Source organism: Salvia hispanica, chromosome 3, assembly GCF_029641045.1.
Source record: "Salvia hispanica isolate PSC_SH4W2 chromosome 3, Shi_PSC_v1, whole genome shotgun sequence".
NCBI lineage: Eukaryota > Viridiplantae > Streptophyta > Magnoliopsida > Lamiales > Lamiaceae > Salvia > Salvia hispanica.
The window spans coordinates 46200413-46269845 of NC_142694.1; the positions used below are offsets into that span (position 1 = coordinate 46200413).

The following is a 69433-nucleotide window of genomic DNA, read 5'->3' on the forward strand; positions in this document are numbered from 1 at the left end:
TGTCTTAAGTAAATTAATAGGATTAATTATTTCATGCAAAAACATATTTAAGAAAATTAAATTTTTAGAACTCATGAACTAATGATTTATTCGTGTCAACATTAATTGTATACCTATTTAATTTACAAGTGCGCAGTTTGAAACGAAGGAAAAAACAAATATAGAAACAAAGTCGGCATTCAAAATCTATTTATTTATTTTGTGTTCATTGCTTTGAGATGGAAAAAATGGCATCTTAACAAATTAATAGTAACTCATTAAGTGCAGCTGAAAAAAGTAGTTTTATTAAAATTAGATATGAAAAATGGATGAAGTGCCCATGTCCGTGCCCATAAAACATACACTACTGTTACTCAGTTAAGTGCATGTACGAGTTTTGACTTGAGCCCATCATTAAATAGTTTTCACAACGAAACAGTTTTGGGCCTATATTTCATAACCTAAAAGTATTGGTTTTAATTTGTAATTAACCGTTTTAATTATCTCTAAATACACAAACTTTACGTATTAATTTGTAATCAAAACTATTTTTTATCATAAAATACAGATTTTCAAGCTTTTAATTTGGGCCTTATTAAAACCATGACGTTGTACGACATCGTTGGTGGGCTGTACAAATTTTGTGAATGCAACGTCATTTAAGCATCCATGTAGGATTAATTTTGTTCAGAACTAAAATTCAGATCAAATTGCAAACTAAAATTTTTTTAAAAAAAATTGTGTAATTTGACAAAATTTTATGAAGGTCATGTATTTACATACTGAAATATCTAAAAAACGTATTCAATTAACATTGTAATTCAATGCTAACATTCAAAAATCTTCCAGAACAATTCATACAGACTCAAAAAATGTTGGATGACTTATAGTCTATGTGTCGCTATTTTTTTGATGACACCCAAATCTATAGTTTTAATGAATCATTAAATAATTGCAACTAACTTTGTAATTGACACGTGTCCAACTTGAGTCAAACAATTAAAGCCCCATTTATTGGTGCAAATACACATTTTCGGCACTCAATCACTATATTTTGTCATCGTTTTTCGTATTGTGATATTAGCCTCTTACCTTTCAATATTACAATATCCATATTCTAAGATTACGTTTTCTTTAAATTTAGGGTTAATATTTTCTGTAGAGAAAGTAACTTGGGGCTACGGACTTTCTACAGTTTGTTCAATTTCTTCATTATTCAGCGGTTAAATGCATTAAAAAACATAGACTCGATCTGGGATGTTTTTTACTTGCACAAAAAAAATTAAAAAAAATTCCTAGGAAAATAAATGAAACTTACTAATTTTCATTTATTTCCACTATTCCAACCAATAACTGACGTCGCATCCTGGTGACGGCTAATTTCCACAACTTTATTTTAAATTAATATTTTGTTACTAAATAACTTAAATTGATATTCTTTATTAAATAACTTAAATTAATCTTCTCAAAACCTTTCTCTTCAAATTAAAATCATCCACGCTTGAGAGAATTTTTTTCCTAATCTTCTCCAAAAATTTCAAATGCTTTTTTATCAGAGTGTTGTGTAAAATTCAAAATAGTACTACTACTATGTATTTTCAGAAAAAAAAAAGAAAATTATGTGCAAAATGAAAGTCGCGTATAGTATTTTTTGTGTACTTTAAAGCATTTAATCCTGCCTTCTTAAAAATACTATCCTTATTCCTTACAAAAGATAAGACAAAAACATTATAACACTTTTTCTTTAAGTTTAGGCAAGTCTAGAAGTAAGATTCATTCAAGAGATTGATGCTAGCCTTAAAAAAAAAAGGATATAGTATTAAGTTAAAAATATTTCTAACATCAACTCCCCTGATCCCCTCCAAAACCATAATTAATATTGGTGGTTGATAGTTTAGGGGTTACACATCGCCCACCTATTTAATCCACAATAACGACTTGTAAATAATGAGAGAAGCCATGTGTGTTTTTTTCAGATTTTTGTATGCACAATAAGATTTTCGGAAAGTTTAAGTATACCTTACATTTTCTACTCTACTTTGGTGTTTCGGCCTTTAATTTTGCTTTGTAAACAGTTGGTTTTTTAGCATATCTATAAACTTGTTAATTAAGAGGGACCTTGTACATGTCAACATTGCAAGCATATAGTGATTGTGACAATGTGGTCCCATATGTAGAAGCACCACTATCAGAACTAGCTCCGACGAACAAGAAGAGGCATGAACACGACTTCAACAATAAACGAATGCAGAGTTTTTTTGCATGCTAAGATGCAAAAGGTGTGCCAAATGCATAGAATGACTACTCTATTAATATTTTATAGGCACAGTCCACTACAGGAGGAGCATGTTGTCATTCATGCAAATTCAAATATTGCAGGAGCTACAGGTTTGATCGAATGGTCACCTCATCATGACTGGTGTAACAATCAAGAGTTACATATGTGTATTGACCGCATACACATATGGAAAGATGTTCATGTTGTTGGTCGTTGGGGAGACGTACTTGGACAAAAGTTCACGTCAGTTTCCATTCGACAGATTGCACTTAGATGACATATGTGCATACATGAGCCCAACGTACAAATTAGGTCATGTCTCATTGGGTGTTGTTGGGCTACGTGCCCAATTGGACTATTTTAATTTGATGTTGTTGGGCTGTATATAATTTTATTTTGGGCTTGTACAAAGCCCAAGTCCTAAGTCGAACGACCAAGCTCAAAGACCACTGAAAGACCAATTACCAACAAGAAGTCAACATGTTTTTAAAATGACTAAGAATACAAAATTCGTCCGGCAAGCAAAAGTGCTGGCCAAAAACCAACAAGAAGTCACAAAGAGTGCTCGTCATTTTCAAACCATGGCAAGTACCAGAATTCTCATTAACACAATCGCGCATTTTGCGAGCACAAGTTTCGTATTTTCTATTCGCCGAATGGTTAATCGTGCTCGCAAAATTCAGAGAGCGCCGAGTGTGAAGGACATCGTTGCTCGCAAAATGTGCTCACTAATGACATCTCCACTAATCTCTTCTTTGTTGTAGTGAAATAATGGGATATATTAAGCTATTATTATTATTATTGATTAACCCCCAACTCCCCTCCAAAAACCCTAATAAATATTGGTAGTTGATAGTTTAGGGTTACACCCTAGCCCACCAATTTAATCCACTATAACGACTTGTAAATTCATTGCAAAATAGTAATAGTTCACATAAAAAAAACATTATTAGATGGCAATAGTCCACCCCTCATTTTAAAAGCCAAGTGCTCCATTTTCCTTGGACATTTAAATTTTCCCCCCACCACCCATACCCCCTACACAACTTTGGTACGTATTTTACCATTAATTTATAACCACAGAATAATCAATCAAAGGGACTGTATGTGCATAAATATACACAACATTTATGGTCGATATTAAAATACATTTAAATTGGCATTAATTTTTTCGATTTAGTGAAGCGAATGCAGTTGGAGTAAATATCTAGTCATGTTTTTAGGTGGAGATGTGACGTGGTGATTTTTTTTTCTTTTCATTCATACTAATATACGTACATAACTACGTAGTGTGTGTGTGCGTGTTTTTCTATGTTATAAATAATTGTGTATCATCTCATATTCTTCCAGAAAGCCTCTTTCATTATTTTGAGTAGTAAACTTCCAAATTTATGCTTATGGAGTTCAAGATTCTGCCCTTTATTGCATTTCTTTCTGTGAGTATTAATAACTAATGATTTTTTAAAAAATATTTATCTTGTTGAAATTTAAGGATTTGATTGTTTGGTTTTATATTTTCTACTTATGTTGTTTTATGTGTTTGCAGGTGGCAATAGTTGTTAGTCATGCAGCTTTGCCTCAGGAGGAGTATTGGAATTCGGTGTTGCCAAACACACCCATGCCCAAAGCGATAAAAGAACTCGTGCAGCCAACATCAGGTAATATGCTACACATCTGATGATGTGAGAATCATTCGTGATCGCCATTATAGTTTAGTCCACATTTTATCGTTATTTATTTATTTTATAATTTAGTTAGATCCTAATACTATCAAATTTTTTATTAACGTTTTAAATTTTACAAATTTGCTCGTTATGTTATTTTATTCGTTTATATGAAGTTATAGAGAAATTGAATAATTAATATGCTTTGATTTTTAAATCATTTTGAGAAAATATATGCTACCGTGGCCTAAATGAGAATGATGTTTGCGGATTATCATAATATATTAAAATTGAAATTGCAGCAGATAATTTTTGGATTAATCAACTTTTTTTGTTTTCAAGTTTAGTTATGGATCTTATGGTTGTTTTGTATGTGAAGTGTTAGTAACAAAAAAATTTGAACTAATGAACTTGAAATTGATCTTAGTATTCTTGATTTTTTTTTTATTAATCTCAACTAATTTTGATCTGGATTTCCATTTCATGAAAATTCAATTCTATGTAGCAAAATTTTCTATAGCTCATTATACAAAATTGCATTCCTCTGTGTAACAGAATGGCTGGACGACAAGAGCACAGCCGTCGGAGTAGGCAACGGCGGAGTGAACGTCAACAACGGAAACAGCGGCACCAACGTCAACGTCGGCGGCCCAGGCGTCACTGTCGGAACACACAACAGAAATGGCAAACCCGTCTACGTTCGGGTAGCCCCGACTGGAAACCCGTTCAATTACCTCTACGCTGCCACCGAAACGCAGCTGCACGACGACCCGAACGTGGCCCTCTTCTTCCTAGAGAAAGACTTGTATGCAGGCAACAAGATGACCCTCCACTTCTCCAAACCCACAGGAGAGGAGGAAGCATTCTTGCCGCGCCACCTTGCCGACTCCATGCCCTTCTCCTCGAACAAGCTGCCGGAGATCTACAGTGAGTTCTCCGTGAAGCCCGGGTCAAGCGAGGCCGAGGCCATCAAGAAAACCATTCAGGAATGCGAGGGCACGAAGCTGCAAGGAGAGGAGGCGTTCTGTGCAACTTCCTTGGAGTCCATGGTCGATTTCACCAAGTCCGTGCTGGGGAAAGACGCGACCGCAGTATCCACCGAGGCCGACAGCACGGAGCGGAAAGTGTACCGTATCGAGGCCGTGACGAAGTTGCCGACCGACAAGCCGGCCGTGGCGTGCCACAAGCAGGAGTATGCATACCCCGTGTTCTACTGCCACAAGACCGACACCGCAGTGGCTTACCGCGTTTCATTGGTGGGTGCCGGCGGGTCCAAGGCAGATGCAGTGGCTGTGTGCCACAGGGACACGTCGCAGTGGAACCCGAAGCACTTGGCCTTCCAGGTGCTCAAGGTGAAGCCCGGGTCTGTCCCGGTCTGCCATTACCTCCCTGAGAATCACATTGTGTGGGTTTCAAAGAATTAGAGAAATAAGCATAAGCCTATATGTATGTTATTTTGTTTGTGTGGATGTATTTTAGAATTCGAATATCTACGTATGTGTGTGATATGTGGATATATGTGTGAGTTATCAGACTGTGAGTCTTTCTTTTATGTTAGTGAATTATTGAAAACCAGAATAATGATTTCTGCAAGAGAATGTAAGGCGAAATCTACGAGAAATAACTTCTAACCTTGATTCGTCTTCTGGTTTCCATCCCCTCGTGCCAAACGTATGCGTCGGGAATGGTATGTACAAGCAACATGAAATGAAAAAAAGACAACTGCAAGAAACCAATCCAAGAAATGGCAAGTTAGGGGATGAATGGATTCATACATGGTGAGACATTCTCTGCAAAATCACTATCTCCCTAGATGCATCGTGTGAAATTCACTAGCCTTCGTGTATCCTAAACCTCCACATGAGGTAGCCTAAAGCCGTGAGACGCTGCTTATATCCAGTACTAATCAAGGTGTACTAATACATATGTCTGATCAATGTATAAGGTGAGTCTAGAATAACTCCCTAGTTCGACTTCTTGACCCCTAAGGCGCCTCAAATGGCGTAGTGAAGGTTTTCAAACTAAAACTTTATGAATTCGTAGCTACTAAAGGAAATACACTTCTCTGTATTACCTTAAAATGCATCATTTTATTACTTGAGCAAAATTTATGATGACAAAAAAGAAATTGTAGATATATCACCTTAGAATTAAAGAAGGGAAACAGATTGTTTCCTCATACAAGTGTCATTGAAGTATAGCTCATCAAAAGCTAACAATTAGGATCAAAAGGTTCCAAAGATCCCCATGTTTTCCCAACTTTGATCTTGACAGGCAAAGGAACTGCAAGAGACGTAAGAGATAAATCGTTATTGACGGCAATATTGCCCCAGTAAACCTGTATGCCTTCTGCTTGGACATAACAATCATGATGAACTTTTTAAACACCATACCAAGAAGTGACATGGCCCTTTCCATGCATGATTGGAGCAACAACCCGGCCTCCTTTACAACTGAATGGTCAGCTTCCAGCACAAGTTCATCGTGTACCTGACAGGTCGACGACAGACATGTCCATCAAACCCACTAGCTTCAGAGACGAATATTGAATATTGAAAACGTAAAAGGTACTTACAATTTCCCACTGACAGTAAGAGCGATAATGTTAATATTGAAATAGAAAAGCAAACATAAATGCTTAGGGCCACGTGGTATGTATAGACCAATTACCTGTAGAAGGATCCGACAGCGACCTTTAAGCAATTGACATTTTTCAGCATCTATAAAACTTGGGCATAATGCTTCAGAATCCTCGCCGATCACATCATGCAAGCATATCATTGCAATTTTTATTATGTCGGCAGCAGATCCCTTCAAACATAGCATGGAAACAGTTAACATGTGAAATTAACAAATACCATCGCCCCCAACACCCAAGGCCACCTCTTAAAAAGGAAATAAAATCATAAGCCAAAGAAAATACAAATTGAAAATATTATATGATAACTACTATGCTGTGACACCAGCAAAAGAAAAATCACCTGACATATGGAATTCACAGCTTGTCTCTGAGCTTTGGATTTCTCTTTGCTGTTACCGAATTTGATATTTGATAAGAAACGTTTTCGTCCCTTAAGGGTCTTCACATAACTGCAGCAGAAAAGATCATGTCATTGGTAGGGGTAAACATATAACGAGAGAAGATATAGGATCCTTCTAACACAAAGTTGCAAGAGAAATTGAAAGGCGTGAAGCTGCTGCGGCCAACTTGATTGATTTTAAAGACGTTTTAATTACCAAACTTGCATCACATTTAATTTAAGGACACCTTTTCATCGATATTATATTTTCCTCACCCTTTCTTATGACAAGCCGTAACTGCTTCCTGAAGCCAGGACGCAACTCCAGGGAAAGATTTCTTGAAGTTTTGAATTGTTTCTGCAGCTTCATCTGGACTACAGTCCAACTGTTCTGCCAGTGTGTTTGGCCCCATGCCATAAAGAATTCCGTAAACCAGTCTCTTTGTTCGCTCTCGATCTTGTGAGCTCACACTAGACTCATGTTTCTCACTCCATTTTGCGGCAATCATGGTAAAGACATCAGCCTGGGGATTAGTTAGCAGCTCAATCAATGAACGGTCTTTTGAGAAATGGGCCATAAGTCTCAGCTCTATCTGACAATAATCAGCAGCTAAAAGCACCCAGTTGTCCTGCAATGAAGATAACAAATCAGAAGATGCAAATGAATCTACAGCAGGACAACTCCTGACTCGTGAAAGGATAAGCAAAAAAAGAGTTTGAGAATCTATCTAACTTCACCTGAGTAGGCACAAAGAAATCACGTGCATTGATTTTATAGTGGCTGACACATGATTTCCCATCACCTTCATTCATTTCGAACTCAACCATATGCTCAACAGACTGTGCTCAGTTCATATCAAAATCGCAGAACAGTATATTATGACTTGTGTAATAAGAATAAAATTTTTTAAGGATGAAAAAGAAATGCCACAACATACAAACCTGGAGGTTAGGCTCCTCTATTGACAGTCGGCCAGTTGCTGTTGATGTCTGGAGCCAATGACCATGCAGAGTGTACTTCTGGGCCCTCATAGAGAGCCTAGCAAGTGAACAAATTGACCCCAAAGTAGAATTAAAGAGCTTAGTTAATGTTCGATGCTCCTTAATAACTGGGACTATAAGATGCTCATCCCTGAAATTAAGCTAGATTTTGTTAGTCCCACAAATTATGGAGAAGCTGGACCTGTGACAGATGTGGCCAACATTGCATCAGTAGGGCTCAGCTAACTGCTTAGTACCTGAGCATTTCCAGACAATGTTTGTCAGTTCTGTGGTGGTTCTTCCCTTCGTAACCTTCAGGCATGGGCAGCTTCAAATGTTCATAGAGAATATTTGCTATATCTGCAGGCATTGACAATGAGAATGTCTTGCCAGCTAATCTGTAAGCTTCCTTCTCGAGCATCTTGAGTTTTTCCCCAAGGACATGCCTCGCTCTAAGGCATCCTTCCATGTCGACACCAATTCCAGATATCTCCATATCAGCAAGAATATTTACCTACAAGTGAATCACTTAACAAGCAATAATAGACACCTAAAGTTGAAAAAGAAAAGAAGAAATTACAAGTGAAATCAAGTTGCCTTTTTTTTTAACAGTCAATAGAAGCTCTGTTCGGAAGATGGTTAACTTTTTCCTTTGATGGCAATATAGGATTCCTTACCAATCGAACTTCCACAGTGATAAGTGGTTCAATTAGTTCTTCAGAGTGTAGTAATTTCCATAGAACGGAAGATAATGCTCGAGTTTGTGCAACTCTGCGGCAGCATCCATTATGTGCAGCTCTCCGTGTCTGATCCTTCCATCTACCACTACGGTTAGTGGATGCAGCAGCATCACTAGATAACCTCCTTTTGGCTTCCTGTCATAACTGTAACTTTAGAGATTGTTTCTGACAACTAAGACTTTTTAAAAGATGAATAAATGAATATGTAACCCTTGGCTAAACAATATAAAAATCACTTGAACTATTATAAAGAAATGAAATATTTGTTTATACATCAACATTTGCATAGCTATCCGTCCATATTTGTGTCGTTAAAACCTAACCAATATCAGAATCAGACAGATGTTGCATCACATTCACAAGACATCTACTACACAGTATTTGAGAACAAAAACGATACTATATTCCTGAGAAACAACACATCCAATTCACAAACTGAAGCGAAAGAGAGAGAAATTACCTTTTCCAAATTAGGACAAGAACTTTTCTCCTCATCAGGCGATAGAATCCATGCAACAACACTCAGATCAATTGCATTCCTCAAATGAATAGGAGAAAACATAAAGTAGGAATTGTCTATAAGCTCCAAACCCAAACTTTTGATCCCCCCATGTGGGGTGCTAAACTTTTGGACAGAAGCAGCGGGACGTTTTAGCACCTGAATTTGAACTTTTAAGTTCCAAGCGAACTTCCTGACATCCGTTTTCCCCATTATAGCCCCAAACCTAGTCCACCTCTTCTCGGCCATCTCCACCTGCAGATTTGGTGGCAGAACATTCTTGCTGCCCACAGAATGATCATCTTGTTTGCTGCTATAGCGAGATAAGTCCTTTGGAATACTTAAGTAATACACTGGAGAATTCTCCCAGCAGATGGCTATGCCATGTACCTCAAAGGGAGTGGTAGAGCTCAGTTCAGATTTTTTAGTAAAATGTATATCAAAAAAGAATTCAGTTGTAGCATCCAATAGATCCAAGAAAGAATCAAGTCCGCCAGGAATACTAGTAACACTGACAGGACCCTTTTCTGGCTTGTTTACTCTGCTTCCCATACATAAATTTTCATTTTCAGGCTGTTGTTCTCGACTATGATCAACATGCTCCTTTAACTGATGTTTAACACCACCAATATCTACCGTTGGATCAGGAGCCAACCCTTTTGGATTACTAGTGCAATTATTAGTAATATGTAACTCGTCATTAACAGGGTTAGTATTTTGTGCAATCAAAATGCGTTTGTCCAAATGCATTTCATCGTGTGCATTTCCTGTTGAATATGCCTCAGCCGAACCAGCTGGTTGAGGGCCTATAGGTTGGTCTCTCTCATCACATCTGTCTACAGCTAATGGTGAGTCTAACATGTTCTTAGAATTCTGAAGGAAAGCGTAGCTACTTGTAGACTCCTCCCCTGACGATGATGAAGGCTCTTTTCGAGAAGCATCTAGTGGCCGAGAAAGCTGTCCAACATCAAGTCCAAGAGACTTGAAGGCGGAGAATGCAGCAACCCTTGCCTCTTCAGCCTTTTCAAATACTATTTTCCGAGCACCATTTTTAATCTTCTTGGCAACTCCCCCTTGTATTTTCCTTTGTGTGGCACCCTCCGTGTCTACCATGAATAATTGATCCAAATTAGCTAATGGTTATATCAGCCATATAACCAAAGTTAAAATATCAAAGTATTCAAGAATCCACCATATGCCAAACAAATATATATATCTTACCCTGACCACTCCATGAAGATTCAAAAATCGCTTTGACAATTTCATGAATTGAAGCTTCAGCAATAGCTTGGGGTGTTCGTAAACCAGCCCTATAAAGTGCTCTAGCTCGGGAACCCTAAATGTCCAAGAATCAGATCAGAGTAATATCTAAATTCATATTATTTCAATAAGAAGCAATTTGCACACCTTAATAAAAGGAATGGTTGTAAGTTCCACAATCTCTGCTCTAACCCCAAATGAAACACGATGTTGGAATTTGGCGACTAAACTTTCAAGGTCATGCCAACCAAGCCTTTCACAGAACACTGAAACCATTGATGCAAACCTTCCAGCATTTTCTTGTAATGCCTGAACCATGCCTCTAGCAACTTTAAAACCTTCACAAACTTCACCAACAGGTACTTCCTACAGTCCACAAAGCTCTATCATTACACATGGACACAACTCGATATCATAACAGAAATTAACTTCCTGATTCAAATACACATTATTATGAACAACGGCCGCACAGTCGAAACATGATTCATTGTCCCATGGGACGAAAACAAGTTTACCTGCACAAGCTTGGACAAGATAAGAGCAACGTAGAACCGTCTACACATTCTAAGCATTTGTTCATCTGAGAGCATGCCATTGGTCATTGTCCCAAGTTTGTCATCATATTTTCCCTGTAAGTTTTTTCCTCTATCCCTGGATCTCTGCAGCAGTCTAGAAGGCGCACCATGAGCCATACGCATCAGGAAAGGTTCTTGTACTCCAACTCGGTTGCCAACAGACTGCATTTAAAATATTCAACATTGCAGTCAATTATATTCAGGGATTCAGGTTGGCACAAGCAAATAATTAAAAGGCAGATCAAAACTCATTGTTCAAATGCATACAAGTCCTAACCAGTTAATTTTTAAAACAACAAAATATGGTGCAGGCAGTTGGTAGTGGGCTCAGTCCTTGGGCTGGGGAATCCACAGGCAGAATATTCCCATGCAAGAAATTCAATTCTTAATATTTAACAGCTGTAGAAGAAGCACGAGGCTATAAGCTCTGAAACCTTGTCCATAATCTTGGAAAACATCAGCCAATAGAGATGCAAATTAAAGCAGTTTGACAGTAACTTTAGAAAACCATATGGCAGGCTCTCATAACTTCTACTAGGAAAAAGTTCGATGAGACTAAACCCCCTTTTAGTGGTACCTGGATTCCAACTAAAGTAAATATGAATCATTGAATAAATTGAAGTTGTATCTGGTCTACGTAACACAGTATTAGATATGAATGTAATGATTGGTGAAAATAAGAGAACTAATAAATATAAGAAAATTTAAATAAAAAAATAGTAACAATGCAAATACGAATGGAAAGAACAGGTAAATGAAAAACGGTGTATGTGAAACAGAGCTAAGATATGCTGTGTAGCTTTGTGCAACAGTACAGCCACTGCACAACTACAATCACAATTTCTTCGATGGTATATTATAACAGAAGAGGAAAAATAGTGGAAGTACCTGGTCTAAAGAAGATAACTGCATGTATCTCTCATAGTATAGTTCCCAATCTGGTTCCACATCAACATTAATGGGAGTTACCAAGTACACCAAATGCAAGTCTGAAGCTAGAACAAAACCTTCTCTTGCTCTCATGAGATCGTCCAGCACAATCTGCACAGTGTCCAAAGTTAATTGATTGCCAAAATCATCTGCTCTATAAGTTAGGTTCAACATGAGATATGTTGATAGTAAAATACATTATTAGAAAAACTCAAGAGAAAAAAACATGCGGAATGCGCTGGTCAAAGTTAGCAATCAACAAGTTATAGATTAAAATAATAATCTGTACTTTGTGAATGAGGAACGGGTAAAGATATTTACAAGCGATTCTTCTGGACAAAGAGAACTTCCGAAAGATGCAAGGCCAAGGGGTGTACTGGTGTATAACTTAGTCTCATCATTCCATTCAAGGAACTTTCTATGGCATAACCATCGAAGAGAATCCTGTGCTGATTTCACCACATCTTCAAAGGGTTTTGTTGAATTGAGGAGTGTACATCTTACATAACGATGAATATCACTAGCAGTTTGAACAATTCCTCCAGCAACAACCTCAAGTATTGCATGGGTCATACCATTCCTATCCTCTGACAAACAAGAATGAAGTGGAGGACAAGTATCATTAAGGAGTGTCAATATTCTCTTGGATTCCTCTGCCTTGCAAATTAGTACCTGTTGAATCATTTAAATATTGTAATTAATGCCCTCGTGTAATAAAAGAGTAACAATTTGACTTTGTTTACAAGCTTTGCAAAATTTAAGAAACGTAAAGGAAAATAAGTACTCAAAAAGTGATTGACTTAGGCAGAAAAAAAAAACAAATTAAACATGAGCTTGAAGAAAGAGATTAAAAGAGAAGATATATCTTACAAATAAACGGGAAAATATAAAAGAATGAGAAAAATAAGCTTACGCTCTCTCCCTTTGTGTCTATTCCAGTACGACCTGCTCGTCCAGACATCTGCTTGTACCTTGTCCCATCAATAAAATCACGACCAATGCGTGGTTGTCTGAAGATGACTCTCCGAGCAGGAAGATTAACTCCTGCTGCTAGAGTTGAAGTAGCAGTCAAGACACGTACAAGTCCTTTACGGTAACACATTTCAACAGTCTCTCTTTCCTCAACCTTTTACAGAAATGGTGAACCTCATAAACTTTGGATATAATGAATATTCATAATCTAAAGTTAGCAATATTTTAACAACAAACAATACAATAAGATTTGTGGCTCACAGACCGTAAGCCCAGCATGATGGTAGGCAACTCCAAAAGGAAGAGTTTCGTTCAGTACAGGATCCAACCCAGCGGGAGATCTTCGCAACGAATCAATAACAAAAGCAACGTCAAAAGGCTCGCCTTGCTCACCACGAGGGTTTACACAAAATCCCTTGAGATACTTTGCAATATGCTTTGCAGTTGATTCACAACCTTTCCGACTGGAACAAAATATTAGCACTGAGTGACCCTCTTGGACAACCTATCATCACCATCTCAAAATTAGTCACCTTGAAGAAAGAAAAGACTTACAGAGAAACATAGATAAAATCAAACCTCATTGCAAAGTTCAACTATTTGATCCGGATCTTTACCACCCAGTTCAGCCACCTTTGGAATGGTCCTAACAATTTCCATTTTTTTGTTGTATATTGTGCTACCAATTTTGATGTATTCCTCCAATGGAACAGGCCGAAATTCTGTCTCATAAAGAGCTGCCTAAAATAAATAAAAATACATATGAATTTCATTCATTCAACATTTAGGACCTCAAAAACTGAGTAGCTGTAAAACATTTACGATGGATTTTGCTGAAAAAGTGCAAGAAAGACTAAAATTACGATTCCCAAAATGTAAATACTTTAATGTTATGTCAGTAAGTCATGCCAAGGTCCATATTCCAAAGAGATGTCACGTATGTGCATGCTTCAAACAAAATAACAAAAACAAGGAAACTAAAATGATCATATTCTCATTGTCTGGCCATAGTTTTGGGGTAAAATCACATTTTTGGTCCCACTGGATGGAAAGGAAGTACTAAACCTACCTAGCCTTTGACTGCCACAAAATTTTCACTGTTCAAAACGTTCATAAAGTGTTCAACTTTTTTAAATAGGACTAGGTTCAAAATCTGGTAACTTAAAAATCAAATGGTGTTGCACCGCTGGCCCTTCTATCCCATGGAACTATAAATGAAATCTCCCTAAGTTACTATAACCCAGTGTCTATCCATCGTAGGAAAGGAAACGACTATGAATATTGAACATTCGTGATTAACACAATCTAATTTTATATGATAATATATGTCTCCAGCAAAGCAGTAAAAGCAAAGGATTAAATAGAATTGCAGATACTGACAACATTATCATACATTTGCTTTAGGCTGAAGAGTTAATTAGTAGAAAGATTGACAATTAAATGGGCAAATTATATATGAATGAACATGGTCGTAAAATACTTACTTGAAGCCACTCAGCAACTGCAGCCACATTTGGCAGTGTTGCACTCATTCCAATTATTTGGAGGCCACGAGTAGCATCGGACTTCCCACTACTCGACCCAGAATTTTCACCACTAGAAGACTCTACATTGCCTTCGCCAGCTGCATAGCGAAGCTTAGTCAACAATAGCTCTAATAGATAACCCCTGCTTTGATCACCAACCTGCCATTATCCATTATAACCACCCAGATATAAGAATGAATATTTGGTTAATATATATGCTAAGCTGCAGATGACACTCCAATAAAACCAAATGCAATATGAATACCATGTGCAGTTCATCAATGACAATGGTACCAAGCTCTGACAAGCGACCCTCTTCAAGTAACCTATTAATCAAAGAGTTTGCTTTCTCGATAGTGCAGACAGCGACAGATGTGTCCTTTGGAAGAGAACCACCACCCTGATTTCCATAAAAACTACGAACATGCTTACCGACTGGTTCTAGAAGAACTTCAAGATGTTCAGCCTACATATTTCCAAAAACAGATTGGATTATCAAACACCAGGGGATGAGTACTAAAACAGTTCCCTAAAAGCACAAAACCCCAGCACCTTTTCTGCACAGATAGACACATATGGAAGCACAAGAAGTGCAATTTTTCCAGTTTCCAGAACCCTCCGTAGCATTAGTATCTCCGCAACAAAACTTTTACCAGCACTATTAACAACCAAAGAGAATATTATAATGGCGATTAGAGCACACATAGATAGATACGGTAGGATCCTGATGAAAAGGGCCAATTCAAGAAACAAGATTACCTTGTGGATGCACAGTAAACAAGATTTCGATTATGCAATACACCTTCCACTTGAAGGCAATCAACCTGAAATATAACTTAGTTCAATCATTAAAATAAGAAAAACTTTGAAGAATACTTGTATGAAAGCTTAAGTTGCTAATCTTGATCCTCGGGATATATTATAGCAACGTAGTGAACTTGTTTGATTGTCTAATATGAAGAGTCTACAGTCTAACCCTCTTTACCCAGCATATTGCAAAAATATCAGTACAACGAGCTAAACTAGTGAGCCTTCTGAAATATAAAATTGGCTACAATGTTTTGATGAAACACGGCAATAATACATGACCAGGTTAGATGTTGATCATAGCTGCTAAAATATCTTATTTGGTCCTGAAAGTGGAGCCTGTGATGCTATTTGGTTCTATAAGAACATTCCCTAGTTTCATTGGTAGGACCTAAGGACCAATTCAAAAGGTTGACGACCTAAATAGCTCAAGGATAATAGAGTTACCTGCCATGGGTATAACTTTGATATGCCCCTTTTGTTGTATATTTGGCATATTTCAAGAGGAAGCCAACTACTGATATCCAAAGACCGATTTATTGAAGAGCTTGCCGGAGTGCAATTGCTTTTGAGTTCATTAGCAACAACCCTTTTATAATCACTATTCGGTGTATTGTATGCAACAGCATGGCTAATCTCCTTTAGATCTTCAACACTCCTTTTGGAATCGATGCATTTGAAGGATTTTCTTTGTGCACCAGGGAGAATTTCACCTATATGATCTTTGGAGCTACTGCACATGAGGTTATAGGACTGGGGATTGTGTTGATCGACAGAGACATGTGTCTCTTTGGTTATTAAAATGTCGGGTTTGGTTTTATTAGTATCAGCTGGTATCTCCTTCTCAAGATTTTTAGCCTCCAAACTGAAATCAAAGTGCTTTACGGGAAGTGGCGAAGCCTCCTTATCCAAATGCATCCCCACAGCAGTACAAGCACGAAAATCAGAAACGGAATGTGCAACTCCATCTCTAGTACTGTTTAACTGATTAACAAAACCTCTATCTTTCACATTGTTTGAGTTACAAGCACCGGAATCCACTGTAAAAGCCTCATTGTTTCCAGCAACATGTGAAGAAAGACCAGCATTAGGATAGGCAATCCCATCAGCAACTAGAATTGCTTCGTTCCAAAATGCATCTCCAGGAGAGAACGATGAGCTTCCTCGTGTTGACCGAGGAGTTTCTCCAGCTCCAAGTTTAGATGGGAAAGAAGCAGGTGTTTCACATTCAGCTGTATAAAGAGCAGTTGTATTATTGCATTTCCTCAAACTGGCTTGTGCAATATCCTGTCGAAATTTAAGATGAAGTTATTGAAGATCTCTGTGAGAAATATATCTGCAACTTATAAAAGGACAAATACCTTCTCTAAACGATTAAAACCAACATACACAGGTTCTTCAGCAATTTTTAACTGGCCACCCTTGGGAGAGAAAAATGATTCATTTTGAGTTTTGGATGGATTATCATCATTCTTGCAATGCACCCTACCAGAGTTTTCCTCCTCTAGGTGAAGGGCAGATGCACTACAGTGTCTTTTATCCGCAGTCTCTTTTGTATCTGAAGGAAAATTTACACTACTCCGTACATCACTGCACATTATAAGTTCTCAACTCTCAGAAATAGAGTGCAGCTCATACATTAGGGCAACGACAATAAGCTAGAAATACACATAAACACATAATTGGTGATCCCAAAGAATCCAACGAAACCCCCAAATTAGTAAAACGAGGATAGCTGCTACCTGAAATACAAAGACAAGAATTCGGTTGCAGGAGACTTCTTTCCAACACCTTCTACAGCATCATAATCTGTACCAGATAAAGATGCATTTTTTATTCTCTGAGAAACTCCGAATGCCTCGGAAATTTGTGGCTGCGTGTGGAGGGCACCCCCAATTTCATCACTAGATAACAAGGAGGCCGTCTCCAATGTCAAATTCCGCTTAGCTGGAATCCGCATTGCCTTCTCAACCGGAACATAGTCCGCACATTTAGCAGGCGAGGTCTCCAAATAGCCTGCCAAAGACCCTTTGGCACTAGGTGAACATTCACTTTGGGTTTTCGCTTCTTTTTCTGGTCTCTCCGATTTTGACAATGGTGGCACAAATTTTCTCTTCTTTTTCGATGAAAAGAACTGCAGATTTCACCAGAATCCCACCAACAAAAATGAGAAGAAAAGGTGACTGGAAACCCAATTCGCACTACATTTCGCTAATTCCATTATTAGAAAAGGAAGAAATAAAATTGAAAAGCAAAATTAGCCGCAAAACCCATACAGAAAATCAAAAATCTTGATTCAATTCGTTCGAATTGAAAACATTAATGCGTGAAAGGGGATAGAGCTGAAACCTGGTCGATCCGGGCACGAGTAGAATCGGATGCCATGGCACTCTTTCGTGCCTTTGAGGAGAATTTGGGTCTGTATAATGAATTTAAATTTTTAAATGGGTACTGTGCAACAGTAACGAAGGTGTATATATATATATGGAGGGAGAGATGGGAAGGATGGAGGGAGGTCGGATCGATGTTGAATTCAAAAACCTTTGTATTTCCAAAGAAGCCCTTCCTAGATTCTCTTATCTCAGTTTCACCCCAATAATTTATCCATATCAACACATCTACTTATCTATGTTACTTTTTTACAATAATTCAAATTTGATTTTCAACATTAAAGATACATATACTACTATACTATATTTGTTATGAATCCGCTACTTAGCGGATTCTTGTCCATTTTTGTTCTTCTTATACTTTTAATCCTATAATACCTATCTATTTTTATCTATAACTACTATCACACCTAGCTTCATTTTTCACATCTTTATCTATTCTTCAATTTCGCCAAACATTCGTCACAATAGCGTGTGATTACACATAGAGTGGAAGTACCATATAATTAGATAAATAGCGAGACACGTAGATATTGAGGTTATCAATATTGCATCAGACAACAATCTAGCATGTCCTAGAGCCTTCTTGGCGCAATGTTTAATCGTCATGTGAAAGCGATGGGTGTTAGATATTATCAATAAGGTGACAACTATATAGGTTTGAGATATTTTGACAGTTTTTGTATATTCGAAATATGTTTTGGGTGAAAAAAAAAGTAGGTATATATCAAAAAGTTTTCCCTTAGAATCCCAACAAATATGACCTACTTTTTTTATTTGTTTCAATCAATATGACACATTATTAAAATTAAAACTCATTTCGTTGTATTCTCTACACTATTCTCTTTTTGCTTAATACACAAAATAACACTACATAAATCTCGTGCCGCTCAATGAATGATCATCTTCCCTAAGACAAAAATAATGTCTTTTATGTTGTTTTAAGTAAGATTAATTGGTTAGAAGATTTAACGTTGAATCCAACTATTGGAGTGACATGAGTAGGCAAACTCCCGTCCATAAAAAAAGAGTAGTTGTAAAAGGTATTCCGTAACCCGTATGAACATGGATATGATCCTTTTGCTAATCAATTGTCCATTAATTTGTTTTCTATATTATTTATTAATTCAAATGAGTTAAAACAATTATTTTAAACAATAATCCAATGAGATCCTCGGTAGCATGAATCTTCAAAATTCCTCGGCATGGTGTACCACATGACACTTATAATTGATCAAAAACACCTTGATCGAAATTTGACTAATAATACCAAATATTTTGATTTTGTCGCTTGATTGATGAACAACGAGAATCTACAAAGAACGGAGGTAGACGATTTGGTACGAGGATGAATGACGCCACAAATGCGATGAAGGAACTGTCTGCTAAGTCATGAGACGAAATGAGCTACGCCTCATAAGAGCGTGAAAGTCAATTAATTGGTATAATTACGAAAATAATATCAAAGTCAATTAATATTGGCCAGGAACTTTTCATCTAGTTATTCCAATTAACTAGTAAAGCAAAAAAAAATATCTAAATTAAGAAATTTAGGAAACCATGATTCGTAGAAGGAAATAAAATAAAAGCCAATTAATTTCAATCATGTATGCATCATGTTGGCTGGCAGAGTATCGATCATAGATAGACCTGTCCAAGGTTTACCGAACCGGCGGTTAAAACCGAAACCGTAAACCGCCGGTTACGGTTCCGAACCGAAACCGTGAGAATTTACCTGAACTGAAATCGTTGATTTTTGAACCGTGCTTCGGTTTAGGTTCAAAATTTTTTAAACCGAAACCGTGCCGGAACCGCGAAAAACCACCGAAAAACTGTGAAATCAAGCCGGAACCGCAAAAAATAACAGTTTGAAACCGTAAAAAACCACCGGAAAATCGCCGATTCGGAACCGAAACCGTAACCGCGAAACATCCACGCAGTTGGATTCCGGTTCAGCAATTTTCAAAACTGGAACCGGTGGTTCCGAACCGTAACCGCCGGTTCCTGAACCGTGGGCACCTCTAATCATAGAGTTCAATGTTGTCTCTTTATTGGCAGATGCGATCTATACACATTCGCAAGTGTTCGTTGGAAAAACCCAACCTTTTGATATCTAATACTCCCTCCGTCCACAAACAATAGATCTATTGTTGTTCGGCACGGGTTTTAATGTAGAATTGGTAAAGTAAGAGAGATGAGGAGAAAAAGTAGGTAAAGTAAGAGAGATAGGGAGAAAAAGTGAGTAAAGTATGAGAGAGAGAAGAAAAAGTGGGAAAAGTATGAGAGATAAACTTTCCATTTTTAGAAAGTGATCTATTTTTTGTGGACGTCCCAAAATGACAAAAGTGATCAATTTTTTTAATTTTTTGTGGACGGAGGGAGTATGAGCGTAGCAATATTAAATAAAATAAATAATAAAAAATAGGAGATGTGTTGATGAAATATATAAGATATACGAATAAAGAAAAATGTAATACACAATCCAAAAGGGAAAAAAACAAATAATTTGAACAATTAAAGCGTTCATGATTTCGTTCGATTACGAAAATATACGTATTCATAAATGGAAACAAAAAACTTAGAAAAACAATAGTTTATAAATTTTGAAAACTGTTTTGTAAAAAAATATTAACAATAACAACACTTCTACTATTATCTTCATCTCCACAAACTAAAATCTTCAGACCTTCACGACTCATGACTCTAGATATAGCATCATACAGTTGTCCATGAGTGAAGGTTGTTTTTTTCAAAAATAATCCAACATGAGAGAGAGATTGACCTTGACTTTTGTTGATAGTCATTGCATACGTCACAACCAAAGGAAATTGTCGCCGTTGGAATTTTAATGACAACATTGGATCAGACTATTAAAGACATTCGAGGAATCAACAATTTAGGACCAATATTATGGCCACCCAATACTTGACCCTCCAAAACATAATCACCTAACCGGGTAATTATCGACCTGGTGCCACTACACAAACCATATAAGTGATTTATGTTCCTTAACTCACAAAACAAACAACATTACATAAAATCTCGTGCCAGAATATAAATGCTCCACTTAGAGTGGGATGTAGGGGATATATTTGTAATTTGTGAGAAGAAACAAATATTACTTACAAAACCTAGATTTTCAATATAAATTTAAGACCACAATATGAAAAACTTCGTATTATTAAAAAGCCGAAAAAGTACAACGCACAATACTATAAAAATACAATTTCAACGGTTACATGTCCGAATTTCTTTGATGGGAAGTGAGTTGGGAAAGAGATTGGAAGGCGTGAGAAATGAAGATAAAATATGGTGTATTTATGTAGTGGAAAATAGGAATAAAACAAAAATAAAAATTACAAAACCATAGTCTATGCTATAGTCCAGGATAGTCTGGACTATACATCAGGCGTCTTTATGGGGCGAGGCTTAGGACAACCATCAACAATGACAGACTATAGCCCATAGCCCTTACTATGCATAGTCCGCCCAATTGCATGTCTGCATAGTCCGGCTATAGTCTACCCCACTAATCAACAATTTTTAAAAATATTCAATCAAAATAAACAATTAAGCGATAGTAATTTAAATTTGAATAAATTAGACCTTATAAGTTTAAAACTTATTTGAGAAGCCAAGATAGAATTTGGATCATCCATTAATCACATCTTAGTTGAGTACTTGTTCTTAAGAATCCTTACGAACTTTATAAGTTTTGTTTCATTTTAAATATTTATAATTTCATCAAATTTCACAATTTTTTCTATAAACTTAGTACTTCCTCCGTCTCAAGGAAGATGACCCCTTTCTTGGGCGGCACGAGATTTTATGCAACTTTATTTTGTGTGTTAAATGGAGAGAGTAAAGTAAGAGAGAGAGGATAAAGTAAAGATAATGGAGTTTCCATTTTAAATAATGGGTCATCTTGGTTGAGACAAACCAAAAAGGAAAGTGGGTCATCTTTAATGGGACGGAGGGAGTAGTATTATTTAATTAATTTGAGACTAATTTTGAGTTAAGGCCAAAATTGGTCCTAAACATATGACCATTTTACCTTTTTGGTCCTAAACTTTATCTTTTGAATTTTTTGGTCCTTCACATATGAAAATTTTATCATTTTGGTCCTCCGTTTAGTTCCGTTAATTTTTTAACAGTCAACACGTTTTGCCCAATTTTGACCAGATTAAAATCTTAATTATGATTTTTAAGTCACTAATTATTCCCTAATTATTTTAATAAATTTATCCAGCTTCTTGTCTCACTATAGCTTCACCAGCTCCACCCAATGCAAGAGGTGCCTCTGACCCGCTCACCTGCGGAGACTCCAGACCAGTCGAGTGAGAACTTGTGGACCTACACCCACCACTAACCGAGTGTTTCTTCTCTTCAACCTCCAAGTCCAGCTTCTTCCAATCCAAACCTTTCTCGGCCAAACTCAAGCTCGGATTTTGCTCACTCCGACCCCCCCACCGGTCGGATTCAGGCTTTGAGACTCCAGACCCAAATCTCTCATTACGGGTCCAACGATCAGTCTCGGGCCTCAAAAAGCCCGAGCCAAAGCTCGAATTTCTCGCCTGCTACGGCTGCGAAATAGGCTTCTTCATAGACGCCCAATTGTCCACTTCATCGATGCGAGATGCCCCGCCGCTGCTTCCCCCAAGTGAGGTGTACTTACCCCCAGCCCGGGATTCACGCGAATCGTGATCAGGTAGGATCGTTTGCTTCTTCATCGACGCCCAATTATCCACCTCATCAACTCGCGAAGGTTGATCGAATTCTGAAACCCTAGATTGTTGCGGAGGCCCCCTCCGCCCATCATCCTCAAATCCGTAAGATCTCCGGCCCTCAAACTCCCTCCGACCCGAATTAGGGCCGCTGGAGTTGTAATTGGAAAAGCCGCCGCCCAATCCGCCGTACTGCATTTCCTCCGCCGAGCGCTCCACCAGGTGGAGGAACAGGATCCCGATCCCGATCGGAGGTTAGCTCTAGGACTATGTTTCGCCGTCGTCTGCCTATTCGTGGTCGGTCGCCGATCGGAGGAAGATTCCGTCGAATTGAGTGAAATGTTGAGAGAGAGAGACGTATTTCATTTTTTTTATTTCTGTTTTTTAATGAATATATTTGTTAAAATAATTAGGGAATAATTAGTAACTTAAAATCATAATTAATATTTTAATATAGTCAAAATTGGGCAAAACGTGTTGATCGTTAAAAAATTAACGGAACTATTGACGGAGGACCAAAATGATCAAATTTCTATATGTGAAGGACCAAAAATCCAAAAGATAAAGTTTATGACCAAAAAGATAAAATGGTCATATGTTTAGGACCAATTTTGGCCTTAACTCTTAAAACATACTCCCTCCGTCCCAGATTTATAGTCACATTTTGCCATAAAAGTCCGTCTCACATTTATAGTCACATTTAGAACTTCCCATAGTTGGACATAAAATTTTACACTATTATTAGTAAAATTACACTCAAATGTCATTATCTACATTCAAATAAATCAAAACAAAAATAAAAAACCAAAAAGTCAAAAAAGGACCCACCTTCAACTAACTCACTTCATTTATTACACACTCCATCATCTCACTTCATTTATTACACATTCTATCATCTCATTTCATTTATTATTACACACTCCACCTCTCACTTCATTAATTACACACTCCACCAATTTCTTAAAATCCATGCCATAACTAAATGTGACTATAAATGTGGAACGGAGGGAATATTAAATAAAGACTAATTAAAATATATTAAATATTTTAATCGAGTAAATATAGGATGAAAGTTGAAAAGATTAAATATTTATATTGTTGTATAGCTTATGAATTAATTGGGAGAAGAGGCATTGCAATAATGAATACAATTTTAATTTTAATAAGAATAGAATGCAAATTAAACTCTCCACACACTTCCAATTTTAACATAAATAAAAAGAAAGTTAATAGTATATAAATTTAATTTCTTAATTAGAAAAAAAAATCTATTTTAAAAGTGATATATCACATAAAATCCAATTAATAGTAGTCAAATTAAACCTAACTTTTAAGAGTAGTAATTTTTCAATCCTAACACCAAACTTAGATCTCTTCCCAGTAGTAAATCAAGTAGGGATGTCAATGTAGCCCGCAACCCGTGGGCTGGCTCGAATAACCCGCCAATTTTATAGGGTTAGGGCTGGAAATTTCTAGCCCGATAAAATTAAAATCCGATTAGCCCGCACCCGATTAACCCGCGACCCGTTAGGGCCAGACCCGAAAACCCGATGGGCTGGCCCGAAAACCCGACAAAATTTCTATTATTCTATTTTTTACTCCTAATTTGACACTTCATTGATTAATTTTATAATATAGATAACTAAAAAAATAACTTTCAATTTTATATTAAATATACAAATTATATATTGAATATTTATTAATATAATAATTGATAAATAAATAAAAAACTTCAAATTCACTTAAAAAAATTATTTAAATTTCTAAAATATGCATTAAAATTTTACGATATATCTCAAATATTATTATTTGACCATGTTTATGATTGAGTTTGAGTATATATCTCAAATTTATCATAATTAAATATTTTACATTTTATGAATATAACTAATTTTCATCATTATTTGTTGGATTGATCGCTTGTTAATCTTATCGGTAGCAACCCGATTAGCTTGCTGGGCTAGCCCGAAACCCGAACTTTTAGGGTTAGGGTTGAACTTTTATAACCCGAAAGAATTCACAACCCGATTAGCCCGCACTCGATTGACCCGTAACCCGAGTAGGGCCGGTCTGAAACCCGGTAGGCTGGCCCGATTGACATCCCTAAAATCAAGTATATAAATTTTTTCAAGCTTTAGAATCCAACAAATTAAAGGCCCAAATAATAAATTCCCTACACCAAACCCTATACAAAACTCCCTCGGCGCCTCACTCTCTCTCAATCGGCGGGATTCGCTGCTCCTCCGTGCTGCCTCGCCGCTCCACCACGTTTCCTCGCCGGATTCATAAGCCTCAGATCAGGTCTTCCCCCTCAATTTCTGAAAGTTTGATTTGTTTGAGTTGTATTGCATAAAAGGCATCTATTAGCTGCAATTGCTCATGCCATTGGCTGCCTGTTTCCGTAATTTCCAGGTGCTCTATTATAGCTGAAATTATATTCTGTTGTAAAATCATGTTAGCCCTCGCCGGACCAGAGGAATTTGAGGATCCTGCATTCAAATGGGATAAGAAAAGAGGAGTGGGAATGAAGAATAGAAATATCCAGTTTTATGAGTCATTTAGTTATGATGGGGTGGATTATGCGCTGTATGACTGTGTATACATGCACATGCAAGGGCAACCCACACCTTATATCGGAAAACTGGTTAAGATATGGGAACTTGCCGGAGGTACTAAAAAGGTAAAGATTCACTGGTTTTTCCGGCCATCAGAAATGTCTTATTATCTGAAGGATGTGAAGGTGACAGAGAACGAACTATTTTTCGCTTCTGGTGACGGCAAAGGTCTTACTAATGTCAACCCGCTGGTAATTTCTTAACTATACAATCTACTTTAGTTAAGAATAGTTGATATGGAACTCTAGTTGCACTATTTATTTGTTTGGGAATTTGAGTAACCCATTCTCTCAATTTTCCCAAAGTTCTCTAACAGACACCCTTTTGTTGTTGTGCAAACATTAATTTTTAATTGATGGCTTGTGCCTTTTCATTCTAAGTCTTTTTAGTTTAGTTCATAGGTTACATATAAGTCTCTCTTATCTACTCTACAAGGGCAAGAAAGTACGTAGGATGAAGGATCTTTGTGTAGACATAATCTTTAGAAAAACTGTCTTCTCCTCTTTATTAAATTTCTCCTTGTCTGTTGTATTTCATATGCGTGGAAAGTACATAGGATTGAAAGTAGGTGACCATACATGTTCCAATATTTTGATCTAAAAATTGATATTTCCACCTCGCTACAACCTATGAAACATGGGGACAAATACACCTCAAGGATGTTTTTCCGCCATTTTTAATAGAAGGGATGTATTAAAAAATATGATCAAATATATTTGACTTTGACCCATTAATGATATGTTGGAACCCTTATTTTGTGTCTAAAGCCATTCATGCTAAACTTGAAGCCTTGATTTTTTTACACTCGAGCTCCGCTTCTAAAGCCATTCACAATTGTCACTCGATGAACTAGAGTTAGAAAGTGTTGTCTTCAATGATGGTGAAGATGCAAATGAGATACATCAGATGAAGAGGAGTAAGGGGGAGTGTATATTATTGGAATTCGTCTCTTGCTTTTCTTAGTTTCATCACGAGTTACATAAACATATTTTCTTGGTGAATCATGTATTTTAATATATACTGTTAAATAAAAAATAAAATCATATTATTGGCATATTATCTAATTTATTTGTAAATTGCATATCACATAGTATTCATCTCCATTCTTAGGCTACAGCCATCGGATCCTATGGACCCACTGATAGTCACTATAAGGCTTAAAGTTTGATATTTACGAGATGTATCATTAGGTTGTAAAATCTTTCGTAAAATTAGTATCCATTCTGGCCTGACCATTATCACATGAGGTTGAAGAATTTTTCTTTGATTAGTCAAATCATGCATTGTTGATTATTGCTTAAGTAATTTTAAAGAGAATGTGGAAGATGAAAGACATAGAATAACTAATTCTCATCTTCCACCAGTGAATGAATATGATTATTCTTGCTAGAGACTAGAAGAAAGATTTCTAGATCCAGCAAAGGTGGCTTAAAATGTAAATAAAGTACTTATATTGGACGATGATCATTTTTCTTTTTATGGGTAAATAACTGAAAAATACACAATTAGGACTGTTGGATCAAATCTCCTTGGTTATGAACATGAATGCTAACACACTGAATTCTGCCCAGTTCATGAAGCATTTGCTTTCAATTAACACTACTTTGTTATGTGGTTTTAGTGCACAATTACTTTTTAGTCTATAACAATGGTTACATGGATGAATCAGGAAGCCATTGCTGGAAAATGCAGTGTTATCTGCACTTCAGCTGATAGTAGAAATCCACAGCCTTCAGTCAAAGAACTTCAAATGGCTGATTATGTCTTTTACCGCATCTTTGATGTTAAGAGCTGTACTATATCAGATAAATTTGATGATAAAGTTGGTGGTCTTGAAGGTAAGTTATTTTTTCTTTTATGTGGAGAATTGATACACAACGAGGCTAATGTAGGGACCGACATGGTTTGATAGCTCACACCTTACTTTTTCATTTGTCTTTTTTTGTTACAGTTAATTTTGTGTTCAACAGAAAAGAGGCTGCTGAGACTCTAGATGGTCCCAAACTTGTTATTGGTGAAAAATATGAGGGCAACATGGTTGCATTCAAAGAAACACCACAGATTGCAGGTATAACTCAGTTCAAGTTGAACAATATAAAGCTGGGTAATATTTTTAATAATGTACTAGAAGAAGATGATACATATGCTATGCAAGTGCTGGTGAAACAGAGAATTTTAGAAGGTAAACACTTTACTGGTGGTAATGTGATTTGTATTAAGAATAGTGAAATTGCAGGCCCCGCCTTAAAGGAGACATGTGACAAAAATCTTGGGAGCAATATCTGTGAAAAGAAAGATAAGGTTAAGGACATAGAGTTACCTGTCAATCAGGTTCATGTTGAAAAGGGAGTGAAGCATGCACACAAGTCTTGTGATTTGGACGATGCACCATCAAAGAGAGTGAAAGTTGGCAATTCAGGTTCGTCAGAGTTAAATGGTGTAGAAGGTGTTAAGAACTATGTTGGGTGCAAAAAAGATGCGAATAAGTCGGAAATCTCAAGTCCTTTAGATGGGAAGAGTGTTTCCTTGCCTAAAGAAGCATCAATACCGAATGCATTGCAAGGAAAGCTATCAAGCCCACATGTTAGTGGAAATTTGATTTCTTGTGGGGAAAAGACATCACAAACCATTGTGGGATCATGCGACGTGACACAAAGGCCATCAATGACCAATGTTTCACCTAAGGAAACCCCAAAAATAATGCCTACTAGCGACATGGATGGAGCCGAACCGGTTGCAAACCCACCTCAAAGTTTATCTACTTCAAAGAAAAGGCCATTGGAGATGGCTGAGTCCACAGAGAAGTCAAACCTTGTACTTGACAAGTCCCATGAGAACAAGGAGGAAAAATTAAGTAGTAATTCATGTCCCAATGATGGAGGTTATCTCAAGAAAGCAAAGTTAGATAAGTCTATCAAGCAACCGGAAGAGAACGAGAATAGTAATAGTAAGAAGGTGAAAGAGAAAATGCATATGGGTCCCAAAAATTCACAAGTTGTAACTTGCGACAATATTGGGAAATTGGGAGCAAATGAGGGGCCTTCAAAGGATCATAATGAGAAGAAAAATCTTGTGAACAAAGTGAAAAACTCGTCAAAATCTTTGACTTGCAATGTTTATAAGACGAAGTCAAAATTTCGTGAGGGCTCATCCAAGGAGTATGAGGATGAGAAGAATGACAAGAATAACTTGCCAAAATCTTTGACCTGTAACGAAAACACTAAGTCAAAGATTTTTGAGGGGGCCTCCAAGGAGTATGATAATGATAAAAATGGCAAGAAAAACTTGCCAAAATCTTTGACTTGCAATGATAAGGCAAAGTTAAAACTTTGTGATGGTACCTCCAAGGACTATGGTAATGAGAAGGATAAGAAGTTATCTAATGATAACTCGCGTAATCGGATTGGTACAATATCTAAAGATGGTGGGAGAGTTGGAGCCAAAATTATTGAAGTTACTCGAAGGCCGCCTGTAAGTTTACCCGAAAGCATTTTCATATTCTTTTGATTATTTTTAATACTAGTTTGCCACAAATTGGAGAGATTATCGCAATCACAAATAGATGAGGTTTCTATGTTGTTCACATCTCGCGGAGATTACGTGGATGCTGAAACCAAGCATTTTGAATTACTCAAAGAGCAATATCGTAATGATCTTTATGCATTAGTTAGGTTTTTTTTGACCTTTCTAGGATTTAGTTTGCTAAGTGTTGAAGTACAAGATTGTATATTACTTTTAGTTCTTTTGTTTATGGCTTAGGAAACTTAAATTTTTACAGGCCTCATTGCGGTGGACTTGAACCCTAGACCTTTCGCCTCATTAACCACTCTACCACTAGGTCAATACTCGTACACAACTCTTTTTTTCTTTTACTTAAGGAGCGGTAGGGGTTGAACCTTAAGGCGCTTTTTGCGGATTACATACTAAAGTTATTAGCTTTTGATTTAGGTGTCTTACACAACATATTATTAGTTTTGTGGTATTTGTATTACTTGCATATGACATGACTTGCTTGTGTAGTAAAACGAGATGGCTTATTAAGTGTGAAAATAATGAGAGTTAGGGAAAGATGATATGATTAAAGAGCTAGAGACAAGGTGTATGATCACCTTCCTTGATGAACTTGGATATTATCATGTACTCCCTCCGTCCCAATAAATATTAAACCTTTGGTTTCCGGCATGGGATTTTATGTTGTGTTGTTTTATGTGTTAATTAAGAGAGAGTAAAGTAAAAGAGAAGAAAAAATAGAGATGATATTGTTTCTATTTTTGGAAACGTCTTATTTTATATGGGACAACCTAGGAAGGAAAATGTTTCATTTTTAATGGGACAGATAGAATACTAGAATGTTGGTAAATATCCCCGTTCATGACATAACAAGCTACTAGTTGAATGGAATGAAGGTTTCATGTCCATATTCAACCAAAGTTTAGATCGAGCCTGTTGTCCCTTCTTAGTCATTTATCATTTGTTGTCTGCTCTACAAAAAAGGAATTTGGGGTAGAAGTTGCATGATTTCCTCATTATCCAAATTCTTTTGTTATACTTGCTTAATTTTCATTGGTAGCTGGATGGAATACAAGTACAATTTATAAAATGTGGACATGGAAACTAAGGAAGCATGCTTGGGGATGTATAAACAAGCCTTTACGTGGGGGAGAAAGAAACACTCCCTCCATCCCGGAATAGGAGTTCATCCATAGTTGGCTTGGCACGAGTTTTACGAAATGTAAAGATAAATGGTGGAAAAAGTTGGTGGATTATGACTCCCACTTTATATTAGTTTTATTTTATAATAAAATGTGAGTGAAATGAGTTCGTGAAATGAGGAGCGTACTTCCATTTATTTATATTAAAAGTGAGAGGGGACTCTTAGAGAGAGAGACCAAAATGGCAGAAAAGGACTCTTATTGTGGGACGGAGGGACTAACATTTGTCTTGACCTCCAATGCAAGATTTGAATTTGCACTCTCTTTGAAGGTGGCTATATAGTGATTGAAAGGCGAAATACACATGCTAAATGTGAATAAGTTTCTACAACATCTGAATATGTCGAATGATGAATTGGAGGGTTTTTGTCGCCCAATATTGTTATGTAAAGTTGGGATATTTGGATTATTAAATGAAGAAGAATGGTGCTCGTTGAATGATTGAGCAATTTTGCCCAAGAAATTTGGATTATAAAGTTTTAAGTTTTGTTGAGTACTAAATCTAGTTCCTAATGGAGTGATTTGGAAGAGTGTTTCATGTGGTAACATGATATGATTGTGTCAAAGTGTACCTTTATTGTTGCACAATGCACATATATATGTTTTGCTAGATCATGGAGTTCCCACTAGTAGGGGGCGCGCGGTGCAAATAGCTAGTTAGGTTCAAAGCTACAATTCAACCTAACATAAGTAGTATAAAATTGAAACACAAACTGTGAAGATGAACCAAGCAAGACTTGAAAATAACCAAACAAATTGATTGGTTTCGATTCGGTTTTGCAAATCCTATGCATTTGAGTACCTTGATACTAAAATGGTATGCTAATATATTAAATATCAATATGTTGCGACGAGCATTTTCCAATATTATCTCCTATATGTAGGTCCTATTTTGTGCTACATCTCTTAGGGTTTCGTTTGCTATGTGCGATAAGTGGGTTATAGATTTTGCAACCTTATATCTTGTTTTACTTAAGAAATCAAAGCCCCATCTTAGTTATGTAGTGGTGTTGTGAATCTCTATTCTAATGATTACTTGTGATTTGCTTGCAGGAGAAGGCTACATGGATGAAATTGGTAAGTTTCATCAATTAATTACCGTGTACTCGATTTTTTATATTCCTCTATGCAACAATATATTTGAAGATTATGTAGGAAATATATTACCTAAAAGTTTTAAATGTTGGTGGTATAAATGATGTTGTATTTTCTTTTTTGTGTGCGCCATCATCTTAATTGGTGATAATGCTTCTTTGATTTTATATAAGAAAATTTATAGGCTAACTAGAATTAGTTTTTAGTATGCCTCGAATCTGTATTGTTTACCGATGCCCTAATTGTCTTATTGGGCCTCTTTGTGTCTATTTATATAGGAGTAGGGCCCATAAATATGTAATCCGAAAACAATTTGAATACAATTTGGTCTTCGTTTCCTGCTCGGGATGTGGCCAACACAACGTTGGTAAACCACGTAAATATGTGTCTCTTTACGTTTCTGTTTGTCTCGATTACGCAATTGCTTTATTCTGTCACAGTTGTTGACATTATTCTATTGTTCTGGTATAATACTCCCTCCGTTGCTTGTTAATAGTGACATTTCATTTTCTGCACACGTTTTGGTAAAATAATACTTCCTTCTCCATGAAAAATAGTCCAATTTTGCCATTTTGGAATGGAAAGTTTCTCTTATATTTTACCCATTTTTTCTCATACTTTACCTACTTTTTCTTCCTATCTCTCTTACTTTATCTATTTTTTCTCCTTCTCTCTTACTTAAGCAATTTTTCGTTAAAACCCGTGTCGTCCACTAATGGGACTATTTTTTTTTGGATTGAGGGAGTAATAAATAGTTGAAGTAGAGAAAAAGTAAAGTAAGAGAGAATATAATTTAGAGAAGTTCACATATATATATATGTGTGTGTGTGTGTGTGTATGCTTAGGGAACACCTATTTAAATTTTATAGAGGTGGGAGTTGTTCCACTAAGAATGTTTGTAAAATGAGAACTTTGAGAACTGAAAATCATAATCATATCAGTTCTTTAATATTAGTTGACACCACAAAACACACTCCCTCCATCCCACAAGGATATGCACTTTTGGTTGAGCACGGGTTTTAATGCACAATTGGTAAAGTAAGAGTGAATTAGAAGGCAAAAAGTAATTAAAGTATTTTCAGTCGAGAATGGGTCTCACCTCATTAGAGAGAAAAGAGTTTCCAAATTTAGAAAATGCATACTCTTGTGGGACGAACTAAAAAGGAAAGAATGCATACTCTTGTGGGACGAAGGGAGTATCAAATATTGATTTTTGAGTGAGAAACTACTGGTATAGAGTTTAGGGTGGTATTGAGTTTAGGGTCATAAACTGATATTCACAATGAACTGCAGCTTTGGATTCTATATTATTAGTTTCTCACTTAATATCAGTATCAGTAGCCGATATGTTTTGTGATACCAACTGATAATGTATCTGCGAACTGATATAATTTGGGTTTAGTTCTGTGTTCTAATTTTAAGGAAATGTTCTGTCATGATCCATCTCCTTATAGAGGTTATATATGTAGTGTTCAACCTTTTTACAGCTATGTTTCTATTTGTATACCTACTGACCTACTGAACAAAAAAGCCTAACCTTTCTAGTTTTCGGCAACACTTTTTTCTCGTATGTTTTAGCAGTATGTTAATGTTAACTAGTTTTATAAATGTACATATCATCTTACTACTCTTGCTAGGTATATCCTTAGAGCAATCCATCATTGTTGTTACTTGTTAGTGAATGCGAGGAGAAGGCTATATTTTTCCCTTGTGCTGATATATTGAAATGAATATGTTCTTTACTTTTGTTTTCAGTCTTGGGAGAAACAAATGGAGATTGCGCATGATAAAGGGAGATTGGTTTTACTCCTGAATTTGGATCCACAATATACATCCGGAGAGGTGGAGGTATGGTTGCCCCATTTCTTATTAAACTGGTTGCTCCTTTTGAGCTCTGATTGGTTTCATATTGCCATGTACTTCTATGTCTGCCGTGTAAGAGTGAAAATTTCGTTCATGCTTTTCACCTGTGTTTTTTCCTTTTTATCAGTGACTGTATTGTGTAGTGCCTAGTGCCTTGATGTGTTGACATTATCTTACTTTCAGGATATTATTTGGCACACATTTAGGGAAAGGTGTACTGCTCGGGTGGTGCCTCATACTGCAATTTCTAATCCATCCTCTGGTATGTACTGTTTCCTTATCCATTCTGAGTGGTTCATATCTTGTACTAATAATTTTAAGAGGGGAGTTTATGGCTCTCTGGTGCCCGTTAGTCTCTCTTGCAACTCTATCTTCTATATTTTCACCAGCTTCCCATGTTTAATTCAATTTGCGAATAAAGCATAGTCCATGACTTTGTTTCCCCTACTGTTCAAAATTGCTTTATTTCAGGTCAAGCTCTTGTTGTATTTAAATCAAGTGATGCTGCAAACAAAGTTGTACATCAACTGGATGAGGAATGCTTAACGTTACCAAATCAAAGGTGTGTCAAGTTTATCTACCTACAATAGGTGAAAATAATAACTTTTCAGCAGTTAAACATACAGCTTCTTTTGAAATTGAGCCCATTAATAGTCATATTTCACTTTTACCGTAAATGGTAAATAGGCCCCATAATCCACCAACTTATTCCACTCACATTTATTATAAAACTAATGTATATTTGTGGAACCCATATTCCACTAACTTATTCAACCCATTTTTCTTTACATTTTTTAAAACCCGTGCCGAAACCAAATAGGACTCTTGTTAGGGGATGGAGGGAGAATATGCTAAATGCCACTAGTGATTTCTGCTATGCAAGAATCATTTCGAGATATAGTATTCCCATTTTTTTCTCTAAGCTAATAAGAAAAATTCTCATCATATAGCATATTACTCATTATCATATTGTTTTTATTTCCTTTATGATGTGAGGTCTGCTATATCTTTCTTGGTTTTTTTAGAGGTTCTACAGCTGAAAACTTCTCTGCTTTCAGGCCTCTGGTAGCTTGCCATGTAAATTTACCCAAATTATTTGAAAAGCAGACAGCATATGTTGGCCATTTGGATATTGATAAAGATCGGCGCCAAATGCTAAGGGAAATGGTGAGCTGTGTGTGTTGTGGCTGGGGGGGGGGTGTTTAGCACACGTATATTAATGTGTTGTCGTGCTTTTGCGTTTTCCAGAAAGAAGCTGTGTCTACATCTCATTACTCCCAGCATAACACAGTTGAATATGAGATGGCTATCGACTGGTGCTTGCTGCAATCACAATCTGATGAATGGTGGAAAAGACTTTACGAGGTAAGAAAATCAGATGGCTTTCAGAATCTAAAAAGTGTTTCCTTTCATGCCTGTGTGGCTGTGCTTCAACGTTTACTGAGCTCCCTTCTTATTCATTACTGCCTCTTAGCAACAACGGAAGGAGTTGAAGAAAAACATGGATGATTTCAAGTCAAAGTGAAAAACACAGAGTGTCCACATTTTTGCCCACGCGGAGTGACTAATTTGCAGATAATCTAGAATCCTCTCAAATGCTTCTGAGGTGATGATAATACCTCGAATTTTCAATTATGTCGAATACCTTTGAGCAAGCTCGTTGATTATGTTATTTTGACTTTCTATTGATGCAGAGAGTTTGATTCCTGCTGCTGGTGAAGAGAGACATGTTTGTCACTCTACAATCTGCAGTGAGAGAATATAATGCCGCATGTGTGTATGTAGTTATTTTGCTATTACAACTGCTGCTATAACCCACCTTTTTTCTGTATAGTTTGCTGTTGAGTGAATTTGCATTTAACTTGTTCGAATCATTCTTTCATCTGGTTCCAGGGAATGAAGGAAAAAGTGAAAATTTAAAAAATCATTTCGAGCTTCTATCAGCCATTGTTTTTAATACTAATTTCTATGTTAAATATAATCTGTGATCAGAAGTTACACAAGTAGTGATGTCTCCAATTTAAAGTTAGAGTGGACTCTTCTATGAGAACATTCGTACGTTATAGATATATCCGACTTTGGTCACCTTCTAATGTGAGGATTAAAGAGATAAATGTCACTTTTTACATGGTAATTGTCTTTTAAGCAAAACTATTCCAGTAAACTTTACCTGTCACGATTGATGGGTAATCGGATTTAACAACTTTTCTATCATTATTTTATAATGCAATGTCACGAATGGGGTCATCTTACAGAGAGAGTAATACATTATTGATTTGGGGATGTGATATATTGTTATCTCACTTCTAAATTGTTAACTATCTCTACTATTCAAAACTTTAAATAATTATAACTATCTTAATTTAAATTATTTTTTATACAACACATTAAATTAAAGATAACCTTTATAAGGTTTCTAACGAGATTTTACTTGCATATGTTCCGATGTCAAAATTTAATTTTTTTAAAAGAATTCGTAATTATCAATAAGCAGTTGAATTGTCCACATAGCTATCATAATAGTATGTCAGTATAATGCATATATAATGCTAATGTTAAATTGTGTTGACATATTTAAGGAATCGTTTGATATGTTTAGTACATTACATTGACAATTTGATTAAAAGTCCTAATTTTGATAATTTTCTTATTTTTTTAAATTTAAATAATAATAAAATGAAATTGCACATGTCAATTTCTAGTTCATTACATCTCTAAAAATCAAATGATCTTAAATTAGTTGCAGTTAGCAATTAAAAATAGAACTAGCAATTGATCACACCTGCTATTGATTGAGTATATACTATTCTAGTACTCTCATTTAATTATTATAATAATAATAATGCAATTTTACATTGTATAGGGTATATCGTACCAAAGCTATCATACTGCATATCGTAAAAACGGCTTGAGTAAAAATCATATATTTATCTTAATGGAAGTTTCAGTTCATCGGACTTTTAGTAAGATCAATTTCGATATCGTTATCATACTGTCTTCTCGGAATTTCAGTATGGTATATCGCAATGCTGTAATACCGCAATACAAAAGTTTTTTTTGCATAATGTATTTACGGTACATACCAAAATTTCAATATGCTATGTTACATGAAAATTCATATCATTACCATAATGAAATATCTCGGTAAGGCATCATACCATAAAATGACTCGTTTGCCAAAAGTGGATGTCATCAATAAAATGTCTCACTTCATTTTTACTATTTTAGTAAATAATTCTCACATTCTACTAACTCGTCAATCACATTTCATTATAAAGCTAATACTACTTCCTTTCAACTCTTTATTCCCAATTCGAAATGACATATTTATTTTTTGGCATAAAATCTTAAAATTTTATGTAGTGTTATTTATTGCATTAAGTGAAAAAAAGGATAAAATAAAAAGAATGCTATTTTCATTTATAGAAATGTGTCACTCTGAGAGCATCCGCAGCGATGCTCTTGACTAAGAGCACCTGCCGTGCCGTCGGTGTGACGAGTACCTTACTCGCTGCTGTGCTCTTGTCGACGGCACGACCCTGCTCGATAGCAAGAGTACTGCCGTGCCGAAGAGCACGCCTACGTAGCGCCTCCTGATTGGCTTGTTTTTATTCCGTTAATTTTTTAAAAAAATCATAAAAAAATGAAAAAAATTGTAAAATAGAAAAAAAAAAATTCGGATGCCATCTTTTAACCTTTTTTCATTTTTTTTTATTTTAAAAAATTTTGTCCCAAAATCATCTATAAATACCCATATTCATCATCCATTCTTTGCATCAAATTATCTCTCATTCATACTTCAATTTTTTTTTATTATGAATTTAGTTATGTAATTTTTAATTTTTTAGTAATTTGTAATAGTATTTCGGATATTTTTAAAGCATTATAATATTTTGAAAATGTTTTTAGTAATTAAAGTATTTAAATTGAATAATAGAATGACGGGATCCTTGAGCATGCTCTTGCGGAAGAATATGAATGTGAGTGTGGTGATCTTACGGATGAGCAGAGAGTAAAAAATGAATAAATGTGTTCGGATCCACGTCTACTTCCGCCAAAGTTTTATCATAAGAAATGAATATTGTACAACTATATGTGTCACGTGCGTCGCTCGGAAGGACGACAAGTATAATCATAAAATCATATAGTAGTTGGAAAAAAATATTTATTTATAGAAGAAAAGTTATGTGTAACGTGTTTCCATAACTCATAAAATAAATTGCGAAATGAAACTCTTGAACCATTAGATTAATCTAAATACGTACTTATAATTTTGGAACATTGGAATAAATATATCCCTTTCAAGTAGGATTAAATTTATCCTACGTGGCACCCTCGGTGGAGTAGTATATTTTGAATTCTGGACCGTTTTATTCTGTAAACGAACACAAAATGCAGTGAAGTAGAGGATTGCTTTTTCTCTGCTGTGTTTATAGATGATTATTACATTGTGAACTGTGTGAATTGAAGTTAATACTCCAAAAATTGGTGAGATTCTGAAACACGTGTTTATTTTTGTTAATTTGTGATTTATTTTTTAAGAATGGAGTATCTGTGATTTGATTTTCTTTAATGCTGTGGCCGGAGACGAACGAATTGAGGATTTCACGATTCGAGCTTTAGTTATGGATATATTTCAATTTAGAGAAGGAATTCTTCTACATTTTTGCGAGAAGTTTTTATTGTTTGATCTGTAGCTGGGATGTATCATGCTGGCATTGCTATTGCACTATATTTTGCTTCAGTTGAGGTTTTGTCAGCTGAATTCACGAATGCGCAACTTTGTTTACCAATTCTGAGTTTAGCTGGATAGATTAGATATGTTTGTATAATAGACTTTTCTTTAGCTTAGAGTTGTGAGATTTCTCTCTCTGTTGGCTTAAGAAGCTGTGAGGATGTTCCTATTTATCTGATTTCAGTGTTAATGTTCCTTTATTTTTACATTTCGAGAGTAAGTTGGGGCAAATACTGTAAATCCTAAGTCAAGTAAATCTGGGGGTTTTGTGAGGTGGAATGCCTTGCACTTTCCATCTCTTCAAGTACGCAAAATTTAGCGCATAGTTTTGTGACAATAATTTTTCTCTGGTGCTTAGTTGTTACGGAATTCGAAGACTCAATACAGAAGGTTGCTAGTAGTATTCCGATATACCAGCTCTTCATTTCCCTGTTTATATATTTACCCAATCTGAGCTGTCATTACTCATTAGGTTTTTAACTTTTGCTTTTGTGAGATAATTTACAAAACCTCAGCTGTCGTCAAGTTGTTAGAAAATTCAAATTCCAAAAGGCAACAAAATATTTCAGCTGTCATAACAAAAGCAGAAAGCCTCAAAATCCTGTTCAGTTTGGAGAAAGCTAACAGCATTACAACATTGGCTTTCTTGATATGAATATGATGGAAAATTATGTACCAAAGAAATGAATCTTTATTTCTATAATTTTAGCATATCTGCACTACACTGTCATGCAACCTGACCTCTTGTTTCTCTGATCCCACCTTCTCAGCATTTGCCTTCACCCTGGATCTGGCAGTGCATACTGTCCTATAGGGTAGCATATTATGATAGGGAGACATCAATCTGGAGATTATTGCCAACGTGTGGGAACCGGCTTATGCAGATTATCTTGTTTTTCAAGTGAATATGGAAAGTGATCAGATTACGAATACTCCTGTAGAAGGTTCTAGAGATGGTCTACAAAGAGGTCAACCTTTGCATGGGTAATCTTTTAAGCACATCGAATGCTTATTCTATATGTTAAGCAATTACTTTACCATTTTACATTTGTTTTATCTGTTTTTAGCTAAGTATGTGATATACCATATTGCATTAGGAGGTAAAGGCTTCTTTAGAGAAGTAAGAAAAAGAGGGGCTCCTAAAAATATATACAGTACATGTTTCTTGTCTTTTTGGTTTGCATGATTGCATCAACATTAGTCGATTCAAATCTTTACATCTTTGTGAAGTACTTATCAGATTCTTCTTCAATATATATTTATTCAAGTATACTTTTGTTAGATTGGAGTCGGTAATACTTGACATCTGCTCTCTATGTGCAGGAGAAAAAGTGGTCCGACAAGGCGTTCATCAAAAGGGCAATGGACACCAGAAGAGGTTAGCTAGATCTTCTATAAAATTGCATACTTATCTGTATCTATCAGCATTTGCGTTCTATCTAGTTTTTCAGATGCATAGGCATGTTCAAAATATTAGAAGTTGAAAAAGCACATATGATGCTTAAACATGCACTCTTTTACCATTATACTACGATGATGCATTTATTGAAACCATTTAACTTTCCCCAGCCTAACAAGTATCAGAAGTAGTTTGCTCGTATTCTTATAAAATAAGTTCTGATCTTTTGGTAAAAGAATTGCATTCATTTCATTTTAAACTGCAATGTGGTACATACAGTTTTGGAAGTGTCTGCATTAAGTGGCACTCTCTGTCGAGTCTGAAGCACAACAAATATGTTGGTTCCGATGTTTTATTTCTGACTCAAATGTTCTCCTAACAGGATGAAATTTTACTGATGGCTGTCCAACGCTTCCAAGGAAAAAACTGGAGAAAGATAGGTAGTTATAATTAGATTTGCTTTTCATTTACCACCTGTAAACTAAATCTAGCATTGAACATCCTGTAGCTTTTCCAACTACAGTGGTCAGCACCTGAAGCGTTTAGCAGCCTTCTCCTCTTTCCTTTTGTCAATATTTGTAAATCAGATGATGCAGCAGTTTGAGCATTTATCAATCTGTAGCTCATCATCTAACTCTTCAAATGGATTTCGGTTTTATGTGTTATGTAATATTTATATGTAGCCGAGTGTTTCAAGGATCGAGCAGATGTACAGTGCTTACACAGATGGCAAAAGGTTTTGAATCCAGAACTTATCAAAGGTCCATGGTCAAAAGAGGTTGGCACCTTTTCTTTTCTTCCTTTTTTGGGTCTGATCTTTGCGGTTGATATAATGGAATATAACTATCCATTTTTTTATCACTTAGGAGGATGAAATCATAGTTAGGTTGGTGGATAAATATGGGCCAAAAAAGTGGTCTACCATTGCACAGCATCTTCCTGGGCGTATTGGAAAGCAATGTCGGGAAAGGTAAGCTTGCATGACTATATTTACATTCATCTTCTATGGCAAGGTTCCTACTCACCGTTGAAAGAGCTCACAATATATACAAGATTATTGCTTGAATTGACTATTTGCTAATTACACATAATAACTTTCTTTGTTGTGAATTGTGATTGGTTTTCAATGTCCTCAAAGGACTAAAGTTTCTGATCAAAATAGTTTGTTGTCCACAGCAAGGCTTGTGGGGAAAAAGAAAAAACGATTACAACATAGTAGTCCTTTCCAAACTGAAAAAAATAAACAAAAACTAAATATCTTCACTTTTTCCCCAAGTCTGCAAATGTAAAGATCATAGTCCATAAATTCTTGATTAGAAAGTTTTCATTTCCTGAATTTATTCCATAAGATACTTCATCTATTGATGATATTTTATTGAAGGTGGCACAATCATCTTAATCCTAATATAAACAAAGAAGCATGGACACAAGAGGAAGAACTAGCTTTGATCCGTGCCCATCAAATTTATGGAAACAAGTGGGCAGAGTTGTCAAAGTTCTTGCCAGGAAGGTATCGAATCATATAACATAGAGGAAATAATCATTCCACTAAAAAATATTAGCTATATCCACATGATGTTATCGTCTTGTTTATACTCATTATGCTTCTATATGCATTTGTATGACATCAGAAGCGATAATGCAATTAAAAATCATTGGAATTCTTCTGTCAAGAAGAAACTGGACATGTATATGGCATCGGGGCTACTATCTCAATACCAAGGTACACCACTACTTGTTAGCCTGTCAAATCAGTCAGCAGCTTCTTCTTCTTCAAAGGCACCAAAAAGCATTGAAGAGGATAAAGATGGAGCAGAAGTGGAGGAAGCTTCTGGATGCCGTCAAGATTCAGTCTTTCCCAGCACTTCTCAACCTGTAAACAGCACAATAAGCAGAACCACTGATCACGATGAGGATTGCAGAGCAACTGCAGGATCGTCTTCCTTACCCAGTCCTGAAGATCATCCTCTTGCATTTCGAGAAGTCACATATGCCACAACAGAAGCACCATGTGACCCAGGTGCTAATCTTATTCAGCAGGGTTCATCTATAGATTGGAGGACCTTTCCCGGGAAAGATTGGCAAGCAAATACCGATGACCTTGGCACGTCTATGCTGGATCTTGGGCAAGAGACCTCTGGAACATTCATGCAAAATATTAGCGGAAGTGATAATCACGATACAATAACCTTTCCCAAGGAGATTTACATGCATTTGGATGATTCCATGTCAATGGTAAACATGGATGTGGGTTCTGGTACCCCTAATCTAGTAACAAATGCAAACGAAAATATGTTTTCTGATGTGGGCCATGGTGGACATCCCTCTGTAAATGATATTTGTGATTCTCATGAATCAGAAAACCTGTTAGTTCATAATTATTCAAACTATGAGATACCTTATGTATCATCAAGTATGCCAGGAGCTTCGTCTACTGAACCTAACCATGTTCCTACTCAACTTCCACCAGATGATGTGCCTGTCTTATTGAGAACATATCAAGATCAGTTTGACTATTCCACACGTGTGAATGGTGAGCCTGAGTCCATCTCCCCAAGAACACTAAACGAGTTTTTATATGGTAATGAATCCAATTGCTCTCCTTGTGAGGACAATTTTGATGAGGCCAAGAGATCATCAAAACTACTTCCTGCTAATGATTTTGTATTGCAACCACTGAATATTGATTCATCGTGTTGTTCTTCCAAGGAAAAAGATTCAGTTGAACAGCAGGATTCAGGAGCTCTATTCTGCGAACCTCCTCGTTTTCCAAAATTGGATATTCCTTTTTTCAGCTGTGATCTAATACAGTCTTGTAGTGATATGCATCAGGAGTAAAGTCCACTGGGAATCCGCCAGCTGATGTTATCTTCCATGACGCCGTTCAAACTTTGGGATTCACCGACCAGAGAGGGTAGTCCTGTAGCTGCTCTAAAAAGTGCTGCCAAAAGTTTTATGAGTACACCATCAATACTGAGGAAAAGACGCCATGACTTGTTGTCCCCTTCGTCAGAAAAAAGAGATGAGAAGAAGCTTGAATGTTTTGGGCTTGAATCAGTTTCGAATATAGCTAATGAAATCGCTTGTTTAGAGGTTATTTTCAACGAATGCTTGGAAGAGCAAAAAGGTTTGAACCGGCAAGGTGACTTTACAGAAAAAGAAAACGTCAACCATTCTTGCGAAGAGGGAAAGAATGAGGACAATCAAAGCCATCTCATTGCAGGAAGCAGAAACTCACAGAAAGATAATATCGCCAGTGAATGCTCAGGAAAGCAAACCAACACCATGGACAAAGATTTGATGGATAAGGTGAGTGCTTTCTGGTTTCCTTCTCCATGTGAATTGATTGAAGGGCAATGGTGCTAATCTGGACTGCAGTTGAATATTGCTTTAACCAAGAAAAAAAATCACAAAATAGCTTCTTGTAGAAAATTTGTGCCAAATGTTTGTGCACTTCAATTTCCTTAGAGAAAAAAAACAGGTCTACATAATGTAATGCCAAATCACCCTTATCTATAATCATGGTTAATTGAGTTTTTTTTTCTTTTCTATTTCTAGTTCTGATCATGTTGTTTGAAAGTATGTAAAAGCTAATATATACTACTAAATCCCAATAATGAATCAGATGAGTCTTTCTTGGCTTTTGTCATTATACAATAATCTTACTTTGTCCTACTCTTACAACAGGCTAAAGAGATATGGAATCCTTGTTGAGCATGACATGAATGACATTTTATTCTTTTCTCCTGACCACTTTGGGATTAAGAGTGATAGAACAATTGGTGAGAGTGCCAAAGCTCTTGGAAATCAATATAATAGGAGAATAGAATCAATATCTATGCCTGGACCTGCATTGCCTTCAGCTGAGAAACACAACACTAGTTTGCTTATACCTACATCTGCACAATCCTCGAGTCCTACAGAGAAGAAAACCGAAAGTTCTGGCATGTAATGTACCTGCAACTGTTATCTTATCTACTAGCAGCCGCATTCTCAGTTTTGATTTGATTTTTTTATTTTGTTACTAGGTACACGGGGACACCATTTAAGAGGAGCATGGAATCTCCTTCACTTGGGTTGATTAACACTTGCATACCAGGACCCCGAGTCGAGCCTGATGTAACCATTGAGGTCTGGATATGCAAGTAATCAAGAATCATAAAGCTCTTCTCCATTAGATCTTGTCCCAGAATATGCATCTTTTGTAGGAAATTGGTTACATGAGCCCAGGGGATCGAAGTTATGATGCCATTGGATTAATGAAGCAACTGGGCGAGCAGACTGCTGGTGCATTGGCTGATGCCCAGAAGGTGTTGGGAGATGAAACTCCAGAGTCATTACTCAGGGGGAAATGCTTCACAAAAGAGCAACGAGAAAAGGAGAACAAACACACTCCAGCAGAACATCATTCCCTTTCAGCTTCACATTTGATGGTTGTGTTGAAATTTCATTAGGAGCTATCTTAGCCTCTTTATCCTCTGTGAACTATTTCTCCTTTAAAATCTAATGAACTTCATTAACATGTTTCGCTTAAGATATTCACTCATGCTAATGCATTGCAGACGGAGAGGCGCGCCCTTGATTTCAGCGAATGTGGAACACCAGGTAAGGAAACTAGGAAATTTTCAGGCAGCGGTGGTGTTGCAACTCCATCATCCTATCTGTTGAAGAGTTGCAGGTAGATGACATTCATGATTTCACTGCAGCAAGTATCCTACTATCGCTATGACCTGTAATTTTTTGTCATTTAATCTTTTATTGTAAAAATTCATTCAGCTTACCATCCCAAAAAATAAATATTCATATAGCATCAAGGGTTTTGAGTTTTAACATATTCTTATTGAGAGTGAACTTAGCTCAATAAAATATTTTTGGTGTCTTTCCTTTCCTAGTAGTGTAAAATCTGTATGCTTTCATAACCATTACGGAAAGCAAAAGATATGTAAAGATGTAGATTAAAGACCAATTTTGGTCCCTTACATTTGCCGCAAAATTCTTTTTGGTCTAATATATTAAATTTGTGACTTTTTGCTCCCTAACATATTATTTTGGTACACTTTGGTCCCAAACATATTATTTTGATCCAAAATAATCATATTGTTTTGGTCTAAAATAACCATTTTTTGTCCCAAAGTGTTTGACCAAAAATTTAGGAAACAAGAGTTTTAGAATCAATTAACTATGAATGAGCAGTTTAAAAAATCAAAGAATTTTTCATGAATATAAAATTTCAATTTTTATACAAATGAAATTTAAATTTAAAAACATCATATTTCTCCACTCAATTATCTATCCATTTAACACTCTAAGAGTTCTTTTTTTTAGATTTTGTGCCAAAAAGTTTGTCTCAGCATCGAGGAAACGGAAGGAGTATTAAATTAATTAAGTTAATTAGATTATAATTAAGTTATTAAACAGAAAATGGTTATTTTAGATCAAAATAATATGTTGGGGCCAAAAGGTACCAAAATAATATGTTAGGGATCAAAAGGACACAAACTTAATGTATGAGACCAAAAAGAATTTTTAGGACACAAACTTATACTTAAATGCAGTTTTTCTTTCCGTTTATATCCATTTTTTTTATAATAGTATACTTTTTTGTGCTGAAACTAATTATTGGGATTGAGGGAATAATATTTGAATTATTAAAATATAAATTTAAAATAGGGAAATTATCACATTTATCCTATATACTACTCCCCGTTCCATAATTATAGAGTCATTTTATTTTCTGCATTCATTTGGAAAAAATGATAAGTAAGAGAGAATAATGCAGAGAAAACTCTTATTAACATTTTTTTAAACTTTACTCTTTCTCCATTTTAACTATTTATTAAGTTTATCATTTTTCCAAAACGAGTACAGAAAATGACTCTGCTACTGTGGAACGGAGAGAGTACTATTTATGCGGAAGAATAATGGCTTGGCCAGCTAAATGCTTTTAGATGGACTTATGTACTGTACCAGATTAACCTTTTCACGCCAAATATTAGACTTGTTTATCAGCAAACATCCAACTCAATCCAACCATCCACTTTTTCAATATTTAATTCATTTCTATGCCTTTCACATCATCAATATTCATCCAACCCAACCAAATATATTTTCATGGTTTATCAATGTCCACCCAACCACACTATTATATATTTATTTTTAAATAAGTATTATTACATGAAAAAAAATCCAATAAATGACAAACTAAAAATTATAAAGGCAAACAAATAAAAAAACATAAATTATAATAATTGAAATACGAAATTGAAAATACATTATTGGTGTTGGTGCTCATACATAAGATGAAAACTAGACATTCAATTGCAATTGCCGAATTTTTCCCATATATGCTTAACCAAATCGTCTACCAGAGCTTTGTGAGCTTCTCTATTTAGAAGTTGGGCTTTATTTTTCATATAAGAAGCTAGACTCGCAATCCTATTCGTAGAATATATGAAATCATTATTCTCATCTCCATCTTCATCTTCATAACTACTTTGTCCAAGTCGATCTTGAATAAATTCTGCCGGATTACAATAGTTCGAATACGTGCTTCTTTTGTCTTCCACTATCATATTGTGCAAGATTATACAAGCAAGCATAAATTTTCCCATAATATCACGATCCCAAATAAGATATTGATAAAAGCAAAACGAGCTTGCAAAACACCAAAAGCTAACTCAACATCTCTTCGCGCGGACTCTAGATGTTGAGCAAAAATAGATGTTGAGCAAAAAACTTGTGCTTCATCGTTTGTGGACCTAGAATAGATTTGACAAATGCCGCTCATTGAGGATATATGCCATTAGTGAGATAATACCCCATATTTTTTTCGTGGCCATTTATTATGTAATTGACTTACGGTGCTTGACCTTCCAAAATATCATTCAAAACGGGAGATTGATCAAGCACATTAATATCATTTTCGAACCTGAAGTTCCAATAAAAGCATGTCAGATCCATAGATCTTGAGATGCTACTGCTTCCAAGATGATTGTTGGACTCCCGCTTCTTTCGGCATATTGTCCAACCTATGAAGTGGGACAATTTTTCCATTCTCAATGCATGCAGTCAATACTACCTAACATACCTGGAAACCCACGTTGTTCTCTAATATGCAGAAGTCTTGCCGAGTATTCTTCGTTGGGCTTTTGCAAGACTCGTCGCCGAAGTTAGAAATTACACCTTCAACGAACTTGGTGAGAGATTTGTGAATGAGTTGTGCGCTCATTCTCAAATATTTGTCATGCAAGTCGGCCGCCATCCCGTAGGCCAACACCCTCATCGCTGCTGTACATTTCTGAATTGCAGACATACCAAGCCGACCAGTAGCATCACGCTTTTGCACAAAAAAGTTATGGTGTCGACGAGCTTGTTCATTACTTTTTTTTACAAAGGTTTTCGCATGGGATACCTTGTTCGGAAAAAATGTGGAGGACAGATTGGATCTTCAGCAAAGTACTGCTCGAAAATAGTATCATGACCCTTCTCGCGTTTCCTTTTAATGTATCTCCTTTTAGCTCTAACCATCTAGGTTGTAGGTTGTGAAGATCGAGTTGCTGATTTTGTTCAACAATTTTTTCTTCCAATTCATTGTCTTCAAGAAGATTGAAATTTTCAAAACTAGAACTTGATGACATTTTTTGAGATAGTTGGCTCAATAATTGTGAGAGGATTTGTGTGTACTTTTCGTGAAGTATATAGGTACATATATAGATGTAATTTGTTGAGCATAGGATTTCACTACTATCATTTGTGAGCACATGAGATATCTTTGGATTCCACCACCACTTGTAATAAAAAATGACTTGTCATGTAGTCATTCTTTGATTTTCATGATAACATAGGATGTCATTGGCGGATCTGGAACATGGTAGCCGTGTGGTCAAATATAATAATAATAAATACTACCTCGTTATAAATGAGTTACTTTCATTTTTGGGATGTCCCACCACAAGTGAGTCATTCCCTTTAAAGCAAAACATCTTTCCTCTTACTTTATTTTCTCAAATACTACTTTATTATTTTTACTCCTCTACTTTTCTCTATCTCATAGTTTACTCTCTCCACTCTAACTCTTTGAAAAATTAATTCCTTAAATCATATGCCAAAAAATGGCCAGCTTATGAGGATGGAGGAAGTATAATATATAAATGATTATTTAAAAATCATTATATTTTAAGTAGTCACTGAATATTTGTATATACAATGGCCATTAAAATTCTTAGTACCAAATACTTTAATAATAGTTTCAAAAATGAGTAAACAAAAAATATAATGATATTGCAGTTAATGAAACGAAAATTATAAAAGTAATTATGCTTAGTTAATCCACAAATGAGCCAATCTATTTAGTTATACTAGCTACAAAAATTTTGGGTGGCCCAACAAATAAGAATAAAATAGGTCCAAATATTTCAATCATTTAACCTTATTAAAGTAACCCATATTTTTTTCATCCTTCCATCATCTGATCCCTGAAATTTCTGCAACCCCTCCACTTATCTCTCTCTACTCTATTCTTATTAGTATTGTTTCTTTCTCCTCTTACTTTTTGGAAAAGGTGAAGCCCTTCGGGTAGAGTTAAGCTGCCGTGGGGCCGGAGGCGGAACTGTGCTAGGTCGAAGATGATGTTTTCCGGCAGTGTTCGGTGGACCGCCAGCCGACCCCTCACGACCCCACCTGGATCCGCCACTGGTCATGGGATTCCACCGCCACTTGATCGAAAATGACTTGTCATATAGTCATACTTTAATTTTCGTGATCACATGGGTTGTTATTGGATTCCATCACCACTAGTAATAGAAAATAACTTGTCATGTAATCATACTTTGATTTTCATTACCATATGGGTTGTCATTGGATTCCATCACCACTTGTGATAGAAAATGACTTGTCATGTAGTCATATTTTGATTTTCGTGATCACTTGAGATAGCATTGGATTCTTCTACCACTTGTGAGCATATTTCATCTATTCATGACTTATCACATAAACCGGAAGTTACGTAAACAACAGTTACATGCTAACCAATAACAAGCAACAGAAAAAAAATTCTTAAACCCCCAAAAATTTAAAATCACTCTCACCCCCAAAAATTCTTAAACCCTACCGTAAATAAACCGCTTCTCTCTTTTCCTCTCTCTCACTCACAAAAACACACACTTGATTCACGAACAAGCTCCAACTTTCTCTCTTTAGCTCAGTCCAGCAAGGATGGCACCCTTGGACGATGAAACAGCGAAGAAAGTCATTCGTCAGGTGACAACGACGTATCATTTTGATTTACTTAACAATTTTATGTAATGTAAGGGGAACAATGTTATGAGTATTTTTGCTCGATTTCAGGTGGAATTCTATTTTAGCGACAGTAATCTTCCGAGGGATAAGTTTTTGATGAAAACCATCAGTGAAAGTGATGATGGAAGTATCCTTTTCCGCATCACTATTTTGTAGCATTGGCTGTTATTTACATTTACAACGTATTAATTCATTGCTCACAAAAAGCTGTCTTTTTGTAGAATCTTCATTGCATTCTCAAGTTCTCATTGAGAAAAACAATAATATGTTAAAATGAGATAAGAAGAGTTTGTTAGACTTTTGGATCAAGTTATGTTATTGTGATTTAGTACAATTGAGGTAAAATTTAAATGTTGTAAAATCTGTAGTTATGATTAGTCTTGTCTCATAATTTTTGGTTTTGACGGAGAAGTCTAAAATTTCAGAGGCTCCTATGATAAATGATTTTGAATTTGATTGCTATCATAGTTTGGGACGTTGGAATAATTGAATGAACAATTACATAAAGCTCTCTATGATGATTAACCGAGAACGACGGAGAAGGAGCATAAACTGTAGAGCGGAAGCGTACCTTGATCCATAACGAATTGAACGGTGGAATTGCTTTGGAGCGGCTATGGATCTTCCAAACGATCAGAGACATTCTTTGCAATAGTCTGCCGAGAGAATACAGAGATATTGAATGTTCTTCTGACGTCTGGGCACCATAACCCTAGCTTATATTTATATTAAATATAAACCCATTTATTTTCTATTCGGTCCCTCATCAAATAGAAAATCACAAAATGGTATCTACACTTATTTCCATAACAAATAAATACACTTTAGCTCAAACTTTAATCTTTAATAGATCACTTTAATTGGGCAACTGAAAGATAGTCATACACATTAAATTAGTCATGTGGAAGCCCAAATTTCTAACAATCTCCCACTTGGGCAACACATGACATCAAATAAATGTGTACAAACTGAATGAGCGCTCAAAAGTGCTATCACATAGTGTATTTCCAAACAATCTTATTATCAACCATATCGACACAGGACTAAAGGGGCAGTCACCATATTTTTTCATGATTAAACCCATCAGTAATCACATATGCAAATATAATCAACAACAGATCAATTATGGAGTGTAGCATGGAAATTTCATGCAAGGTGATCAAACATGCCTATTTCCAACTGGTCCTCCCAAAGTGAGATCAAACCAAAAATAATGGACAAAACATAATACTTTATTTCTGCAGAGAATAACATGAGTTTTATACATGTTCAAAATACAATATAGAGCAATAACCAAAACTACTCCCATTGAACGGAAGTATCCTTAAACAACATAACACTCATTTGGGCTACATGCCCATGAAAGACCTTGGGTGATAGTCCCTTAATGACTGGATTTGTAATCATCAAATCCATTCCCTTATGCTCTATATGTATTTGTCCATTATGAAACCTTTATTTAACAACTAGGAAACTCCAGTTGTTTTAGAATATAATACCGCAGAATTATTGTCACAACACAACTTAAGTGGTCTTTCAGTACCTTACAATATGCAGCCTAGTGACAAAATTTCACAATCATATTCATTAACTAGATGCCCCAAAACAAGTTACGAATTCTGTTATAATGGCAGAAGTAGCTACAAGTGTTTGCTCAGCACTTCTCCACGAAATGGCTCTACAGCCAACAGACACACGTAACCTAAAATGGATCATTTACTGTATTGGCATCTAACAAAATCAGAATCAAAATGCCTAAAGATCTCTCCAAATGATCTGATTTTCTGTATGTGAGCATGTAATGCTCAGTTCTCTATAAATATTTCATAACCCGTTTTGCTGCTTCCTAATGATCCATATCGGGTTATTGAAATATCTGCCCAACATATAAACAATTAAAACCAAATTGGGTCTAATACACACTTGAGCACACATTAGGCTCACAATCACCGAAGCATATAGAACCTTCTGCATTTTCTAAATCTCAAGATTTATCTTGGGCCCTAAATGAGACTAGGTTTGTCTCATTTAGTCATAGGGGTATTTCTTTACTTGCAATTATGCATCTCAAATACTTTATGCACCTTTTCACTATATCCCTTCTGTAACAATCGAAAATTATTTCTTTCGATTCCAAATACAAAAGAGGGTTCCCCAAGACCTTTCATCTCAAATTTATTCGAGAGAAAATTCTTGGAGTTAGTGCTACATATCCTTATCATTAATCACAATCAATATGTCATTGACATATAATACCAAGAAGATGCATTTGCTCCCACTGAACTTGTGATACACACAACCATCAATAGCATTCTTTCTGAATCCAAATGAAAGAACTGCTTCATAAAATTTGTGGTACCATTGACGAGAGTCTTAATTGAGGTTGTTGAGATTGACTTTAAATGAGGTTCTTAATCTGCTTCTTCTTCAATGATAGTAATTGATACCTAAACATTGTCAGAAGCAGTAGTAGGATACTAACACCTCCTCAAAAATAATGTCACTTATTAAATTCTTCCCCCCAAACTCAACATCCTCAACGAATACTATATTTCTCGTCCCAAAAAATCAGTTCCTCTTGTGGGATCACAAAATTTAAAAACCCGTAAATTTTTTTGGAAGACCAAAGTGAGAATATATGCTACAGTCGTTAATGCCTCTCTCTAAAGCGAATGCGACAAGGAAGAATGATAAATCATACTCCTTCACATATCTTTAAGAGTTTTATTTCGTCTTTTTGCTACACCACTCATGCTAGGCGATCCCGGCATGGTGTACAAAAGGACGATCCCACACTCTTCCAAATAGAAGGCAAAAGGTCTTTGACATTGTTCACCTGAACATTCATTTCTGTCGTAGTATTCACCACCATGGTCAGATTTGGCTTTCTTAATGCCTTTGTTGAGTTGGAGCTCAACATTAGCCCTGAATATTTTGAACTTGTCTAAAGCCTCAAACTTTTAATAGATTAAATGTAGGTGCCCAAAACAAGAATATTCGTTTATGAATGATATAAAATATTGTTGATCATCCAAGAAACCGAAGTGAATAAACCACAAATGTCCGTATATATCAATTTAAATGTATAGCTCTATTAGCACCTAATTTCTTAAGTTTGGTCTGCTTTCCTTCGATACATTAAACACACAAATCAAGTTCTGAAAAGATAAGTGTATTCAACACAACATCTGACACAAGTCTCACAATCCTTTATTTTGAGATATAACCATAACACTTGTGTCATAAATTAACCAAATTTTCATTATTTAATTTGCTTAGTCCCTTTTGATTCAACATGTAAAGCTTCTGAATATGAAGTAACATAATCGAGCATACAAAGATTGTTATATGCACTTAAGAAACAGTGCCCACAATACTAGAATTATTTGAAGGAAGAACTTTTACTATTTCTGAATGAACAAGAGAAACCAAATTTGTCCAAAGCAGAAATAGAAACCAAATTTTGTCTAAAAGACAATACAAAGTATCCTTCGAAACCGAAAAATTTCAGTCTTTAATAACAATCTATAATGCCCAATAGCCTATACTTCCACCGATTTGTCATATCACACTTAGATGTATCTTTCAACATCAATTGACTTGCGGCAGCATATGATAACCTTATGTGAGTGGTAACACCAAAATCTACCCACTAAATATCATTAGGGACTAAAGTCAAATTAACTTCAGCACAGACCAAAACAAGAATTGTAACTTCCTTTATACGACATGCGTGATATTTGTCACAATTCTCCTTTTTATATCCATGTCTACCACAAAAGAAACAACTATCATTGTCCTTATGTTGTTACCTTTGTGATGAACCCTTATCCATAGCAGCATTCTCAATACACTTTTTTTTAATGCCCTTTACTTTATTTCTTGAGATACTGACCAGATGTGCAACACCAAATGCACATACAAGTCTTTAGAATTCAAGCTTAATTTAAGCAACATGAGACATTTTCATAATGTGCTCCTTTATATTGCCCTTGCCCTTATATACTTTACTAAGATCAAGCATGCTTGTCTCAACCTTATCGTTTTCCGCAAAACGTTCCTTAATTTCGGCAAGGTATTCATTGACCTTAGTGATATACTTAGATGCAGCGCCTCGAGGCTTTTGGGATGCTACACCTAATGATCAGTAGACTTACACGATTCGAGTATCCCTACTTCTCGTAGTTTCTCCTTTGATAAGAAGTACTATCGTCCGTAGGAGAAGTAGGTTGCTCAATCCTTAGCGCGTAATCCAGATCCATGCAACCCAGAGCAATCAAATATAATCTTTGCGATCCTTAAAATTTGACTCATTCAACATTGGCATATTGTTCATGTTGGAAGAAACTACAGAAGTAGACATCATAATTGAATAGAGAACAAAACCAAATAAATTGTCATGCTCACATCATAAAATTCAAGTAAAATGGTAACATCTCGAGGAACCGGCACAACATTCATATCAAGTCTTTGGACAGTAATATGAACTTGCAAGTGGCAACCTCTTTGTAGTGATCAAACACTGACAATAAGATCATGTCAAGTAATGTCCACCTTTGGGCATCACAATTACTTACACAAAAAAACTGGATAATTGTCACCTATTTATCACCACAGGTATGTGTGTATCTCGTGCCAAATAATAATCTTCCTTTGGGCCGACTAATATCCGCATTAAAATACACACACACTTCACTGTCCTAATATTCGCAATAAAGAAGTCTAGACAAGAGAGGTTACTTTGGCAACGTCATGTTTCAACTAATCTGTTTTGAATATTAGTAAGACATTATGAGGTTCCGAGCACAACATCCACATCAAGTCTTTTGACAGTAATGTGAACTTGCAAGTGGTAACCCCCTTATAGTGATCAAACACTGACAATAAAATCATGTCAAATAGTGTCCACCTTTGGGCATCACACTACTTGCACAAAAACTGAATAATTGTCACGTATTTATCACCAAAGGTATGTATGTATCTCGTGCCAAATATTAATCTTCCTTTGGGCCGACTAATATTCGCATTAAAATACACACATCAATAAAGGAACATGAGATGCACCAAAATTATTTAATTTAAAATTTTAAAACTGAATACAAACGCTTGCAAGCAAGACGTTGATAACTTTCCGGAATACTGTGGCTAGCCAACGAGTCACTGGGTTCGTATACCTCGTGAACCCAGCAAGTCGCCGAATCCTGACGGCCAGTCCAATAACTCCCCAGCAAATCGCAAATTGCTGACTCCTAATGGGATTCCATATAACTTTTTCAAATCCGATTTTCATCAAAATTAACAAAATCCAAATTTTGATGTTTCCCAAGAACGAAATCATCACACATTAACAACCAAAAGCAACATCTAAACAACCAAACAAATCTACGAAACATAAACCACATATTTATACATTCACCAAAATAATCTAATTAAACCACATATTTATAGATTCACCAAAATAATCTAATTCTGCATCAACATATATATGCACGCATATAAATAAAATGGACTGAATTCTCGATTGAATTCAAACTGTACTCTTGAATAATCAACAACTAATTTTCCACTGCAATTAAAATTAGTACTAGTTCACAATTCATGAATTCATCAATAAACCATAATCCAATATTTCATAATATGCACCAAAACAAAATTGAGATTATCAATTATAGGGGAGAGTTATATTGCTAATTCAATACCTAATTGCTAACTATAACTAAATAATAGTCATTAGATATTCAAATTAAGGGCCTAGATCATCAACCACGAAATGTCAATACGATAAAAAAAACGTCAATAAAGCCATAGGATTAATTCCATAAAATATCAATAGGGGTATTAATGTTAATTAACTACATGTTTAGTTATAACTAACTTTTAAAAGAAATCCCAAAACGTTAAATTCATATAACATTTATCAAATTAAAGATAATTTTATAAGGATTCCAACGATATCATACATGCATATGTTCCGACGTCAAAATTTGAAAAAAAATTCAAAATTTTTTCAATTTTTTCGTAAAGCAGAAATGTCAACATACTATATAAAATATGTCAATATAATACATGTAGAATGTCAATATAAGCAATGGGTTAACATTCTTAAAGCATTGTGTTGACATTCTCAAAACATTGTGTTGATATTTCCGAAACACTATATTGACATTTTCATCTAAAACCCTAATTTGGCGTCTTTTTTTATCTTTTTTGATTTTATTAATAAAAACGAAAATTACACATGGCAAATTGTAGACCACACGTTTTCTAAAATCCTATGACTTTAAATTAGTGGGAGTTAGCAATTAAGTGATGAGTTAGCAATGGATCACTCCCCATTATAGATTATAAATCCCAGTTTCTCGACAAACACGTCATTCCACATATCCACAAAACAATTCACTATATACATAATGTTTATACAAAATCAATACACCATCATATATATAAGCACGCGTATTCACCATAATCATGGAATTGTGAATTTGCCGTAATAAAAAAAATTCCAATGTATACCAATATGGAAGCAAAATTATTTTAATCAGTGGTAAGTTTGTCATTACTTTCCTCGTTCTGAAGATTGGAAGATCATTGAATGGTGGCATTTACTGTATTTTGTTTACTGATAATTTCGTGTTGTAATTTGTTAAGGGAAGAAGGTTGGTAGAGTTACTGAGATTGCAAAGCCCGAGGAAGTAATTGAGCAATTAGATGACAGAACGATTGGTGCATCTCCACTGGAATATGATGTCCAGCTTGAACATGTGGAATCGTTTTTCAGCCAATATGCTAAGGTAGACCTGCGACTGAGTCATTGACGATACAGGTTCTTTGTTGTAGCTCAGCCAAGATGTATCCGGTTAATTGTCTTGTTCTTTGCATGCATGTACGATATCTATAAACTGAGAGTTCAAATGACTACTATTAACTTATTGAAAGCGTTGGCTACTGGTGTCACTGGGTTTCCTTTTCTTAGTGTGGAGGATGCTGCAAATGTTTTAAAGCAAACCCTGAGTTAGAACTGAAGCCAAGGTGAGTATATTGATGGAATGCCTCATCAAAATATTAAGTATTTCAATTTTTTGTTTTATTCCTTTGCAGTTTCTAAATTTCCAAAGATTGGTATACATGTTTGAAATGTAATAACTTGGTGCCCTCTTTTGAACCTTTCAAGTAGATAGTCACAGATCAACTGATTTATTGGCTTAGCTATCCAGTATTTTCTAACGTGTATCTGCTTTATATAAGCATCACGTCTTGTTAGTTTTTTATTTTTATTTTTATGTTTAAGCATCGATGGTATCTAATAGTAGTTCTGGAACACTTCAATCCATCAAAGCTGATTTTCGTGCAGGAAGGAATATGATGATGAAAGAGCTAAGCAAGAGGAGGTTGCGAAAACTCGAAACCAAGTGGGTTCAAACCGCAAGGAGACGAACAATGCCGAACCTGAGTGAGTTTTTGTAGGATCATTATTTGTAATTGTCCTCTTTATTACTGCCATTATTTTTAAAATTTGTTAGTGGTTGTTTGGAGCTATCCAAAAGGATTAATTGTTGCGTTCACAATGAAGAGCATGTCTGCTGAAAATTCTACCAAACAAACTGGTAATCACAAACAGCTGAGAGATGATGTCTCTATGAAAGATGATGGAGATCAGGAAAAAACTCAGGTTGATTCTGAAGAGACTAAAAAAGATGCTCCGGAAGATGTTATAGATGCGACAAATATTGTAGAGAATGCAGAGAAGGATGAAGAAAAGGATGCAGATGCCAATGGTGCAGACACTGAAGTCCGACAATCTGAGGATAATGAAAAATCTGAAGATATCCCAAAACAAGAAAGAATAACCCTTGCAGCTTGCAAGGACAATAAAGATTTTCAAGAGAGGATCTAAAAAACATTTTCCAAAAGTTTGGCACCATCAAGGTATTCATTTATCTCCATCCATTGTAATTCCAATTGATGATGATGCCATAGATTGATCCTGTGGCTTGGTTGACATAATGGAAAAATCCACTAGTTAACACATTTATTTTTTTATGAAGCAGTTTAGTCTCAAAATGTGAACTATACTGTTGATTAATGTTATTTATTAAACATGCTGTCGACACAAATGATTTGAATACTTAACAGTATAGTTATGCAATATTCCAGTGAACATATTGGTTGGCAGGGTTGTTGAAGGATGTTATATAATCTGTTTGCTTCTAATTCACTCATGGGGAATATTTAGAACTCTTTTCTTTATATATTTTGTTTAATATCTCATGGTCGTCTGTGCAGTTCATTGATTTCCAGATTGGTGAAAACTCTGGATACATGAGGTTTGAAAATGCTGAATCTGCTCAGAAAGCTCGGGCTGCCACTGTGCTTGCCGAGGAGGGGGGTTTTGTAACAGCCCGCCCTCCTAGGGTATAATAAATGCGGCGACTGCTACCAAAACGGACTCAAAGAAATGAACGAAGGCTAGGGTTTCAATTAAAGAGTGTTGACCAAAAGATTAGAAAGAACTATTAGAGTGTTTAAAGCAATAACTGAACCTCGAAACTCGAATAAGAAAAGGAAGGTGTAATAAATGACGTTCAACAATGTCAAGAGTATGACATAGTTTTCCAAGATAAAAACCACAAGATAGTCTAAAGCCCCTAACTCGAAAGGAGAGTGCAACATATTCGAAATAAACATAAGTGTATCAAAACTCAACGGAAAACGACCAAGAGAAAGAATAGCTATGTATGAAGACACAACTACGCTTGATGTTTCAAATATCCATCTTAATTAATTATCATGCTCAACACCCGCCACCGCTCGTCATCGTTCAACCTGCACATAAGGAAAACACATGCAGGGCCGAGTATTTTGAAATACTCAGTGAACTCGTTGCCAAAACATTTTATAAGTTATGCCACCCTTACCAAGTGTACTCGAGTTTTACATTTTATCAAAACAAAAATATCATCGAGTATCACAAAATATTTTCATAGATTGGCCAATCAAATATCTCCCATTTTCTCATCAAATTCCACAATCTCAATCATATCCATGGTGCGACGAAAGTGTGGCCACACTTTTCGCCCACGAGACCGGCCGACTAGCAAGGACGGCTCACGATCCCCTCGTGTACACAGCCTGGTAGGGCTTGCGGCCCATACTCAGACCCGAATTCGTATAAGCATATCACATTAAAAACAAACATTGGTATGGCATAACAGTTAAACCACCCTTATAACACCAATCAATATTTTGCAAGAAGTAAAAGAGTTTAAGAATAAAGCCCACCTCGACTGCTTAGATTTCAAGTAAGTTTCTCTTTTCCTTTATCTGACTTTGCAACCGAGGTTTCACCTTTTAAAAAAAAGCACATAGGCACATACAAATCAAAATCACAACTCAAAGTCTAATTCATGCATGCCTCGACGTTTTTTTTTCCTTTTTCCTAATGACTTAACTTAATATGGTCAAACATAAACATGTTCTCTATATATATATATATATAATTCGTTCGCATAATAAATCTAGATCTAGCATTAATATATATCGCGCATGAGTATTTCACCAACACACAACACACACACACAGTGGCGGAGCCAGGATTTTAATCATGGGGGGCCCAAATTACTGTTAAATTTTATTAATTTGTTTCGATGTCAAGTTGTTTCAGTATTTACAATATGAAATTAACTCGAACATAAGTAATAGAGAGATGTATGCGAGAGACGGATAATGAGATCGATAACTAGAGGATGGTAATAAAAATAAAGATACATTGACAACGTCAACATCGATATAATTAAAAATAAATAGCATATTATTAAAATTGATTTTAAATAATATTATTATGCTATGACATAGTATTTACATATGTTCTAAAATTATGAAAATTATTCTTAATAGTTACAAAATAAAATTATTTATACAAGATTACTAGCTATAAGATTATAAATTACTAGAGAAAATAAACAAAACTATTAGCATTAGAATATCTAATAGAACATAAACATATTCAAGTCTCAAGAGAAAATTTAACATCATATTTATAGACAGTGATAAAAAAAATGACAAATTTTGCAAGATCAGGATTCGAACCTGAGTTCACTCAGCTACATGTGCATCATCCTTACCAATTGCACCACTATAAACTTTGTTAATTGTTTTGTACATATATAATATATAGGTAAAGTTGGAAAGGGTGAGGGGCCCAGGGGCCCCCCTGGCCCCACCCTAGCTCCGCCCCTGCACACACATATTCGACACACACACACACATAACACACACGCATAACACACACCACATGCATACGTATTTTCTATGTCCTTTTTATCCCACTCTCGCTTAATTAATATGCATGAGGGTTCAAGAGTACCGATTAATCGGTTAGAAGAAGAAAAAGAAGAAGTGGAAGAAGAACAAGCATAACTCTTAAACAATAATACCTTTTTGAGGAAAACGATCGGTAGAAAACAAGTATTAGCCTTGATTCTTCAAAGTTCTTGGATTAAACTTCAATTCTTCTCCAAAAGATAGCAAAATATTGGAGAGTAGAAGAAGAAAATTTGAGAGAGTATATGGGAGGGTGGGGGCCGAAAATTATGGGGGCTAGGGTTGATGTTTCTCTTATTTATAGTGCTCAACAAGATCTTTAGGTAATTATAATAGAATATTTGGTAAGATCTCATTCTCCCCAAATTAAATCAATAAAATAATATTATGGAGTAGGGAAGAATAATTAACAAAAATAGAATAAGGCAAGGATCCATGATTTTCGAAAATTAGGCCTTCCAAATAGCCAAGATTTTGTTTTTGGTATTTTTCCGGAGTAGAATAAAATATCACGGGGCAAATTAAATAAACAAATAAAAATCCTCCAATTTGGAGAATGGAACTAGGCGTGTATTAGCCTATTAAATAAGGAATGAGTTTTTTAGTATTAACTAAAATAGGATATGACAAGGTCTCTTGAGATATGGAAAGATTTGGTAGAATAATTAAATTCTAGGTATGGAAGGAAATCAAATAAGGAATCAATAAAATAAGCAAAATATTATTTCCTTCCCAACATGGTGATTTTCGAAAATCACTATTAAATAAAAGGGGGTTTTTTTTCGATTTTCTCTAGAGATAAGGAATAATTAGGTCTTGGATTTAATTTGGATAAATATCCCAAGAATTAAATTAAATCCGGAAAAAAAATAGAATTTTTTCTTCAAAATTTCAAGGGGGTCGAAAATTACAAAACCAAAAAATTTAGGTGACAAGTATTTATGTGAATTTCCTCTAATATTCTCACTCACCCTTAAACAAATAATTCACCTTATAAATTAATTAATCACATAAATCTCATAATTCAATAAATCACATGCCACATCATAAAATCAATAAGTTTGACTTTTCAAACTTTCAACGCAAACCCTAGACTCAACTCGGCCATAGCATCACATGCAATAAATGCATTCACGACTCCACGTCATCACTAATAATTAAAAGGGCTCTAAAATTAGGGTTCGGAAATTCGGGGTGTTACAGGTTTAGTCGTGAAAAATTTCATTACCAATCTCGACCCTTTGACTGGTATGTAACATTCTCTTCCTTGGTTTGAATTATTCTTCTTTGATTTACAAATTGCTTTATTATTTACATCCTACCGGAAGTGAATCTTATTCTTTTTATGCGTTTCTGCTTCAACATTTGTTTCCAATATTGTGCTCTTGTTGCGGAGAAGGAATATTGGAACGCACTGCGTAGTGGTCAGGTGAAACACCGCGACTTCAAAAATGGCCATGGAAGGTATGATATCAACCTCACTTTTTGTTTACCACTGCTATAGTTTTAAGATATTGCTGCTCCTGTTGCAATTTACCAAAGGAAAACTCAGCTGATAAATTCTGCCCCTAATTGATTGCTCCTCTTCTTTTATAGGGGAGGCAGGCACAACAACGAGGTGGTGGTAGGCATGCCGGTTGGAAGCATTCCCGCGGTAGAGACGACGATCATCGCGCTAACAAAGCTCAGAAAGTATAGCATCACTGCCCCCCTCACCAATTTTGTTTTCTATCTTTTTTAGTCTGGCTATTTACTGCTTGTTCCTGAATTATGGGGCTACTGAGTTTTATGGAATTTATTAAATGTTATATGTAACGGTTATGTTACTTATTTTCATTTTTACCTGGAGTGATTAACTTGATGATGCATTATATAAGGATCATAATGTAAATGCTCAGTAAAATTGCACTTTAGGTTACAAGCAATTTGTTTTTGTTTTCTTTTTCTGTTTTGTGAAACCTACCCTTAATTTTGAGTAAAGAAAACTCCCTATTTATAATGCTTGTGTGTTGTAAAAAATGTTACTGCTGGCATTTTATAGTTTGTTTTGTGATTGTGATTAGCTGTGATACAAAATCACCAAATTGAGCACAAGTCAATCTCCATAATTTATTTGAGTAAAGGCCAAAATTGATCCTGAACATATAATCATTTTACGTTTTTGGTCATAAATATTATCTTTTGAATTTTTTGGTCCTGCACTGCTGCACATATGGAAATTTGATCATTTTGGTCTTCCGTCAACATTTCCGTTAAAAACTAGCAGTCAACAAGTTTAGTCCAAATTTTGATCAAATTAAACTGTTAATTATTTTTTTACTCCTTAATTAATTCCCTAATTATTTTTATAAATATACTAAACCCATCATCAATTTTTTCAATTTTGTGAAACTGAGCGAAGGGGGTATTTGAAATTGAAGGGGAGATTGGGAGGATAAGGAGGTCGGAGCACATGGGGAAGATGCGGCGGAGGTCAGGGATGGTGAGGCCGAGGGAGAGGAGGAAGGCGATGGTGGATTGGATTTGGGTGACGGGGGTGGAGAGGAGGGGAGGGTGGAAGGAGTCGAGGTAGAGGATGATTTCTTGGATTTGGGAGGCGTGTGGCGTTGGCGGAGGAATGGGATTGGCAGGGGACTTGATTGGGGGAGGGAGGGAGATGGTTTTGGTTTAAGGAGGAGGGGGAAATTGGAGGTGTTTGGGGCGGGGAATGGAGAGGAAATTGGGATTGGGGAGGGGGTGACGACGGCGGTGGAGATTATCTTGCATAGTTGCTTGCTACATTGTTGCGGTGGAGTTTCATGAATCAACAACAATGTCGAAGAAACGGGAACGCTCGCGAATCAGGAATCCGTAGCCCCGACGCATTCTCCACCGGCAAGAAGCGGAGCAAGTCGCCGAAGCACCACCAGCTGGAGGACAAGCTCGTCCCCTCGGCTGTCAGCGCTAAAATTCTCAAGGAAGCCCGTCTGCAGCAGGAGGTCCAGCTGGAAGAGGACGACCACAAAAATGTCATTGACCACGACGATACTGCCAATAAAATTGTGTTTCCCCAAATTCACGGCCGCAAAGACGACGAAAACTACGCTGATGATGAAGACGTCGATGATTTTGAAGGCTTTTCCGAGACACAGAGTCAGTTTGGCCAGTTTATTGTCGAGGTTTGATTATAAAAATAATTAGGGAGTAAAAAATATTAAAATTAAAAGTTTAATTTGGTCAAAATCAGGATTAAACCCGTTGACCGTTAGTTTTTAACGGAAATGTTGACGGAGGACCAAAATGATCAAATTTCCATATGTGCGGGACCAAAAAATCCAAAAGATGATGTTTATAACCAAAAACGTAAAATGACCATATGTTCATGACCAATTTTGGCTTATTTTGAGGGAGTTTTTTAGAATCCAAATTCAAAAGCACTAAAATACAAGTAAAATTACAAAGACCATGCTGAGAGAAAATAGAAGAAATTCAAGATCAGTGTGCGACTATATATATCAAAATACTACTTCATGGCCGTGAAAATACTGTAAACTTGCAACAATATTTGGCACAAGTTCTAAACAAACTACAAAAAATTCTTCACGGTTGGAGGAATTTACCAGTTGCCATTCCGCAATGGAAGATTCTCAGTAGAATTTTGTACATCTTTGTTCTACTGCGCTATACAAGGTTTCGATATGTGCATTACGCCATATGCCTGTAAAAGTATCTTCCTAAAGCCGTTGCTCAGTGCACATCTCAGAGGTCATGGGGATAGATAGAGAGCTCTATGCCACATGGGAGACAGAATCACACTCTTTGACGAGCGGAGAATGAACGTGCTATGTTTGGCACTTCTAGATAATCATCAGGTTCATCCTCATCATCTGAGGATAGGATAGATGGACCCATCCACGACTTGAAACCCTCAGTGACACGTCTCTCTACTTCTGGTGTGACTTCTATTGGGCTTGCTTCAAGCATCTCCAGCCCGGTGTTTCTACCACCTGAGTCACTATCATCAAGTATCACTGCTGCCTTTCGTCTCAGAAAGAAGGCAGCTCCTCCGTGTAAAATGACAAAACCCCATGATGCAATTTCGTAGCACCAGAACAAAGGCAAGGAGCAGCTGCTACCAAGTGTTAGCAGAGTGGAGCCAAGGAATAGTGCGAGAAGACCAAATATGATGGAAAACACCAGATTCAGTATGGATAGACATCGAACACCGCCTATAAATGATAACAAAGAGGAACTTAATAAGATGTCAAGCACAAGAAAGAAAACTTGCAGTGCACTTATCATGGCAAGCTTTGCTATACCAAAGAGCCATGCACCCACAAGAACCTAATCTCTTCAATTTAGTTCCAGCCACAAAATTTCAGCCATAATTAACTAATCGAGCCTGGAACACATTAAAGAAAGGCCACTTATAGTCCAAATTCCAAAACAGGATAAAATAAGCAAATATTCACTTTATACTATTCTAAACAAAGAGTAATACAAAAACTACAAGAGGTCATCCTACGGTAAAAAAAACAAATAGCATAATGAAGGACACCTAGACAACTAGAAATTAGATTATGATCTTCCTTGATAACTTGGTAGCTGTGACAATCCCTCAAATTGTTTTTGTTATAGCAAATAAAGCATTAGCATGCTTTTATTTCTTTCTATATGCAATTGCAATGCATCAAACGTCTGTTCAATCTTAAGACCCTGGGTCCCAACAACCCCATAACAGCACAAACAATTAGAATTCCTACAGCAGCAGCATTGTACAACAAGAACTTTAGCGCAGGCCAAGTATGATTTCATAGGATATATACAGGCAGAGAAACTTCCGTTAATTATTTCTGCTTTCGGACCAGCACTCTGATTTTAACAAAAAGGATGTCCATCTCATCATTTCAGACCAGATACAAATCCATCCATCAGCTATTACTTAATAAAGAAGTACCACGCACACAATTATGTCAGTAAATTGATGTGCTGAAAGCCTGAAACACATGCTTAAACTGGTATATTAGCTTTGACATCCTTGTCCAGAATCCTAGAAGTCCCAGAAAAACATGGTAAAACAAAAAGATAAAATAAAATAGCGTACCTCTTCTAGAGGCACAGTAATTGTTCTCAACAACCTTCAAGCATCCATTTCGTGTAGGGGCAGTATAGGCAACAATGATTCCTGTATGACACGCAACAATTATTAAAGTTGATTTGAATTTTGAATTAAAAATGTGATGTACATGGCATTGTTGGATGTAATGACTGATCTTCAAGAAAGGTTTTCTTATGGGAATATGGGATGTGGTCAATATCAAAGGAACCATGGTTGTCAGGGGAATGAAAGATATGGCTCATTATCCAAAAGTGAGGGATAAAAATTAGTACAATACTACTCTATAGTCTATAACAAGCAATTATAACCATTCCTCATCTACTCTCCTTCTCAAAACCTCCCTACCAAGAATCTTACTGGAGATAAATAACACATTAAAACCCCTTAGTACATGTTAACCATATTTCCCCTATCATGAGCACAAATGAGGAGTTCTTTCAAAACAGAAAAGAGACTCATGTTCATGTATGGACTATACTTGCTTATCAGAGTGCATTTACCATATACTTGTAAGCACATCTGTGATTCTGTGTATAGCATTTCAATACTGGCCCATCTGAATTAGCTAAGAATTTGATTGTAGATATGTAACAGCCATATCACAACCAGGGGACGTGACACTGAAGCAACGCAATGTAGGTTAGCATATTCGTTTAGGTAGGAATGGCTAATTATGATGTTGTGAGTTTAAATTACCCTATCTCAACCATATCTAAAGAGCTAATGTGAAATTTTGGATTTCAAATCCTCGTTGCTTTGGGAGTCAGTTGCACATTAGGAAGCCATATATACTCATGAGTCGCAGATCAATAACTAGCTACAGTAATCAGTCAAAAATTTCAAATGTGGGCAGCTATAGATAAGTTAAATTCCTACACATTTCAGTAAAACAGAGGATCAAAGGAGTACAATCTAAGAAGAGCTCAAAACCACAATTGCTCACCAGCAATCAAGTAAACCGCCGAAACCGCAAATAGCATCGCGGACGGAAGAAACACCACCATCCAGTAGTAATCAACCGTCTCCTGATCCGTGAGAACAAATGCGTTAGGGAATAGATCCGATTCCCTATCTCCGTCGCCGGCCGTGAAATTGACGGGCAGCGGCTGAATCCGGAGGTCGCGGCAGAAGGGGCGGCGCAGGTTGTCAGCTGGAAAGACTATTCTGAAACTGATGGCAGTGGATAGAGAAATGGCGAGGGAAATTAGGGAGAGAGCGAGCAGGATGAGAGGCTTCTGCATCTTGTGCCATGCCTTGTCCTCTTCGCGGAGGCTCTCGTACTCGTGCTTGGGCATGAAGGCCTGGCGCAGAGCATCGCCGATGATCGCCATTTGCGATTGAGGCGGTGACGGTGACGGTGACGGTGACGGTGTATCTCACATGTTTCGAAGTCTTTTTGTAATTGTGTGTGTTTTTCTTTTTCTTTTTTTATCCTTTTTCTTTTGGTCGCAGATCTAGGGTTGGTGGATTGGTGGGTGAAGTGGGGAAGTTTAAACGGAAAATGGGGAGATTTCTTAATAGCTAATTTTGTATGTGAGAGATAGGAACGGCGAGACGACTCCATTATTTCAGTGTGTATAAAATGGGACCAGGTCGATTAATTTAACTGTGGCTACGGTTAAGGACATCCACAATGGTTGCATGATCGGGTGCTCGATCGCGCGAGATCGGGCTCGGATAAGATCAGACATCCATTGCAAGCGCCTGAGTGAACGACCGAAATATCGGTCGTCCCACTTGAACGCCCGACGCGTAAGGCGATGCATCGGGCGCCCATTGCAATGCGACGCCCGATCACGCCCGAGGAAGAGTGACGCGTTTTAATATATATTTTTTTAATTTCTATCTATAAATATACCTTATTTTCAATCATTTTTCACACAACTCTCAACCCTCACACAACATCTCTCCAATCAAACATCTCTCTTTCACTCACTTTTCCAAAATGTTTCCCGGAGAAGATATAATTGGACTATCAGCTATGGAACGCGCAATATTTGCTTTCGGGAACTAGATTCTCGGAGGTATTCGTGCAATACAGGAGCAAGAACAAGCCGAAGAGCATGTCACGAGACCCATCCGTCGCCGGAAATCCATCCACCAAGAGCATGGAGTAGCTCATCAACATCTGTTCGAAGATTACTACGCCGATGAGCCACGGTGGGGACCGACGGTTTTTCGCCGACGGTTTAGGATGCGGCAAGAACTGTTTCTCCGCATTGTTCACGTGATGGAGGCGCGCGACTAGTACTTCCAATAGTGGCAAGATGCCTCCGCTTACGAAGTGCATGGTTGCGCTTCGTCAGTTGGCCTACGGCACCACGACGGACATGTTCGACGAACATCTTCACGTTGGGGATACAACTGGCCGGGAGTGTCTGGCAAAATTTTGTGAGAGCGTGGTTGACGCCTTCGACACCACATATTTGTGCAAGCCGAATGTCGAAGATTGTCAGTTCCTGATGAGGATGCACAATTGGGTGCACGGCTTTCCTGGAATGTTAGGGAGCATTGATTGTATGCACTGAGAGTGGAAGAATTGTCCGGCAGCATGGAAAGGCCAATTTACCAATGGGTATAGGGGTACCCACCCAACGATGATCCTTGAAGCCATCCTTGACCACCGTATTTGGATCTGGCATGCTCACTTTGGCATGGCGGGGTCAAACAACGATATCAACGTGTTGAACACGTCGAGTCTCTTCACCGAGCAATGCAATGGCAACGGTCTGCTTATCGAGTTCACTACCAATGGACGGCAGCATCATATGGGGTACTACTTAGCCGATGACATGTATCCGAGATGGCCAGTCTTCTTGAAGACGATCTCCTGCCCAACGGATCCGAGGAGCAGGGGCAAAGCTACGTTGGGGCTTGGGGGGCCCAAGGGCCCCCCAGCCATTGAAGTTTTTAGTATAATATATATATATATATTCAGAGGCAATAATAATATGACTCGGTAGCGCAGTTGGCCGGTGATACCGGCTACAGTTCTTAGTTGTGGTCGAGGTGCTAAGTTCGATTCATTTTTTAGAGATGTGTTTAATTCATGACTTTTAAAGGGTATAGTTTGAAAGGATATCATTTGTTCAATAACTTGTAAATATTGTAATATACATTTTTAAACTACTTTTTTTTTATTAGTATCGTAATATAATTAATAGTTTTATCAAAAAAATTAATATGTGCATTTAAACAATTGCTTGTACTTATAAAAAACTTAATTTTATTAGTAGGTAAAATTCTTTCAAGGTCATCACAAAGTTCTTATATCAATTATTCTCGACTAGATTAAATTTTCTCGATATGCATTTATATCTTGTGAACTAAATATCTAAAATATTCCTTTATTTTTAAGATCTTCTAATTCTAAATGATGAGAAAAGGCAAAACATAAAAGGGTCTTCGTACGACTAATTTCAATGACAATATCATCGAGATATACCTGCATTTATTAACAGTGAGCACTAAAATTTTTCTTCTTCTTGGACCCCCCACTGCAAAATTCCTGGCTCTGCTACTGCCGAGGAGAGCCTTTTTTGCAGAGCGGCAAGAGTCTGCACAGAAGGACGTGGAGCGAGGATTTGGTGTGCTTCAAGCGCGTTGGGCAATAGTGAAAGGCTCGGCTCGTTCCTGATACAGGCTTTGTTAGAGTTAGTATACTGAAAGCATCTTTCGTATGCTTGTATATGTAATAACTCTTATATCCATTTTTACCATTTAATGAGAAAGAATATTTTGTTACAATGTGTTTTGCTTATGAGTTACTTATGTATTTATGAGATATTGAAATATGCTTTCCATTTAAATACATAGTAGACGAGTTGTGAGCGGCGTTCACAGTAGGTAACTTGTCGGTTCTTGCAGAAGGAAAACTGTTTCACAACCTAGATAGGCTTTGACCACCTATCGCGAAAGGTTGCGACGTCAATCCGAAAGTTTCCTTGCCTAAGGAAATGAACAACGTCAGTGTGGTATAGCACTAAAAGGATCAAACAGTGAGATAAGTCTTTCTTGGCTATTTACTGAAAGACAAGGTATCAGTGATTGTCATTTCTTAATCATTGTTGACATAACATTGAGCATACGATATTAATTGAAAACTACTTTTACTTATCAAATGGTGAGGGTCTTTCGTTGCCCAAGAATCTTGATAGATTGGGTAGTGATCATTAATGTCTAAGTGGTGCTAGTATTGTTATTGCAATGAATCGTGTGCTGAGAGAGGCCAGTCTGATAATATCCTCAAGAGGTGTTTAAAAAAGGTTTTATTATTCAGAAAACTGGCAAGTTGAAATTTATTCCATGAATAATAAATAATGTTTCTGAACTAGACCACTCTTGGAAAAAGAAATTATTTAATAAAAGTCAGATAGCAGACTTGATATTAATTAATGGATATTTATATCTTTAACACGGGAAATGATTTAATTAAAGAGGAAGTCCCGGAATACTTGTAATTTCGATTTGGACGGGGTAGTCAATATTATATCTATAGTGGATGATAATAATATTTAAGTTTGGGCTTGAATTAAATTAGTTTTAATTTAATTAGTAAAAGCCTAAACTATGGCACAATCCAATCCTCCACAGATCCCTGGTCTGGCCCAAAATAATTAACTTAATATAAAAGGGAGAAGAAGAGAAGACAGATTATTATTCTACCGATAAAAATTCGATCTCTGCAATCTGTAGAGAGAGAAATATCGATATTTTTAGGGTTCTCCTTTCTGTCTTCAATTCTTCTCCGGCTTTTGAATTTGACAAGCTTTGCCCACACAAAGGTCAATTCCAAGTTAAAGGGAACAGATCAGAAGATCCGTGGTAGAGATCGATTGAAGAAGGAGTTCGAATTCAATTACTTGAATTCATACGGTAAATCGTTCTATTTAATTGCATATATGTTCAGTATGATCTGTGATTATATGCTTATTAACATGTTTCTAGTTTACAATCAGATAAAAGCATGTTTAGATGTAAATCTTTCAATCAAACTAAATAGATTTCCGCTGTAAAACCACAGCTTTATATCGCCAATGTCATGTACGCGTGCATCATCTTGCACAACATGATTATTCACGATGAAGGTACAAGAGCTGGCGATTGGTCCGACGATGAAGCTGAATCGAGCGTAGGTCATACAACCCCGCCGTTCATTCGGGGTTTACCTATGGAGTCAATGAGAGATTACAAGTAGGGGAGAACATGTGCAGTCGGCAAGCCCATCTTCAACTCATGAACGGCATGGTTGAAGAAGTTTGGGCACGTGGGTGTCGTTGAAATTGTACCTTTTTTAAGTATTTCCGTTGTAAATTTTTTTTTAATTAAGTAATGTATGTTTTGCTAGCTCTTTAATTTAATATCTAATTTTTCTATTTATAATGTGTAAACATAAAAAAACAAAATTAAAATTAAAATGAAAAATGAATAATTGATAGGGCGGATACTAGGGCGAAACCATTGCAAAAAGAAGGGGCGGACTAAGAAATGCTGATGTGGCAACAACCACTAGAGCGCCCACTAGGGCATTCATTGTGGATGCTCTAATAGTCTGATACAAACTCTAAAAATTGTACTAATACTAGTATCAACAATTAGTTTAAAGTTGTACTACTACTAGTATCAACAATGAGTTTAAAGATTTCAATTGTACTTCCTCCCCCAATCCCCAAAAAATATGTGCACTTTCTATTTTTATTAATTTCATAAAAATATGGACATTCCATTTATAGAATGTTATCCTCAACACATTACCGAAAGACATCAATTTATTCACAACTTATACTACTATGATCCACTATTACAACTCATTAAATACTAATAATAATGTGGGTCTAATTATTCAGTTACACTCTTTAACAACCATTCTCTCATTCTCTCTTATTTTACCAATTGTGCACTAATTCCCGTATCATTTTAATTGTACATATTTTTATGAGACTAATAGATTATTG

The 69433-nt window shown here is 36.2% G+C and overlaps 6 protein-coding genes and 1 pseudogene across 9 annotated transcripts; 5 read left to right on the forward strand and 2 right to left on the reverse strand.

Annotated features, from left to right (window-relative positions):
- The first annotated feature begins 3536 nt into the window (after nt 1–3536).
- Nucleotides 3537–5502, forward strand: RD22 (BURP domain-containing protein). Its single transcript, XM_048114960.2, has 3 exons — nt 3537–3693; nt 3804–3915; nt 4477–5502. The coding sequence occupies exons 1-3, from the start codon at nt 3649–3651 to the stop codon at nt 5343–5345; spliced, it is 1026 nt and encodes a 341-aa protein (XP_047970917.2). The 5' UTR covers nt 3537–3648; the 3' UTR covers nt 5346–5502.
- On the reverse strand, nt 5138–17694 carry LOC125214081 (MUS308 and mammalian DNA polymerase-like protein). Its single transcript, XM_048114959.2, has 27 exons — nt 17581–17694; nt 16974–17365; nt 16593–16821; nt 15679–16518; nt 15184–15248; nt 14977–15082; nt 14690–14890; nt 14383–14583; nt 13478–13639; nt 13164–13403; nt 12840–13052; nt 12248–12598; nt 11885–12037; nt 10937–11158; nt 10569–10787; nt 10383–10497; nt 9123–10267; nt 8600–8797; nt 8180–8436; nt 7884–8073; nt 7680–7781; nt 7218–7570; nt 6903–7011; nt 6592–6732; nt 6315–6411; nt 6065–6204; nt 5138–5643 (listed from the first exon to the last, which is right to left on the reverse strand). The coding sequence occupies exons 1-26, from the start codon at nt 17614–17616 to the stop codon at nt 6134–6136; spliced, it is 6408 nt and encodes a 2135-aa protein (XP_047970916.2). The 5' UTR covers nt 17617–17694; the 3' UTR covers nt 5138–5643; nt 6065–6133.
- Nucleotides 17695–24509: 6815 nt separating this feature from the next.
- On the forward strand, nt 24510–34570 carry LOC125214034 (bromo-adjacent homology (BAH) domain-containing protein). Of its 3 annotated transcripts, none has more exons than XM_048114879.2 (13): nt 24510–24646; nt 24758–25151; nt 26630–26798; nt 26912–27028; nt 27197–28431; nt 30726–30749; nt 32523–32615; nt 32814–32892; nt 33102–33192; nt 33689–33797; nt 33879–33995; nt 34105–34236; nt 34325–34570. In XM_048114879.2, the coding sequence occupies exons 2-12, from the start codon at nt 24798–24800 to the stop codon at nt 34153–34155; spliced, it is 2439 nt and encodes an 812-aa protein (XP_047970836.1). In that variant the 5' UTR covers nt 24510–24646; nt 24758–24797; the 3' UTR covers nt 34156–34236; nt 34325–34570. The 3 variants fall into 3 exon arrangements, with proteins under 3 accessions (XP_047970836.1, XP_047970837.1, XP_088924419.1); XM_048114880.2 differs by having other exon boundaries at nt 24805–25151; XM_089068293.1 differs by having other exon boundaries at nt 26912–28431.
- A 2420-nt stretch (nt 34571–36990) lies between these two features.
- Nucleotides 36991–43615, forward strand: LOC125216458 (transcription factor MYB3R-1-like; annotated as a pseudogene). The gene is made up of 12 exons (XR_016136558.1): nt 36991–37118; nt 38136–38349; nt 38689–38743; nt 39147–39204; nt 39448–39542; nt 39631–39734; nt 40146–40274; nt 40396–42087; nt 42461–42712; nt 42793–42895; nt 42973–43197; nt 43327–43615. The product of XR_016136558.1 is annotated as a transcription factor MYB3R-1-like (transcript).
- Nucleotides 43616–47977: 4362 nt separating this feature from the next.
- Nucleotides 47978–60196, forward strand: LOC125210192 (la protein 1). Its single transcript, XM_048109762.2, is given in 11 exon segments — nt 47978–48022; nt 48110–48188; nt 54710–54852; nt 55035–55090; nt 55413–55511; nt 55595–55938; nt 55941–55987; nt 56345–56447; nt 59585–59629; nt 59710–59810; nt 59978–60196. Coding segments are annotated over 11 exon segments (1164 nt in total). The 3' UTR covers nt 60080–60196.
- A 1643-nt stretch (nt 60197–61839) lies between these two features.
- Nucleotides 61840–65016, reverse strand: LOC125210726 (uncharacterized). The gene is made up of 3 exons (XM_048110308.2): nt 64423–65016; nt 63465–63545; nt 61840–62589 (listed from the first exon to the last, which is right to left on the reverse strand). Exons 1-3 carry the CDS (start codon nt 64808–64810, stop codon nt 62171–62173), a joined length of 888 nt encoding a protein of 295 aa, XP_047966265.1. The 5' UTR covers nt 64811–65016; the 3' UTR covers nt 61840–62170.
- A 730-nt stretch (nt 65017–65746) lies between these two features.
- LOC125210193 (uncharacterized) lies at nt 65747–68676 on the forward strand. Its single transcript, XM_048109763.1, has 3 exons — nt 65747–65930; nt 66030–66385; nt 68482–68676. Exons 1-3 carry the CDS (start codon nt 65747–65749, stop codon nt 68674–68676), a joined length of 735 nt encoding a protein of 244 aa, XP_047965720.1.
- Nucleotides 68677–69433: the final 757 nt, after the last annotated feature.

What these genes read in the sequence shown, in the direction of transcription:
- LOC125214034 (XM_089068293.1), top strand. Translation starts at nt 24,798, where the DNA reads ATGTTAGCCCTCGCCGGACCAGAGGAATTTGAGGATCCTGCATTCAAA. An exon ending in AAGTTACTCGAAGGCCGCCT is followed by an intron (nt 28,432 to 30,725) that starts GTAAGTTTACCC and finishes ATTTGCTTGCAG; the next exon opens with GAGAAGGCTACATGGATGAA. An exon ending in TTAACGTTACCAAATCAAAG is followed by an intron (nt 33,193 to 33,688) that starts GTGTGTCAAGTT and finishes CTCTGCTTTCAG; the next exon opens with GCCTCTGGTAGCTTGCCATG.
- LOC125210193 (XM_048109763.1), top strand. Translation starts at nt 65,747, where the DNA reads ATGCCTCCGCTTACGAAGTGCATGGTTGCGCTTCGTCAGTTGGCCTAC. An exon ending in CAAGCCGAATGTCGAAGATT is followed by an intron (nt 65,931 to 66,029) that starts GTCAGTTCCTGA and finishes ATTGTCCGGCAG; the next exon opens with CATGGAAAGGCCAATTTACC. An exon ending in AGGGCCCCCCAGCCATTGAA is followed by an intron (nt 66,386 to 68,481) that starts GTTTTTAGTATA and finishes CAAACTAAATAG; the next exon opens with ATTTCCGCTGTAAAACCACA.
- LOC125210726 (XM_048110308.2), bottom strand. Translation starts at nt 64,810, where the DNA reads ATGGCGATCATCGGCGATGCTCTGCGCCAGGCCTTCATGCCCAAGCAC. An exon ending in GGCGGTTTACTTGATTGCTG is followed by an intron (nt 63,546 to 64,422) that starts GTGAGCAATTGT and finishes CGTGTCATACAG; the next exon opens with GAATCATTGTTGCCTATACT. An exon ending in TTACTGTGCCTCTAGAAGAG is followed by an intron (nt 62,590 to 63,464) that starts GTACGCTATTTT and finishes TATCATTTATAG; the next exon opens with GCGGTGTTCGATGTCTATCC.
- RD22 (XM_048114960.2), top strand. Translation starts at nt 3,649, where the DNA reads ATGCTTATGGAGTTCAAGATTCTGCCCTTTATTGCATTTCTTTCT. An exon ending in CCTTTATTGCATTTCTTTCT is followed by an intron (nt 3,694 to 3,803) that starts GTGAGTATTAAT and finishes ATGTGTTTGCAG; the next exon opens with GTGGCAATAGTTGTTAGTCA. An exon ending in ACTCGTGCAGCCAACATCAG is followed by an intron (nt 3,916 to 4,476) that starts GTAATATGCTAC and finishes TCTGTGTAACAG; the next exon opens with AATGGCTGGACGACAAGAGC.
- LOC125214081 (XM_048114959.2), bottom strand. Translation starts at nt 17,616, where the DNA reads ATGGCATCCGATTCTACTCGTGCCCGGATCGACCAG. An exon ending in CAACCATTCCTTTTATTAAG is followed by an intron (nt 10,498 to 10,568) that starts GTGTGCAAATTG and finishes TTGGACATTTAG; the next exon opens with GGTTCCCGAGCTAGAGCACT. An exon ending in ATTTCTTTGTGCCTACTCAG is followed by an intron (nt 7,571 to 7,679) that starts GTGAAGTTAGAT and finishes TCTTCATTGCAG; the next exon opens with GACAACTGGGTGCTTTTAGC.